The sequence below is a fragment of the Sipha flava genome, unplaced genomic scaffold, assembly GCF_003268045.1.
Source record: "Sipha flava isolate LNK unplaced genomic scaffold, YSA_version1 484_pilon_pilon, whole genome shotgun sequence".
NCBI classification, from domain to species: Eukaryota; Metazoa; Arthropoda; class Insecta; order Hemiptera; family Aphididae; genus Sipha; species Sipha flava.
In genome coordinates, this window is record NW_020273283.1 from 1 (window position 1) to 71,896 (window position 71,896).

Here is a 71,896-nt window from a genome sequence, read left to right on the forward strand (position 1 = left end):
CAATTTTTAATGACACCCAGTACCTACCCACCCACCCACCCAATAACTCGGTGGGGCCGAGGCCCCTGGAAAACCCCCTCACCACGCCACTGACCTACGTGGTGGTACTGTGGTAGTGTAGTACACGTACGAGATTTACAAGAAAAAAAAATTACGAAAACAAACGGATTTGTTTTGTTGAAAAACAACACGCTATCACGTTGCACGGATATATCACGACGCGGCGGCAGTGTTTACGTAAACGACCGTTCCAGCTGCGCGTGTTTATCTACGTCGTCAACGGCGGCGGCGCGCGTATCTGTTTCGTTTCCGGCGACTGCGGCGGCGGCTTGTCCGGTGAGGGTAGCGGCGGCTTTCGTGTCGCGGACCGGTTATTAGACAACGGCGGCGCGGCTATAGTGGCGTGTGTTTAATTAAGATACGTTTGATATGCAGCGGTGGGACGCGGGTCGACCGATCGCGGTGTCTCGGAGCTGATCAAATTGTAATAATTTTTATCGCGTTGCCAATATACCGTGTGTATTTCGGTCGATATCTCGCGCGTGTGTGCAATATCTAATTCCGTAGCCCGGGGACTCTGGTGTGTTCTATATAGCGTATCGCGATAAGCTCAGCGCCCGGAGTTTTTCCCTAACCTTTCTTTTACCTCGTGTTTCCGAATTACCTAATACTAAGTAAAACTTAACGAAAGCAAAGCGTGGTTGTAAAGCTAGCGGAAAAGTATCTTACCTGTCACGTACTTGACCGGTGATTCCTTTTCGGGGAGCCAATTTTGACACGGCACACAGGTGGTGGTGGTGTGCGCACGGGTCGCGGGTGTTGTGCACAGTGATGAACAATATTATAATAAAAATAATAATAAACAAACGACGCGGGTTACTTCAGATAGTTGTTATTATATATTATTTGTCAACACACTGAAATTAACAATATTAATAATAAAAAAAAGAATGAGGGTGCACAAATGTAACACTTGTTGTATAAAATAAGTTGAGATTTACGACGAGATGTGTCTCCGTACGCGATCTCGGAAAAACAGCCCGGTTATATGGTGGTACCTGTCGGACGTCGTAGCGACCGCTCGCGTCCCCTGTCCGGTGATGGATGGGTGGACGGGGGTCGATGCGGCGTTGCGTGCCGCGGAGTGGCGGTTGATGAGAAAGTAAGGACACGGTCGGCGACTGCCGTTTCGATAACGGCTGCCGCACGGGTCCGCGTCAGTTTGTTAGGCGGCAATGATGTTGCGGTGTTATCGTCGCCTCTTGTACAGTACATTTCACGAAACTAGCGACTCCGCAGTAGGGCTTCCGGTGACAAATTTCCGTGAGGGTTTCCTAAACGTGTGACTAAAGAAGCGCGGTAATTTAAAAATGACGCAGCAATCAAACATTGAACATCTGGCCTTGTTGATATGAATTTTTTTTTAATAATCTTACCTACCACTGCCAAACATTTTATTACCACTATGAGATACTCTAAATCAGGGATTCCCAACCTTTTTTACTTAACGGCACACTTGATCATTTTAAAAATTTCCACAGCACACTTAAATAAATAAAAATAAATATATATCATACAAATTTAATTTGACATTCGAGACTGGTGTTTTTTTACATAATTCCTTTATTACGGGTGAAACAGTTGAAACGATACAAACTGTTAAAGGATAATCAATGTCACCATTCCACGTAAATTCAAAACTAAATTCAAAACATAAATAATTATTAACATATTTACGTTTAATTTTTAAATTTAAACTTTTATCACTTATTAAAGCTGATTGTTTAATATTAATTTCAATATTTAAATTGTTGTCATTTGCACTAACATCTCTGTCATCTGTTAATTTATGCTTTTTTAAAAATCTATCCATTTTCAAATTTAACTTACAATATTTCTTGATCAAAATACCTATACAGTATAATGCGTAATAATTACACGCGCTCAATTTTCATTATAATGAGCACCGGCTATGTTTTCATGTAGTAATTTTAGTATGTGGTAAAAGTCAACGCAACTGCTTGTAATACCCGTATCGGGTAGTATAGGATCCCATATAACATGGATGGCAAATAAGTGGCACGCGTGCCAAGCTTGGCAATCGTGAGATTTTCGATGGCATTCGAAAAACTAATTTGTTCATATATATTTATATTAATAATATATATTTCACAACGACGTATTGTTATCTTATCTTTTTTTTATTTAATAGTATTTAGTACAGAACTATGACGGCTCAGATATCTTATCTTTATTATTATAAAATATAATTTATATGTTGTAATATAGTGGGACACTAGATTACTAGAAGTGTGTGGACAAGTTAATATTACTCGTATATAGGTAATCAGTTCTCGTTCGTGTATTGAGAGAATACACCGTGTGCGAATTTTACGTTATTATATTAATTTTATTTAAAATGCCACTTGCAAAAAAACAAAAATTACAGGATGTTCGAAATTTTTTACCATCATGGATAATTGAATATGGCTTTATTAAATATGGAGATAAAAGTCGATGCGGTCTGTGCTCTGAAGTTATTGTATCTCGGACATCTTCTATCAAACGACATTTTGAAACAAACCACAAAGAAATTTCAGAGTTAAATATTACTGAAAGGAAAGAAGTTATTTCTCAACGCTTGAAGGTAATTGAAAACCAATCTAATTTGTTATGTAAATTCGTAAAAACTTCTAATAATGTCACTGAAGCAAGTTTTGAAATTTCTCATTTAATTGCTAAACACTCAAAACCATTTTGTGAGGGCGAGTTTTTAAAAACGGTCATGTTAAAAGCTGCTCCTAGTTTATTCCAAGATTTTAATAATAAAGATAAAATACTTCAGAGAATTCAAGAATTACAACTAAGTAGAAATACTGTAGAAAGAATTTTAAAAATGACCGTCAATATTTCTGATCAACTTCAGTCTGATATTAATAATTGTGATTTTTTCTCGATTTGTTTGGACGAAACAACAGATATAAAGTCATCTGCTAGATTAGAAATTTTCGCACGTTTTTCAAACGGGAATGAAATGCGTGAGGAACTTTTAAAATTAGCTAATATACCAGAAAGAACAAGAGGTACAGATGTTTGTGATATTGTTGTCAATGAATTAAAAAAAACTCAACATAAATTTAAAAAAAATTACTTCTGTTACGACGGATATTGGAGCACCCAATATGACTGGAGCATCAATAGGTTTTGTTAAGTTATTTGAAAAGCATGTTGGACATCCAATAATTGGATTTCACTGCATCATACACCAGCAAATGTTGTGTTCCAAAGTCGACACAAGTGATTTAAAAGAATTGTCAGAACAAGTTAATAAAATTATTAATTTTATAGTTGCTCGTGATATGCATAAAAGACAATTTAAAAAAATTTTAAATGATGTTAAGGCTAAGCCGGGCTATATCATTAGAACGATTTGTAAATTGTTTGGACGAAATTCGCCTATTTTTACATGATAATAAGACTGAATTTAAAGAACTTTATAATACAGAGTGGCTAGCAAAATTGATGTTTTTCACAGATCTAACATTACATTTGAACACTTTGAATAAAAAGTTACAAGGACGCGAGAAAACAATTGAAGTCATGTTTGGATTTATAAAAGGTTTTGAAATTAAAATAGATATGTTTATTAACGATGTCAAATCTGGAAAATTTCTATACTTCCCAAAAGTGAAGAAAATGTTAGGTGAAGTTAGGTGAAGTGGACATTTTTGAACAAACCAATTGGGATTTTACCAATGAATTTTCAAATATTGTTGATTTGATTAAAATACAGTTTTCACAAAGGTTTCATGATTTTAAAAAAATTGAAAAATTAATAAAAAATATTAATTATCCCGATTTATTCGATGTGCAAGATTTTAATGATTACTATCTCAATTGGATGGGATTAGAAAATTTAGAAATGCAGTTAATCGATTTGCAAACTAATCCAGTTTGGACAAATAAATTTGTGAATATGCGAGAGCGTATCGAAGAATTGGAACGTCATCGAATACATAACGAAGAAACAGATTGCGGTGTTGACAACATAATATTAGAAGTATGGAATAATATTCCAGAAAATTTTTATTCTGTCAAAAAATTAGCAATTTCATTGTTAACAATTTTTTCTTCAACATATGCTTGCGAAAGTCTCTTTTCGGTATTAAATCATACACATTCAAAGGCTAGGAACAGATTAACGGAGGAAGATTCGGCAGCATGTATTGCCTTGCAATCAACATCATATCAACCAGATATAAAAAAACCTTTCAACCAAAATGAAGCAAAAGATTTCTAACAAACAATAATAATTTAATATTTTTTTCACATTATTTCCAGTTTTACATAATTTTTTACATTAAAATCAATAATTTTTCATTTATATTTTGTATTTGTATTTTGCTGTTTTAATAAAAATAGTTATGGCACGGCTGAAATTTTTTTTTTGAATTATGTCATAAATTGGCACGTAGAAAAAATCCAATTTGCCATCCCTGGCATATAATATTATAGCTGTTTTATCAGGATATTTTATCATTTTTTATTTTCAAGGGAATTTTGAAGTCAATGCTATCATAAATATAAATTATAATTTTGATTATCATATTTAGTTATGCTTAAAAAATTATAAAATTACAAAAAATATACGGCACACCTGAATAATTTTGCGGTACACAAGTGTGCCGCGGCACAGCGGTTGGGAATCCCTGCTATAGATATTCCTTGATAAACACAAAGTTGCATGGTAATTGGTGAACGTATTACTGTTGATAATGATAACAACCACATTATTTTGTTGGTATGTTTACATCATTGGAGTTATCTAGACGATTGTTTTTGTTGACAACATTATAACTTTACGACTTTAATACGACTTATCAGTGAGTTTTTATTGTGTTTGAGAAAAAGCACGAAAAAAATTTTGAACAAAATGTCCATTCGACCTGACGTACATTCTCAGACTAAAAAAACAATTTTTAATATGTACAATTTTTTTAAAATATCAGTAAATGACAAAAATAACCCCGTTGTAGCTACATTTTTTCGAAAAAGTCAGGAAATGACTGCAGAAGCATGTGATATTAGTATCGGTACAGTGAAACGGATAACTTCTGAAGAGGCCAAATCGACTACTGCAGAACCCGTGGATGGTCCGTCATTTACATCTCCTCGAAAATCATACAAAGGAATGAAATATGCAACTGATATTGATGATTTTGACGCAGATATTGTGCACGAATTCTACGATAAAGGTCAGTTTCCCACATCACAAAAAGTTTTAACTGCATATCATCAAAAATTAACAGTTATAAGGGATCTAAGGTTTCCATGTGGCGCATTCTTAAATCATTACATTTTAAGTACAAAAAATATAATGACGGCCGTCGTTTTCTTATGAAAAGAAACGATATAGTTGCCATGCGTGTCAGGTTTTTAAGGAAAATGCACGACTTAACGTTAAATAATGATACTCCTTCGGTCATATATCTAGACGAAACGTGGGTGAACCAAAATCATTCACGTGGAACAATTTGACAAAATCCAGAGAATACAGAAGGATTAAAAGTACCAACTGGAAAGGGCAGTAGAATTATGATTTGTCTTACTGGGTCAAGTGCATTTGGGTTTGTAAAAGGAGCAATATTAATATTCTGATGTAAATCAGGGGCAAATATTGATTATCATACTCAAATGAACTCTACAATTTTTAAAAAATAGTTTATCGAAATGATGCAAAACTTGGAAGAACCTTGTGTCATTGTAATGGACAACTGCCCTTACCATTCTGTTCTCGTTCAAAATTATCCCAAATCAAATGACAATAAAGCTACTTATCAAAAGTGGCTTGCAGAAAATGGTGTGGAATTCGCTTCATTTGAAACACTCAGTGAGCTGCGAGAACAGGTAAAACTTTTAAAACCGAAAGACAAAAGATATGAACTTGATGAAATTGCTCTAGAAATGGGGCATGAAGTCATACGGCTATCCCCATATCATTGTCAATATAATCCGATCGAGTTGATATGGGCCCAGGTTAAAGGGGAAATTGCAAATAAAAATAACAGTTTTAAAATCACAGATGTTGAAAACTTGGCAAATATAGCCATAGAATCCGTTACTGTTGACAATTGGAAACGTTGTGTTGATCATTGCGAACGTTATTGTATTACCTATGTTTTATGTTATTGATATTACCTATTGCGCGTGATTGTGGACAAATTACGATTAAAATGTATTTAACATGGAATATATATATTAGGGTGGTCCTTATATGGCAGTTTTGAAAAAATATTTAAATTTCTCAAGGGAAACCCCCTAGATTGGTTTAATTAGATATAAAAATGTAATATTAGAAGTTTCAAGATAATCAGAAAAAGTTAAGCCGTGCCACAAGAGCCCCAAACTTATTTATTTTTGATTTTCACAAATTATTTTATATTTTAAATTCTGACCAATGAAATATTAATTTTTTACAAAATTTTATCTAACAATATTTGTATAAAATACTTTTTTATAAATTTTACATCCTTTACTGTTTTTCATAGAATTATTATTTTACAAACAAATAGCGTTTTTATACTAAATTTTGTGGACAAAGAGTACCATTGTGACATCCAATATAGAACGTTTATTTTGTTAACTATAATCTATATTAATAATCAATATAACAAGTATTATAATATTGAAATATAACTTACTTCATGCATACAACAGGAAAGTATTAAGTATAAATACAATATTGTACATTATGGTTTATTTTATCGGTTTGTTGAAGATAAAATGCAATGCCTAACTAAATTCAATAAATATCTATTTTTGTCTTATCTTATCTTGGATAGTTGAAAATGGATTATTTCTCGAACCAACTGACCCATACTTGGTATATTGTTTAACACGTTCACGACCAAGGCTTAAATTTGAGTGGTCTTTAAATAAACCATCTCATAAAATAGCTTTTAATTAAACATGAACTCATTGTATCTCATAGTAATATATTTTATAATATTATTTATAAAGTATTTTCGGATATTAAAGACATGTCACATATGTGTGACATCAGGTTTTTTCAGTGGTTATCCTTTACAGAAACCTGATGTCACACATATGTGACATCATTATTTTTCTATAGAAGAATCAGTAATCACCATTGCATAATATTATAATAGGTATTTTTTTGGTGAATAAGTTTTTAGACAAAAAAATTATACGAAAATCATCTCCAATGAATTAACGCAAATATAAAATGATTCAAATATCATTACTTGTCAAGAAATCATCAGCTGGTACATCTCAAAATAAAGTCAAAATTATATTTATAAAAAACACCAAAATTAACAAATGTTAAACTTAATACAAACAACTCAACATCAATGTATAAACAAAATTTATAAAAAATTAAACAAATTACTTCTTGTAAAATAATAAATAACAGTTAACATTATTTGAAATAAAATCAAAGCAAAATAATAATAAAATTAACAAATTAGACCATTTGTTATTAAAATCAAAAGTTATAAAAACATATTTTTACCAAACAAATTTTAAATATTTATATGACAATAAAATGTATAAAAACAAAGTTATCACGAATGAATCACCAAAGTTTAACAAAATTATAAAATAAAACAAAATTTTGGTTAAAAATAACAATGAGTTAAAGATTTTAGTTCCAAAGAACTATTATAGTAAAAAAATCTCAAAAAAAAAAAATAATTACAAAACTACTTTTTAAAACAAACTAAAAATAATTTTAGTAACGTCTAATTATAAATGATAAATTTTGAAACAAGGATCAGGACATAAACCGATTGTGTTCCCTTTATCGTCCTTGCATGTATCACAAACAAAAGCAGTATTTTTTCGCAGTTTATTCTGATGACAAACTCTACATCTTTTTCTAATATTTACTTTCATAAGATTATGCGTTTTCTGTGATGGTCTATTATTAACTACACGTTGATTATATGAAATACCAATAAGATAACTTGCAACACATTTTCTGAATTCTAAATGAGCCATATTTTTAACGTTCGTATTATACAATAGATTTCCATTCCATAAGCACATATCCATGAGGTGAAAAAAAACTTTTATATACCATCGTAAACATTTTCTAGGTGTAGGATAGTAGCTGATCATTTGATCAGCCCTGTCAATACCAGACATATTATTATTGTAATCAACAATAATATTAGGTTTCATTTTTTTCCGTCCAAATCTGTCTGTGACTTCTACAAAATCCAGTTTCTGTTTGGTGGAAATCATGCACACATCTCTTTTATCATTATACTTAATTACGTGAATATTGCCTTTCTGGACATGAGCTACTTCACCTTTTCTCAATTTAGCATTCAAAGTATCTTTGGGATTATCTTTTCTGTTTTTTCTCAATGTACCAACAACCATAGTTTGATTTTCAAATAAAAATTGAGCTAAAGGTACACACAGGTAAAAGTTGTCCATATATACTGTATGACCTTTTCCTAAGTATGGCTCCATAAGCTTAGCAACAATTCCAAATGTTACACCTCTACTGTCTTCAACTGTACCTTTGCCTTTATATATCAACATATCCAATATAAACCCATCTTTTGTACACAGTTCATAAAACTTTATACCGTATTTATGAGCTTTGCTTGGTATATATTGACGAAAACTTAGTCTGCCCCTCCATAACAACAAAGATTCGTCTAAGGATAAATTTTCGTTCGGATAGTACTTGGTACGAATATTTTTAATTATATGATTTGTAACATTACTTATTTTATGTAACCGGTCTGAATGGTCAACTAAATTTAGTTGGTAAAAACACAAGCAGCGTAAAATAGTTTCGTACCGGTGTCTACTCATTGTTTTACCAAAAATAGGGTGATTATCAATTTCATTCTGTGACCAATAAGTGCGAAGGGTCGGAAATTTTAAATAACCCATCAAAATAGTCAAACCTAAAAACTTTTTTAATTCAACTACATCAGTATTATACCAGGTAGATAGATTTGATTTTGGTGTTAAACCTTTAGATATTATGGAATTTGCTTTAAGATTTACCCATACAACTATATTATCAAAAAGTTCATTATCGAAAAATAAATTAAAAAAAACTATATGGTTCATCATCTGGCACATGGCTCAGTAACCCTGGATTTCCAGTAAACGGAATAAACTGAGGTTCTTCATTTCTATTGGTTTCCCAATCATCACTTATTATAATATCATCTTCGCTATCACTAGAAACATTTGAGTCATCACTTACTTCCGGCTCCTCGTTATCACCAGGAAAATATTCATCGGAACTATCGTCATATTCGTTAAAACTTTCATCGTCTGAACTGGCATATAATAATTCATTAATAGCGGCAGGATCCATAGTTAACATATAATTTTTAAAATTATGAATTTATTCTATTATGTTAATTTATATTTTATGTGAAAATAATTAATAATAATTAATTACGTTTGATAACGATAGATTACGAGTCGAACATGTGCTAAGATAGTGCATTTCAAACCAAAATATGATAAATATCGTACAATAACAATAAAAGAATAACAGCTTCATCTATCGGCCAATTTTTAAACCAACTATATAAATCAATTCCTCAGATAACGTATAATTAAACCACGACACAAATAATATTTGTTAGGAAAAACCGGAGTAAATAATTCTCTATTAAACATCATAATGACCGTGTCACACATATGTGACACCGGTCTCTCAGAACAAACACACATGTCACATATATGTGACACGTGGCCGTGAACGTGTTAAAGAGGTTTTAGTTTTGTTGTGACTTTGGTTTCAACATTATTATATATCTTGATATCGGGACAGGAGTTGATCAGGCTAATGCAATATTTAAAACACTTGAAGATTGGTGTGTTACAGATAATATTCAAGCATTATGCTGTGATACAACTGCCTCCAATATGGGTCGTATAAAAGGTGCCTCTGTTTTATTGGAGAATTTACTACAGCGTAATATTTTATACGTGCCGTGTCGGCATCATATTTTTGAAATTGTATTGAGGAGTGTATTTGAAGTGAAATTTGGTATAACTACATCAGGTCCAGACGTTCCAATTTTTAAACGATTTAGAGAATTTTGGTCAAATGTAAATACTACAAATTTTGAACCTGGTATCAAAAATTAATATGTTTAAAAATTATTGCACAACGTCAGTACAGAAATAAAAGAGTTTTGTATTAGTTATTTAAATAAAAAGCTCCCTAGGGAAGATTATAGAGAACTGTTAGAGTTAACCATAATTTTTCTTGGAGGAGTACCACCACGAGGACTCTCATTTAAAATACCTGGAGCCATACACCATGCACGGTGGATGGCCAAAGCAATATACTGTTTAAAAATATATATATTTCGAAAACAGTTTGATTTAAAACAACGAGAAGAAATATCTATTGCTAGTATATGCGTGTTTATTGTTAAATTATATGTAAAGGTTTGTGTTTAAAGCTCCTCTACATGTGCGCCACTACAAGATTTAACATTTTTAAAAGATTTAATAAAATATCAGTCAGTTGATCAGAGTATTTCAGATATATCCATAAAAAAAATGTGTGGGCATTTATGGTATTTATCTCCAGAAGCTGCAGCATTTTCATTTTTTGACGAGGATGTCTCCGTGGAAACAAAGAAAAAATGATAACGACTTTAAATACGGACTCGAAGACGAATTCAAAAAACAATATATTCTCAAACAAAACCAAGTTGATTCAATTTTAAACAAAGGTCTTGAAGATTTTATATGTTCAGAATCTATGACACTCTTTAACCGCTTCAAAATAAATACTGAATTCCTAAAAATTTATCCGTCATCTTGGCAAAATAATGAAAACTACAAAAAAGCTGCAGCTATAATAAAAAATATACCTGTTGTCAATGATGTTACTGAGCGAGGGGTTAAACTAATAGAAGAGTATAATGACAAAATAATAAAAGATGAAAGCCAAAAACAATATTTACTGCAAGTTGTGTACGACTATCGTAAAACATATCCAGACTCAAGAAAAGGAACACTAATGAAGAAATAAAATTGCATGCAATGATGATAAATATTACTGTCATTTGTTACTTACATGATATTGTTTTAGTCTGTTTAGTGTTTATATTACATATTAGTATATTACATCTATTTTATGATATGAAGCAATAATTAATATAAATTTTTTTAATTGTCAAATAAAATTTACTCAAAATTTCTAAAATCAAATATGATAATTTGCCTTTTTACCATAATAAGTATGTTTATACATTTTTTTTCTTTTCTTTTATAATTACCTTAATAAATTGTAAGTTTATAATAAAATAGATCAGAATATAAATTTTAGAAAATATTGTTTTCTTAAATAAAGTTAAGTATACATTAAAAAACGAATATTTATTTTAGGACCTGCGATTAAAAAAACCAAAAAAAATTTTTTCTTGAAAAATCAAGGTATATCAATCTTTGGCGCTCTTGTGGCACGGGTTAATTATTTTCAGTCATTCCCAAATTTCACAAAACTCATTTTTATCACTATCCAACGACTTTGGGGGATTTTATTTGAATAAATCAGAGATCGAAAAATAAGGACCACCCTAAGGTACCTATATAAGAAAGTAATACATTGGAAATATCATGTGATACCAAATAGCTATTTAATATATCATCAGGTCTAAAATGTTCAGCACATACCAATTTTAAAACTGTTTCCTCATTATTAGCATTACTTACTGCTGATTTCCAAGCTGAATAATTGGCTTTTGGTGGTTTAAAAAAAGAAAAAGTGGGATACCTAACTAGAGCATCCTTTTACATTGCGCTTACGATTTCTCATTTAAAAAAAATGTTTTAATAATAAATAATTAAATATTTTGAAATTGTTATTTATCCTTCTCACGGACGTGATTCCTCTATCGGATTAAAATGCGGCACCAAATGCGACACGGGTAGTGCTGAAAACATTGGGTCCCCAGTGTTATTATCAGTGGAATCTTTTGGTAGCCGTCCCCTGACCCCCGCCGACCTCGTCGTTTCCAGTCCATTATATCTTAATCCGTGGTCTAAACACAGGAATGTATTTTAAGCATTCTGCGCATGCGCGTAATTTATTCACCACTATCATAATGTTAGGCTATATGTTATCATTATATCATATGAATCACTATAATATTATTATAATAATATGAATTATGAATCAAACTATTCAAAATTTCATTACGTCTTATGTAAATAATATATTGTCATTTTATTTTAGTTGTTAAAGAATAATGTTCAGTTTCATTATAATTTTTTTTTTGTAGTAGTTACGAAATCCATATAAAAATATATAACTATTTATTCGTAGTATAATAATAGTATATTGAGATGTTCAGTTTCAATTCTACTGTAATGTACTTATATTTTTTAAAAGTTACGAAACAGCATTAGCAGCCAAATGTATCCAACTATCCAGTTACATTAATTGGTTTTGATAATTCATACTTGTATATTAAGATAATGTAATTTATATAGTTAGATAATATTGAATTTTTATGTTTAACCCATAACTGGTACAGTGCGTTGTAGCATACCGCTTCATTTGATAACAATATTTGGACCTTTTTAGATTAAGTTCTTAAATATTTTTAATCATATTAATTATAGTTATAGTTTAAACAATCTTTCTAATTTTTTTTTTCAAAAAAATGATTGTTTAGTGTTTCATTGAATGAATTGTGACTAAAAAAAAATTGTAATACAATTATTTCTGAATCCTTTATTTTATTCTAGAATTTTTCAATATTAGTTTTTAACACGTTCGCTGCGTATCATATATTAGTAGCACCTACAGCGGTGCGTATCTTCAAAATAAAATTTACAACGACGCCATTTGGCGTTGTTAGCACTATTGAATAATTTTTACATCATATGCTGAATGACGCCAATTAGCGATAAATATATATTTTTTTTATTCAAATATTCAAATAAAGAAACAATTTAAATTAATATTATTAAGTTGAAACAAATAAAAAAACTTATCTTTTATAATTATTTTTAAATAAACAAAAAAAAAATTATATATTATAATGAAATTTTGCAAAACATAATTCTAGACAAATACTTGGATGATTTGGACAAGTTGGACAGAAATATGAAGTATCTTTCCGTATTTTCTTATCTGCGCAAACAAAACATCTTTTACGAAGTGCCCTTCCATTTTTTTCTATATGATGTGTTTTTGGAATGTGTTTTCTTTTAGCATCTAGTCTTGGTTTTGGAATTGCTGGTAAAAGTTCACTAAGAATAGACAAATGAAAATCATAGAGTTTCATCTTAGATCCAACTTGTGATTGATTGTACAAATTATAAGAATTTAATAATAGCATTTGGATCACATGTATTCCTATCTTCTTGTACCAACGAATGGTTTTTCTCAAAAATGGATAGTAACTGTTCATTTGGTCCTGCCAATCAATACCACTCACAAATTTATTATAATTTGCAAACGGTTCTGGTTTTAGTTTTTCGTGACCTTTTTTATTTTTTGCAAGTATCAAATTATTTTTGAATTTGGTAGAAATATACATAACATCCCGTTTGTCCTTCCATTTACCAACCAATATGCCATTAGAGTACATTGTTTTTGTTTCCCCAGGTTTTAATTTCGATTTTACTACGGTCTCAGGAATACGTTTTCGGTTAGATCTTAATGTGCCCGTACAATATGTCTTTTTTGTAATAATTATTCAGCTAAATCAATGCAATTATAAAAATTGTCCATGTAGATTGAATGACCATTATTCAATTTTTCGGATATAATATGTAGTATTACGTTTGCAGCATAACCCTTACCTCCTAGATCATCTAAAATATCAGTATATACAGCAAATTTTATAATAAGGCCATTTGGTTCAGTAAGCATGTACAATTTAACACCATATTTATGGCGTTAATTTTGTATATATTGTCGAAAAATAAGGCGACCTCTCCACAATACCATTGATTCATCGAGTGAAAGCTCTTTATTTGGGTAATAAATATTATTCATTTTGGTATTAAAATAATTTATAAGAGGGCGAATTTTGAAAAGTCTATCAGTAGGAATATTTTCAAATTGGTCAGTAGGATTCTGGGAAAAATGAAAACATCTCAAAAGTAATAGAAAGCGATCACGACTCATATAATTTGAAAAACATGTAAAATTAAATAAATTATGTTTTTTCCAGTAATCGTTTAATCCAGGGGTTCTCAACCTGTGGTACGCCAACCTGTGGTAATTTTCCTTTATAAAAAAATTGGTACGAATTATTATTAACTTTAAATATTATTTGATTTAATTAATATTTATTTGATGGTGTGGAGGTCGTGTGTAATCGTAGCAATTAAGATAACAATATTCTCTTTAATATCATATAAATCGATAAACTTTATCGGATAAGCCCGAGAAGGCGTATTCTTATTTCACAATAATGGGTTTTTACCTTAGTTTTGTGAGTTCCTTCGGTTTATTCACGAGTGTCATACGCGTTGTTCAAGTGTATTTTATATTTTTATGTAGTTTTTTCGTACATTTTTTTGATATAAAATTAAGTAAAATTAAAAGATTTTTAGAAAGTTAAAGCTTAAATACTAAAAAACAGAAAACACAGGCGAATCGCAAATATGACGATAGTTACTTACAATTTGGATTCGTTGTAAATTAGGTTCTGAAAATTCTACTCCGTTACCTCAATGTGTAATTTGTTAAGAAACACTTTCAAATCAAAGCATGAAGCCATCGCTACTTAAGCGCCACCAATTATCGAAGCTTCCAGAAACAGAAAATAAACCTATTGAATTTTTTCAAAGAAAAGTTACTACTTTCCAAAAGGAATCGAAATGCATGTCTAGTTTTACGAACTTTAATGAAAATATCGTTAAAGCATCTTATTTAGCGAGTTTAATTATTGCTAAAGATGGAAAACCACACACAATTGGGGAAACACTAATATTGCCAGCAGCTAAAGAAATCGTGAGATGTGTTCTTGGAGACAAGGCTGCAAAAGTGATAGAAAAAGTGTCACTTTCAAACGATACTGACAAAAGAAGAATTGATGACATGTCGTCAAATATAAAAAATAAATTATTGCTTTATTTGAAAGATTGTAATTTCTTTGCTCTACAAATTTATTAGAGTACTGATATTGCTAACATGGCTCAATTAATGGTATTTATACGTTTTGATCGCAATGATGAAATTATTGAAAAGTTTGTGTTTTGCAAGCCTTTACAAACCCACACAACATCTGAAATTATTTTTACAACCATTAATGAATATTTGATTGAAATAAATCTGCCGTGGAGTAAATGTGTGGGTTTTTGTTTTGATGGAGCAAGGGCAATGACTGGAAGGCTGAGCGGAGTTGCAACAAGAATAAAAAATTTGCCCCATTATGTAAAACTATGCATTGTATGATTCACCGGCAAGCATTAGCATCTAAAAACATGCCTAGAAGTTTAAAATTAGTTCTTGATAGTGCTATAAAAATCGTAAATCTAATCAAAGCCAGACCTCCCAATTCAAGACTATTCACAGTATTATGTAACGAAATGGGCAGTACTCATAAATACCTTCTTCTCCACACAGAGGTAAGGTGACTTTCATGAGGAAAAGTCCTCACCAGGTTTACTAAAATCCAATATTTTACAATATTTTCCAGAGGATAACTCAGAAATGAAATGGATCATAAACCCTTTCGAAGATGATTATATTAAAAACATTCCAGATGGTATTTTGGCAAAATAATTATTTATTGACTTAACCAGTGACTCCACCCTAAAAACCGCTTTCAAAACCAAAAATATCACTAATTTTTGGCTGGACGTGAAACAAGAATACTCGGCATTGTCCACACAAGCTTTACAGTTTCTAATCCCTTTTGTATTAACATATGTGTGCGAAAATACATTTTCTCACTTATTAATATATATTACTAGTTTAACTTAATCAAATATAGGTGTGCAATACCTGTGATATTGTGTTACGCACAATTCTATTTATACATGTTTCTAGGAATATGTGATAGCCCACAACAACAGTAAAACCTCTCTTTAACAGAATTGTTTGGGACCAAACATTTTTTTTGTTGTAAAGAGTTTTCTGCTATAGAGAAGTACAAAAAAAATTTAGTTTCAAGATTGTATATATGAAGTATTTATGTGTTAAAAAAATTATATATTCGGTAAATGCTCCGTACAACGTAAATTTATGCAGTAAAATTATAATGTATGACTTAATATTTAAATGGGTTATTGTATAATACTAAAGAACTAAAACTAAGAACTAAAATAGTATATATTGTATTATATATTATGTAACTAATATGACAAGATGTGCATTGACAGTAACACATTTTGCACCCATGTACCTTTTCTAATAAATATAATGTTTGAGTATGGTTATAACTAATAATATTTGAAAAATCACAAAGAGAGAAAATAAATAATATGGACAAATAGAAAATGTACATATTACTAAAAACGTTGAATAAAAATTGAATAATCATAAAATACATTATAAAATATAATAACAAATATATAATAACTAAGAATAATCTGAAACTGAGTTTAATTCTAATAAATAAGGGGTTATTTAATAATTTAAAATTAATAATTTTCAAACATTAACAATATTATTTTGTTTTATATCATAATTTGAAACAACATAATATTATGCATGACAAATCAAATTTAATTTGTCATGATATTATGTTAATGGTTCTTTTAAAAGAATGTTTATATATGGATATAATGCATATATTATGTTTTATTTGTATTGTGTTCTGTAAACATTTGTGAGTTGTGACTGTGAATTTTATATTGGGAATACTATTTTAACCATTGACGATTGATTATTGACTTATATATAATAATTTCATATATTATTTGTATCGGGACATATATTTATATTATATATTTATTTATTATAAATATTATTATTATATTATACATTTATTATATTATTATTTTTATTATAGTACCTAACACATTTTGCACCTATGTACCTTTCTAATAAACAACAATTTGCTTATCACTCGTATTAATAATTGATAAGATATGTTGATAGTAATAATAATGCGCGCCTGCGCGTGCGGAGCGTGGAATTAGCTGCAGTAATCCGCTCGTAAACAAGCCGCCGCCGCTATCGCCGGAAACGAAATAGATACGTGCGTTACCGCCGTTGCCGACGTAGATAAACAAGCGCAGCTGTAAAGCCGGATTTAGGCAGATGCACACTTGCGTATTTTTAACGTGCGGTGCCGCTGCGGCAACTGTTGCGAGATCTTTTTGTTTAATATTTATGCAATACCCGTCATTTACTACCAAAAATAAAATTAATAGTTTTTAAATAGTTTTTAATAGTTTTTTAATAATTTTTTAATAGTTTTATTTAATATAATTCATTTTCAATAGCGCAGTTATCGACCGGGTAAAAAAATATTAAACCGATTTTAACCCTTTAAATTCAAAATTTCGAAAAATCCTTTCTTAGCGCACGTCTACATCATAATAGCTATCTGTATGCCAAATTTCAGCCAGATCCATCCAATGGTTTGAGCTGTGCGTTGATAGCAGTCAAACAGCTTACTGTTTTATATATACAGATAACATAAAATAACTTACATCATTAAAATTTTGTATTATTATTTGTACCTGTTAAATTTTAATAAATAATAATTTTTTTCGAGTTAAAATTGAATATTTATTACAATCATAGAATTATTATTCAATTGTTCAGGTAATTAATTTTCAAAACAGTAGAATGATATGCTGTATAAAATGCACTTACCTTAAAGTCACAGCTAGCATTTCCAATGGAGTTATGCAGAGTCTCATACATGTATCTTGAGACTTAATCATGTCAGTTATTTTGTCTGCAAGTTCATCAAACGATTGAACACTCATACGAAAGTAGTTAATTAACTTATCTGGATTTTCTCGTAAACTCGAAAAAAATGTAATAAAGCCACCTCTAGCTAGTCTATCATCGATGTAAGGATGTACCCAGTAACGTCTCTTTTTTTTTTTAAACAAATTTTTTGTATACAATGTACGCCAAAATCGCACGTTTTTTTTGATAGACATCTATCGCCAACAAAAAGACAAATACGACTGATGACATTGTTACGTACCTTGGTCACCACGTTTGTATACAGCCTCGCAACGGTACCGCACGTTAAAACAACAGACATGTGCATGAGTTTCTGCGGCCACGCAGCGGTGTCGCAGTGGCGCCGCACGTTAATTAACGCAAGTGTGCATTCAGCCTTACACGATGATAGTTTAACGCAATAGTGATTATCATAACAACGCTTGATAGTTATTGCTATGAAAGTGAAGTATCCATACACCACAAAATGATAGTTTGGGTATTATATCATACATGATAGTTGATTACGTATATACAGTAGAACTTCCATATAGTGGTCACTGAAGGGACTGTAAATAATGACCGCTATTTAGAGGTGCCCGTCCTACAGAGGTGACTGTTAACAGACCTTCCAGGTGACCGCTATATAGAGGTCACACAAATTTTAAAAATAAAACACCAATATTAAAATAACGCATATGAATATGGGTATTAAAAATTGTATTTATGATTTACGAAATAATGTAGGTACAGTTTAAAATTAAAAAAAAATCTCATAAGCTTTTATTACATATTAAAAATAAAAATATTGAGTTATATTAGTTTGTTTTAGATTCATTTGATTATTTGAACACTTTTTTTCAAAATAAATTTCTGCGGTTTTTAACATGTCATAACCATCTACGTCACCTTTTTGAAGAGTGAAAGTTGATAATTGTTTTATTTGAGTTAAAACCTCAGAATAGTTTGATACAGTGTACTCGGGTTCTTCAGTTTTTTCAGTTTCTTCATGTGTTTCCTCTTCGTCATTATCTGTTATTATGAATGACTTAATATCAGTACTATCTTCTTTAGTTCTTAGATTTTTGTCGACCAAAAAAAACTCTTCACCTTGCATATGAGTTGGCACCATATTAACTAATTGTTCACCAACAATTATTTCGTTTTCAAGATCTGTGTTATCTAAATCTACAGACAAATTTTCCAAAATAAAACCTGATTTTTTAAAACATTTAGTAACATAACTACCAGTTATTTGCTTTACAGACTGTTTAATCCACATCAAAGCGTCTAATACAGTAATGCTTTTTGCAAGTTCATCAGCATCTTTTACTACATCTATCTGTGATAATATTCGCCTAAGTATCATTTGTCGGTAAATAATTTTAAAATTTTGGATTATACCTTGATCTAGAGGCTGACTGTGTGACGTCGTATTTGGTGGTAAAAATACTAAGTTAATGTTTTGTAGTTTTAAATCAGGATGTGATGTTGCATTATCTAAAAACAAAATAATTTTACGTTTTTGTTTTTTCATTTTTTCATCAAACCACATTAACCACTCAGTCATTATACATCGTGTCATCCATGATTTTTTATTTGACTCCCAGTGTAGGTCTAAGCGTTTTATGTCCACATTCATAAAGCAACGAGATTTCTTAGATTTACCTATGATTAGTGGCTTTTCAAATTCACCAATTAAATTAACGCATAACATGACCGTCAATCTCTCTTTAGACTTTTTCCCAGAAGTACAAATTTCATTTTTAAAACTTAATGTTTTATTAGGAAGAATTTTACAAAATAATCCTGTTTCATCTGCATTGTAAATATTTCGTGGCTCATATGAAGAAATTAATTGTTTGACTTTTATACGCCATTCGTCCACTGTTTCCGTATCAACCGATTTACTTTCGCCACAAACCACTTTAAAAGATATATTGTAGCGTGGTTTAAATTTATCAAGCCAACCATTTGACGCTTTAAAATTTTCACATTCAAATTCTTTACTTACTTGTAAAGCCTATTCTTTAAGTATTGGTCCACTGATTGGAATATTTTTAGCACGATCTGCACAAAACCATTCGTATATAACTTCGTTGATATTGCCTGATTCGGTTTTACGACGTTTTGTAGTTTTCATTTGATCATTACCGTGAGATTTCCATAATTTTAAAATCGTTCCTCTGTTTTTTATTAAGTCGGTGGCTTGAGTTCTTCCTATTCCAAATTTATCTGCAAGAGTACGTGCACTCACATTTTCTTTTTGGTAAAAATCTAACAATTTGATTCTTTCTGTTAAAGTTAGATGTTTTCGTTTGGACACCATTGAAATTATAGGTACGTACTTCGAAAAGTTTTAAACATACACTGAACACAAATGACAAAATACACAGTCATGGACAAGTGTTATCGCCTTATCGACATCATAAATTAAGTTCGTTAAGATAAAATGTCAAAACTAATTTCGAAATAATAATTTTCCATTTGATAAACTTTTAAATGTTGACCGTTAATTAGAGTGCCCGCTATTTAGAAGTACATGTATTAATGTATTTTTTCTATAACACTCGACGGGACCAAACAAATTGACCGTTACATAGAGGAGACCGTTAACGGAAGTTTTACTGTATTTATAAAAATGTATTATTTGAATTAAAGTTTTTAAAACTTTATATTGCTCTATATTGTATACAGCACGGAACCTGTCTGCATGATCTACCTCACCCATATACTTATTGTAGTCTGATACTGAAGCTGGACATTTAACCGAAACTGAAGAACCATCTTTATTTTTTCGATTTACATTTGTAATTTCTGACCCATGAAAGTTGGAAATAAAGTGAACACAGCTTTATTGTCAATCCACTTTATAAATGACAATCCATCTGGTAAATATTTAAAATCGGAGTCTCCTCTACTCATTTTTTTGTCCAAAATCATTTGATTAGGCAATCCTTTTCTATTTGAGTGTATAGTCCCACAATCAAGTATTCTTTCAACATGTAGTTTTTGTAAAAGTATTGGAAAAGAAAAATAGTTATCAAAGTAGATTTCACGGGTCTCATTCCACAGATTTGGTTAGTTCTAGGACGACACGTTCACCAAGACCATAATTTTCAAATTCTGAGCTTACATTTTCTTCCTTGCCTTGATACACTTTAAATGCCAACATATATCCCTTCTGATCCGCCATACTCCAAATGTTGTACCCTCTTTTGATGGGTTTCATCGGGTTGTATTGTTTGATACTTGATCTGCCTTTGAATTTTATCATACTTTCATCAACACTTATTTCTCTTGTTCCAAAAAAATTATTTTTAAATAAAACATTTAATTTTTCTATAATTAGTGTCAATTTAAATAACTTTTCCTTGTTATTAGGGGGCAATGATTTATTATCATTACAGTGCAAATTAACAAGTATTTTTTCAAAAGTATTACGAGGCATAGCATTTGAAATTAACTTCACACCTAAATCGGGTGATGTGCTCCAGTAGTTCTTATAAGATGGAATATTGTGATACCCCATAAAAAAGTTTGTACCAATAAATACAAGCATGTCTTCTCTTTGAATTCTCAATATTTTGTTATTTTGTGTTCTATACAAATTGATTTGATAAACCAAGTCATCTAGAATAGATTCTATGAAGACCATCAATACATCTGTTGGTGTATAGCACATATCAAATCCAATGGCTCCTTCTGGTTTTAAATATTAAGGTCTTACAGTTTTCAAACCAGTCTTTCGAGCCCAAACCTGGTCGTCATCTGAACACTGACTTATCTAAAAAATAAAAATAAAAATAAAAATTAAATAAAATTACATTTGAAAAAAAAACTAAAATAGTTCCTTATCTAAATCATTTGATTTTTTTGATTTTTTGGTTTTATTCTTGGTTATTTTACCCTTGGGATTTTTTGTTTTGCACACATTTTTCCCTCATCAACAACAAAAGCTTCATTATTCAACATATCATTTTCATTGAGATTTATAATCTCATCATCATCATCAGCATATACAAATTCTAAACAAATGTGAAATACATTTTTTTGTTTATTTGTATAATTTGTAATATTGTATGGAACCACTTAAGAAATAAACTCACCACAAATATCTAAATCAATGTCAACAGTATCTTGCACTTCATCAACATTATTATAAAAATCTAGTGGGCTTATTACATCTTCATCCAGTGTTTCAAAATCATCGTCAAAATCTAAATTTATGTCCCCGTCATCTGGGATTTCATCTAAGAACCGCGAAATATCATCTACATTTAACTTATAGAAACTCATTTTCTGCAAAAATAATTTGAAAGAAAAATAAATAATAATAAAATTATAATTTATAATAATTATTATTTATGCTAGTGTTAAGAACCACTATATTATATTGTATTTGTTGGGAAACACTATGTGTTTTTAAATATGTTAAATATTGTAAACTGATGCGTGTGCGACGAAAGGCGAGTGAGACTCCCTACCCATACGACTGGTCTAAGGAATCTGCTGAATAAACCCTTTCGACCGGACGACCAGCTCGTACACAAGGGCTTACACACGTAGCAGTCAGTCGTAGTTTTGGTGCAGAGCATTAATATAACAGAGCCTTCAGAACATTTAATGTATTTTATTTAATGTAAGTTTCTTTTCAAGTACAAATATAAAAGTAAAACTAGTTCGAGAGTGTTTGTTTATTTGTGCACGGCATTATCACTCGATAGTCCGTAACATTTTTGGTGACAGCGGTGGGATACGCCAAATACCGGTATCTCGTTACTACAGACATTCAACGAACAGAGACTTTCAAAAAGAAATATTTGTCAAAAAGGAAGCAGACCATTAAAACAGAACATTTATCCGAGCGTTATATACGGTAATATAACATTTTATATTATTATATCGTATACCGTATACATTGAATACGACGCGACAACGCAACGACGCGACGCACGAATAGTGTGCTCAGCAAATTTCCAAGAGCGATATACTCGTAGCAGGAAGCGTCACTCGTATTTTTTCGTCACACACACGCGCAGTGGTTTGTTGGCCGCCCGAACATTTCAATTACGTCATCGGCCAACGCCCAGTTCGAAGCCGCCGTAGACAGCACCGGTCCTCGAGAATGCGACGACATCTAGTGCCGTAAATTTAAAGTGTGAACCAATCGTGGCGACACTAACGCTACATTGTGATTAAGTGACAAAACAAATTCGTCGTATTAACGCACGCTGTCGTATACGACCTTGACCGTGAACGATTCGTAATCAACGCCGGAGCCGACGTCAACATAATAAACACGACGCCGCCGTACTACTAACCTACATATAGTGTTTACATTGTTCCACACACAATTAACGTGGTGTCATTATATTCTCCAAATAAAGCTACCACAGACTTAATACGAAACGTTTCTACCACATTAGAAGAAGTAGACCAATTCGTTGGAAGAACGCAGAACATTCTCTATCAAACTATTAACGAAAACATGAGTGAAGAAGACGGACGATCACCGTTGATCGACGTAGCGTCGGCAGAAAAAAACCTTCCAGATGCACCCCAGAGCATTTCGGAAGACAACAGTTTGGGATCGGACACTATTAGTTTGGAAGCAGCACTACGGTTACTCCCAAACTCGTTTAATGGAGAAAATCAGGAAAAAATGGAAATCTTTCTGGAAAAATGTGAATTCGCACTGTCATGCACAAGTAGACAGGTACAAACCCGTCTCCTTCAGGGAATTTCAGTACGACTCACCGGGAAAGCTCGGCAGGCAATTAAATTCAGAACCTTCGATACGTGGGCTGCACTCCGTGACACTTTAAAGTCTGCATAGGAACCCCAACGTACCACTACGCATTTGTTTTTGGAGTTATACTCCACAAAACAAAAATCAGGAAAAGACGTTTTAACATATTCTTCTCGGATAGAGAAATTACAGAACCTTATAGTGGAACAAGAAACTAATGGCAAGTCTGTAGAGATAGCAAAGGCATTAGAAGCAAGCTTCAAGCAACAAGTGGTACAGTTGTTCATTAGGGTCTTTGAAAGATTTCATTAAAGCTAGGAATCCCACAACTTTGGAAAAAGCTATTTTATAGGCTTCCAGAGAAGAGGAGTGAGTCATAAAATCGGCAGAAGAATCCAAGAAACTTTATAGCTCATCAAGAAAATTAGAAGGAGCAAAAGCCAAAGTATGTTTCAATTGTAGCAAGTCAGGACATTGGGCAATAGATTGCAGAGCAAAAGATAAGGAGCCCAAAGCAAATCCAACAGGTTCGTCGAAACCAAATTATGTACGGTTGATTACTTGTAGTTACTGCCGTAAGCCAGGACACACAAAGGAAGAATGTAGGAAACTAAAATACGTTCTAGAAAAAAAGAAACAATCCTAGTTTGTCTGGGAGTAATAACCAGCAATCGGGAAACGAAAAACCCTCGACTTCCAACGGCGGGCGGTCGGCGGGCAGTTTAAAAACTGCAGTAATAATATTTCCACCATCTTCCTAAATGCCTTAAACCAAAACAATCAGAACCTTCACTATGACCACTTACATTGCAAGTGTTTCCAGACAATTACACTAACCATTAAATTAATAGTCGATTCAGGCGCCGATGTGAACTTCATAAAAGTGTTTTCGTTAAAAGATGAAATACTCGTTAACGAGCCGACAGAACAAAACCTTTTGGGGATCACCGGCCATACCTTGCATTCATTAGGAAGTACCAATTTAACTCTTTGTTTGGGACAAGAAGAGCAGACGACAGAGTTCCATGTGGCACCGTCATCGTTTCCAGTACCATACGATGGTATTCTCGGAAAACCGTTTATAATTGGTTTGGAAACCATTTTGAATTACAAAACTAAACGGTCGATCCTGACCGACAATCAAAATCAACTCAATTTAGCTAACCCTTCAGAACTTTTACAGGAGTTAGACTCCGTGGGTGATTCAGAAACTCGGGATTCGTCAGTAACTTCACAGTCAGGAAACTTTCTTATTACACTACAACCTCGTAGTGAAACGATAATTAGAGTTCCCACACCTCATCTATAGGAGGAAGAAACTTTAATAATACCAGCACAGACCTTGGACGAATCAATTTTATGCAGCAATACAGTAAACCAAGTTCGTCAAAAACAGATTTTACTAGCCGCAGTCAATCCAACTGAACATCCCGTTCAGCTTACAGAGAAACAAATCAAGGAACTAAAACGGAGAAAACCAGTGGAAGACTGCTGACCCTCTGAGATGCCCTAGATACGGGACATTTGAATATAGAGGAGCGAGATTCACTCTTATCAACATGTGAGCAGTATTCAGATATCTTCCATTTAGAAGGTGATCAACTGACTTAAACAGATGCTGTTTTTCATGAGGTGATCACTCCAGCTCTACACAACCTATCAAGGCCGTACCGTCTGCCTTTCCGTCACAAAGAAGAGATCGACAGACAAATAAAACAGCTTGAAGAAGATAAAATAATAGCACCTAGTCGAAGTCCGTGGAATGCACCTTTACTGGTGGTACCGAAGAAAATGGATAAAGATGGTGTCGTAAAATACAGGGTTTGCGTAGATTTTAGGAAACTTAATCAGTCGGAGATGCTTAGGGGAGAGCGGGGTAAGTTGTTACAATTTCAACATATATAATTTTAATATTTTTTCTTTCATCACCTATCATAATTTATGTTATACCATTTTATTAAGTAACTTCTTAGGTATCTTTCTGTGTAAAAAAAGTCAGAAAAAGTCAATTTTTAGTACTTAAATAAATATGCTTAAGTCACCTTGTCAAACTGTAACAACTTGCCCCTGGGTGGGGTAAATTGTTACAGGCCAGGGGCAAGTTGTTACATTATACATTTTTTGTTATTATGTGATATATTATTCCAAAAAATAACAAATATTTAGCACTTTTTTTATTGCAGTTTATTTTAATAAGAACAGGCTTATGTATAACAATTAAAAATTAGTTAAACATATTAAAAGTAATAATTAATAAATATTTTATTATACAATTTTATAACAAAAAATAACTTTTAAACCTTTTAAATAAAAATTAACAGTCCCATATTTTATTTATTTAACAGTCTTACACAAATTTTAAGTATTTTTTATTGCAAGGTATAGTTAAAACAGTCTTTTGTATTACAATAAAAATTAATACAAAATATTAAATCAAAAAACAAAATATTATTTTACACAATATTATATAACTAACAAAAAAATAACTTTTTAAACCTTTTTGTATACACATTAACAGTATTATGTTTTATTTATTTAACAATCTTAAACATTACATAATAGACTTATACTATTCAGTACCTTCAAAATCTTCATCAATATCAGAACAGTTTTTGCAGTTGTAGAACAATAACCCACCTACTCCAGCGCATTTATCATGAGCCCACTTCTTACAAGAACAACATTCAACCCAGTCTTCTCCTTTGCGGCTTTTAGAATATGCACCAAGACAGATTATACAGAAATAATCATCATCTTCTTCTGAGTCTGAGTCTACTATGTTGGACTTATGTTTTTTAGCTTTTGGCTTTTGACTAGATTTTTCATAGGTTTTAGTTTTCTTAAAATCTAATTTACGTTTAGATCTAAGGTCTTTTTGCTTATTTTTATCATCACGAGCCTCTTGTTCTAGTCTCAACTTTTCCTTTTCAGGTGTATCTGTTAAAATTGTAGACTTCATTTTCTCTCTTGTACGATTGTTTCTTCTTTCACCTGCTTTTGGTAGAGGTCTTATGTCTTCAGGGGTTACTATAGTATGACCACTAGTAGATGGTTGTACACATTGTGGTGTATTAGGAGTCAGATGTTGAATTAAAGTATGATCAATATTATTATCTGTAGTGGTTGACTGTGGTTGACTAATTGTTGATAATTCAAAAGCAACAGTATCATTTATATTTAATCAGCAGTAAATGGTCTATCAGTAACTTCAGAGCACAAATAATCTTCATCCGTGAACACATTCCTATTAAATGGCCATATGCCAGTTTTAGTAAATCCAGATGTTATATTTTTTGGAGTTGCTGCTAATGGGAGATTCTTTCACTAATGACGGTATATCATAGATGGATATTGGGATACCAGGATGTGTGTCCATCCACCCACTAGCTGAATTATTATAAAACGTTTTAAAGGGGCCATATACTGACACATCTAATGGTTGTAAGTGATTTGTAGTGTGTGGTGGAAAAGATAGCAATACAATACCATTTTCCTTACAAAAATCAATAACTGTAATAGACAAATGAGAAATATGATTGTCTAAAATGAGTAGGACTGGAGATGACGGACTACAATTAATATGTTTATGAAAATGCTGAACAAACATTAAAAAAGAAGATGCAGTGACCCATCCACTAGGGTGGCTTGCTCCAATGCAACCACTAGGTCCGTTACTTACAAAATGCTGTTTAAAATTAACTCTTGGAAATATGAACATAGGTGGCAAAGAATTACCTATTGCATTGACTGCAAACACCATTGTTACAGTTGTTCCTCTTTCACCAGAAGTAGACCTTCCAACTTGTTTCTTCCCCTTTTCTGCAACAATTTTTTTTGGTTTTTGCACTGTTGTGACACCTGTTTCGTCAACATTCCATACTCTATGCCCCTCAAAATTATGCTTCACATACAGACTATGTAGGTTATCAAAAAAAATAGCAACATTGTGTCTATTAAAGCTGGTGATTCTGCCAAGACTAGTTGCTTCAGGTAAGCGTAATGATAAGGTAGGATTTCTTTTTAAAAAACTAGTAAACCAGTCTTTAGAGGCTATTTTGTGTACATCCCACCCTTTGGGATATGCAACATTATTTGATTTTGCATATTCATATGCCAATACTTTAACATCTGAAGGTGTAAGACCATAATAAATTCTGCTACAATGTACCAAGTAATTAGATAAAATAGATTCTAACTCATCTGAAAAGATTTGGTTTGGTTTTAGTGGTAAATTTGATTGTTTCTTTATATATCTTTGAAGAGTCATAAAGTTTATTTCATATTTTTCTGCAGCATTTCTTAGTGAACTTTCTTTTGTTAACACTTCATTAGCAGCCTTTTTATAAATATCTTCAGGTACTGTACCACGGTTTGTTTTTTTTACATAGTTTCTGACCATCTATATAAGATAGTTATAATAATTTAATAAGTTGTACATACAAATTCAATTTTTTTTTGTAGTGGGGTAAGTTGATACACTATAACAACTTTCCCCTTATCAACTGTAACAACTTGCCCCATACAGAAATATTTCATATGAAATGTTATCACATGAAAGTAAATGGTTAATTTTGTAATTTGTGAATAAAAAATGAAATAGTATTACCTAATGAATATATACATCGTAACAAAAATGTCTTACCTTGAGTCCTTGATCCGAAAAAAAAAAATGAAATTGTCAACAAAAATGTATTACTGATATGTAAAAACATAAAATCATAAATATATTTTGATATTGATAAAATACAACCGTTGTCATCACGAAATATTTTTTTCGTTAATTTGTTTTACAAAATGATCTGAACGACACAGTGCTACCATAATTTAAAGTGCAAAATATCCCCAATGTAACAACTTGCCCCTGTAACAACTTACCCCACTCTCCCCTACCCCCTGCCTAATATAACAGATATTTTGGACCAACTTGGTAAGTCGAAATACTATACCACGTTAGATTTGGCACAAGGGTACCATCAAGTCCGAATGCATCCAGCACATACTGCAAAGACAGCATTCTCTACAGACAGGGGACACTTTGAGTTTCTTCGTGTTCCTTTTGGTCTAAAAGGCGCACCTGACACTTTTCAGCGTTTAATGAATACTGTCCTAGCAGGACTAACGGGAATGAAAGCATTCGTTTATTTAGATGATATTATTATTTACGCATTCAGTATAGCAGATCAATCCAAAAAATTAAAAGCGGTATTCGATCGTTTAAGGACATTCAATTTAAAGCTGCAACCTTCAAAATGTGCTTTTATGCGCAAGGAAGTAAATTATTTGGGCCATGTTATAACCGATCAAGGTGTGAAACCAGACCCACAGAAAGTTAAATGTGTAGTAGAATTTCCAACTCCGACCAACGAAAAGCAAGTTAAATCTTTTCTAGGCCTATCGGGGTATTAAAGACGTTTTGTGCCAGGATATGGACAATTAGCAAAACCATTAACGTCGCTGTTGAAAAAAAAAAACGTTAATTTTAATTCGACAGACCTTTGTCAAGAAGCTTTTGACAAGTTAAAGAAAATCCTGACGACTGAACCCTTATTACAATACCCAGATTTTACCAGAAAATTTAATCTAACATGTGACGCTAGCAATTATGCCATTGGCTGCGTCCTTTCACAAGGCCCCATTGGCACAGATCTTCCGATAGCGTACGCATCGCGGACTCTTAACCGTGCTGAATTAAAATATAATACGACCGAAAAAGAGCTATGTGCGATAGTATGGGGGGTAAAGCAATCCCGTACTTACTTATTCGGCCAGAAATTTAATATAGTAATAGATCATCGAGCATTTAATTAGTTATTCAACATAAAAGACCCAGGATCTAGATTGACTCGTTGGATACTGAAACTTGCTGAATACGAGTACGAGATCCACTTCAAACCCGGAGTCAATAATACGAATGCAGACGCATTGAGCAGAATCAATCAAGTCGTGATCAGATCGTCCAAACTTTCAACGTTTACAAAACCTTCAACATCTACAGACACTTCAGAATCTATAGAACCTCCAGAATCTTCGGAACCTCCTGAATCTTCAGATACTCCGGAACATTTAGACATTCCAGAATCAACAGAGAATTCAGAATTTTTGCAAAATTTACTAAGTACAGATAATTCACCCACATCCAACGTAACCGAAATAGTAGGTGATATTTTTGATACACCATTAGATACTGCGTTTGCTCATTGCGTTTCTTCAGACCTAAAAATGTCTAGAGGCATTGCCCTCCAATTTAGGCGAAGATTTGGCAAATACCAAAGTTTTGTCAAGAAAGAAAATCGGTCACTGACTGGTTATCTTCTTACGAGGGACGAACCATTTTTCATCTAATTACAAAGTCGAAATGTTGGCAGAAACTTACTTATCAATCCATTTTCAATTGTTTACAAAAACTTAAAACACTCTGTGAAGAAAATCAAATCACTAAAGTAGCCTGTCCCAGAATAGGATGTAGTTTAGATGGACTCCAATGGGAAACTGTCCGCAGAATGTTTCGTTGCATTTTCAGGAACTCTTCAACTTATATAAGTGTATACTGTAAAAATGAGATAACAGAAGATGAGAAACTTCGTTTGATATCCGAATTCCATAACAATCCACTTGGAGGTCATCAAGGAGTAACTCGAACTTTCAATAGATTATATGCTGAACACAATTGGAAAGGGATGAGGAAACAAATTAAGCAATTTATAAAAAAGTGTCCGACGTGCCAGAAGAATAAAACGGCTACCAGAATACCAAAAGAGCCTATGGTAATTACCACCACAGCTTCCAGAGCATTCGAAAAGGTATTCCTCGATGTCGTAGGACCCTTACCACGTTCGAACAACGGGAATTCGTCCATTCTAACACTACAAGATAACCTTACTAAATTTGCATGGTCAGCTCCTATGGTCAATCATGAAGCAAACACAGTGGCACATCATTTCGTGACACAGTTTGTATGTCTGCATGGACTACCCAAGAGCCTTGTAACCGATTGTGGTACGGAATTTCTTAGCAAAGTTTTTAGGGAGGTATGCCAACTCCTAAAAATTAAACAGACCTCAACCACCCCGTACCACCCCCAGAGCAATGGCTCCCTATAAAGAAGCCACCGTACTCTTGGAGAGTATTTAAGGAATTTTACCGAGAAGGATCCTTTGAATTGGGACACGAAAATCCCATATGCAATGTTTTGTCATAATTCGACGATACATTCGGCAACTAAATTCCAACCATATCAATTAGTTTATGGAAATCCATTTAGCATTCCTTCATCTCTAACGAAAAACCCTGAACCTCAATATAATTATGAGGACTATCATTTCGAAATTAAGAAACAGTTGCAAGAGTCACACGCAATTGCTAGAGAAAATTTATTAGAAGCTAAACATAAGTCCAAAGAGCGATATGATAAAAATGCTAACCACAGAACCTTTGAGGTAGGACAGAAAGTACTACTACAGGACAAAACCTCACACAATAAATTATGCCCTAAATGGTTAGGCCCTTTTGAAGTACTGGAAATTGATCTTAACAATAAGAATGTAACAATAAAAAGAAGAGGAAAAAGGCAAAAGATTCACCCGAACCTTTTAAAACCATTTTATGAATAATACTAATCTATAAATAACTATTTTCCAGACACCCAAAAAACTACAGAATGACGACAATCATGAAATGTTTGCTTATCATTTCAATATTCCTACAAATAAGGAATACGGAATTTCAGAATCTTCCACCCACAGATTTAGTCAAGATAACATATTTCAACAACACAGAAGGACTCTATTACAAATTCCTAGATAAAGTGAAAGTCACAAATTCTGACTGGAAGTTGATAAATTATCTCGATATGAGCGATTATACAACGAAATATTTAACTCTATCTAAATTGTACAACGAAACGTCTCAACTCTGTGATGAATTAAGAAAAAAAATCAACAATCCGGAATCTACGTACAGTTGTCAACAGTTCGCGCAGGCAACTATTCCACATCTACACGAAATTGACCAAAACCATCAGAATATTTTATCAACTATAGGAAGTAACGATCGGATTAAAAACAGGAATCGTCGTGGGCTTAGTAACGCTGTTAGTCGCCTGGCAAACGTACTCTTTGGTAGTGTTGACAACATTGACTTTATATATATTTTAAACAAAATAACTCAGCTAGCAAAAAGTCGACTAGATAATATCGATGTGATACCTGAGCAAACCCGAATCGTAAAAACAATGATTAATGAAACTAACAACACTTTAAATCAGATATTAACAAATTAACAGAAGCTTGAACAGAACATACAGTCACTAGGTGAACAAGCCAAGCTTAATTCACAAAACATTGATCAATTAAAGATCAGAACGATGCTATTAGAACAAACCCTTTTCTTTGAAGTATTACTAAATCAATACGCTTATGAAACCCAGAACCTTTTAGCGATCGTAGACTCCGCTCTACAAGAGAAAGTTCACTCCAGCATTTTACACACTCAACGTTGGTTAACCGAACTTCGTGAAATTAAAGCGATCATCCCAGTAGGAACAACTCTTCCACTTGAGATATCGGCAGAATCTATCTCTGATTTTATAAAAAATTCGGAAATAACCATTGTTCATAACGATAAATACTTTATTTTTGTAGTCAAAATTCCATTAGCACAGACCATTGTTTTTAATGCATATAATGTAATACCTTTACCTGTCACATACTATAGTGTCAAAACCTTATCCTCATTGAATCCAACATGGAAGTTTTAGCAATAAGTTATGATACAGAAAAATTTTTCTCTGTGATCAACAAACAATGGGAGATGTGTAAGGAATTACAATCATTTACACTTTGTAAAAATAGTCAACCTACTCATCATAAATCCAAAACCGATTTATGCGAGGTAATGCTTTTATCAAAACCCCAGAATCTCCCAGATAATTGTGAAATCAAATTAGAATCGACAAACGCATGTGTTTGGAATCGACTTCCACGTTCAAACTCTTGGATATTTTATACGCAGTCTGAGACTATAACAATTTTTTGTGAAAATCCAGCCAGAGCATTTAGTATTGAGATTTCTGGAGTAGGCCGATTGACTATTTCCACAACTTGTAACATACATACTGACAAGATATTGTTAACATCCTCCAATTACCTAAGAGCAAATATTCATACTGATTTAATTCCAGAAAATCCTAAATTTAGTATTAAAAAGTCTCTCAAGAATCTGTTAAATTCCTTTAAACCTCAGAATATTATAAATGTACAAATCATAAAAGATTTAAATGAATTTACACATAACCTACAGGAACTGAAGATTTTAGAAAGTCATTCATTTTCAGAACCTCAAATGTTCGTTATAATGCATGTACACATAGTGATATTGTATATGTCTATAACTATTCTAATTAGTCCAAGTATATTTATTGTATTAAGATTAAGATTAAGATTCACTCTCGTGGCGACCGTTGACCATGAATCATTGTTCACCACTATATTGTTCCGTAATTTCTAAACTACTCAAACAATTCCGATTTTTATCATTCAAAAACGTATTTCTCGTTAAAAGTGATCTTCAACCAAATCAAGCGCAACGACATCCAACCGAAGCAGTTCCGGCTTCTAGCTCTGGTAACTTTAAACAAATTAATTAGGTACCTCTATTTAATTGTAATCGTTATCTACGGCGGACGCACTCGGCCGTCCGTCCTGTTAATCGACGTTCGATTGCGCAACGCACTCAATAAGCGATAAACCACCATGCCATCACAAAAATCTAAAAACGTCGTATCTCCACTTATCATTTCAAAAGCACGTATACAGAGCGTGTCAAATAGATCGCCTAATCAATCTTTAAATTCTGATCCCAACGATGGCTGGATCACCCCCACTTCAGAAAAACGCACAATTACTTCTCCATCTACCCCAACTTCAAGACCGCAAGTAACAAAAAAAGTATTTGTTACTCAAAATCGATTTTCCTTATTTTCGGATACGATCGACGCATCCGAAAACAATCCACAACCCGAAAAAATGGACCAAGAACCTGAGCAATTAGAAAACTCTGCCGCACCTACCAAACCCCCACCACCTATTTTTATTCGCGTGGTTAATGATTACAAGGCTTTCTGTGACAACATTAAGCAACTTACGAATGGTGAACCCTTCGTATGTAAAAGTTCCATAAAAGGCATAAAACTCTCTACAAGCTCACCAGATTCGTATCGTTCTGTCATTACATTTCTACAATCCAATAAAGCTGCTTTTCACACTTATCAACTAAAACAAGACAGTGCCTTCAGAATAGTTATTAGAAATCTTCACCACTCTACACCAATTAATGAAATAGAGAAAGAACTCTTAGCGCTCGGGCACATGCCTCGTAACGTCACAAATGTTTTACATAGAACCACGAAACAACCTCTCCCGCTCTTTTTCGTTGATTTGGAGCCTGATATCAACAACAAAGATGTCTTTAAAATTGACCACCTTTACTATACTATACTAAGATAAAAATTGAAGACCCCGTCCAAACAACCAACCAATTCAATGTCTCCGTTGCCAAGGCTTCGGCCATACAAAATCATACTGCAACCACCCGCCAAAGTGTGTTCGCTGTGGAGACTCTCGTGCGTCTGAAAGCTGTGTAAAATCTGCTGACCAACCAGCAACATGCGCACTATGTAGTGGTGCCCACCCAGTCAATTACAGAGGTTGCCCTGTGTTCAAAAAAATTCAAGCTGTCCACCATCTCAAAAGGTCAAACCCAACTCAAGCTAACCTGAAAGAAATACCCTCTAATGTAAACTCTACTTCCAATATGAACACCCAACCCAAAAAATCTTATGCTCAAGCTACAACAACCGATTTACCGAGCCAAGACATCCCCACCAACGCATCCCAAAATCCCGACCACCTAGCCCACCAAATGGCGCTCTTTCTCAAAAACTTCCAATCCACCATTAATCCATTGATCTCTCTACTTACTACTCTCATTGAAAAACTAATTTTGTCTAATGATAAATAGACAAAATAATATTCCTCACTCTATCTCAATCCTTCAATGGAATGCTAACGGACTAGTGCGTCAAAAAAACGAACTTTATGCCTTCCTCTCTATAAACTCCATTGATATTTTACTCATCTGTGAAGCACACTTGACACCAAACTCTTCCTTTAATATTCCTGGCTATACTACATATCAATGTAACCATCCCGATGGCTCTTCCCATGCCGGTTCTGCAATATTATTAAAGTCAAATATTAAACACACCATTCTTCCCCCATATCAAAATAACGTCATACAGTCCACTAACATCTACCTAACACTAAATCATATTCCTACCACTATCTCATCGACTTACATCCGTCCAGGCTCAAAATTAAATCCAAATGATCTCGAGCACTTCTTTAATTCCCTCGGTACTCACGTCCTGGTAGGTGGGGACTTCAACGCCAAACATCCCCAATGGGGTTTTAGTCAACCCAATACTAGAGGTCGAACTCTCAACAGATTTATCCATGATCACAATCTTAAAATAATATCTCCTCCTTACCCTAGATATTGGTCCTCACATGCCAATAGACGTCCCGACGTTCTAGACTTTTTTATCACTACGCTCCCTAGCCATATAAAGTACACTATTACCAATTCCTCAGACCTCTCTTCTGACCATACACCAATATTACTCACTCTAAACGATACTTCAACTGCTACAAAAAACCGCCCAACTATCACTCCGAGAAAAACAAACTGGAAAAAATTTAGTCAAACTATAGAAAATGCCATCACTCTCAACATCTCCTTAAAGAACACATCTGATATAGATACTGCAGTTCACTCTTTCACAAATATCATTCAAGATTCTGCACTCGATGCTTCTAAAAACAACTCTTCCTCCACTCACACAACCAATGTTTTACCCTCACACATAATACAACTCATTACAGAAAAGTGTCGAGCCCGCCGTATATGGCAAAGAACACACTTGCCGAGTGATAAAAAGCATTTCAACGCTCTCAACAACTCTTTAAAAAATATTCTTCGAAAATACAATTCTGACAAATTTCACAACTACTTGGAATCTCTCTCTAATACAGACAACTCTCTTTGGAAAGCCACTAAAAACATCCTAAAGGAAAAAAGTAAAATACCTCCCCTACTGTAGCCCGAAAACTCCCTAGCCTCGTCAAATCTTGACAAAGCAAACTTATTTGCATCAGATCTTGAAAATAGATTCTCACCACATCCAAACTTTCTCACTAGAAGCCACTACTCTAATATTGAAGCATCAATCCTAAACACTCTCCCAATGTGTCTCCCTACAAAACATACCTCCCCTTCTGAAGTCCTAAATATCATTAAAAACTTAAAAAATAATAAATCCCCAGGCCACGACCTGATAACCAATACTATTGCTAAATACCTGCCTAAGAAAGCAATCTTACTTCTCACTTATATTTACAATAGCATTCTTCGTCTATCCTATATCCCTCCCATCTGGAAACACTCAGTTATCATCCTAATCTACAAGCCAGGAAAACCTCCTGACCAACCCTCCTCATATAGGCCTATTAGCTTACTTCCTACCTTCTCAAAAATTTTAGAAAAAATCATATTAAAAAGAATTTATCCGATACTTAACGATAAACAAATTATTCCAAACGCTCAATTCGGCTTTAGGAGTAAGCACTCCTCTCTTCACCAACTACACAGACTAGTCGACACTATTGCCTCATCTCTTGAACAAAAAAAATTTTGTTCTGGGGTTTTTCTTGATGTTGCTCAGGCGTTTGATCGGGTCTGGCACGAAGGACTATTGTTCAAATTATTATTTTTACCCACTCCGTTATTCCTCTTACTCAAATCCTTCCTATCAAACCGTACTTTTTCAGTAAGATGTGAAGACGAAACTTCTGACCCACATCCTATAAAAGCAGACGTCCCTCAAGGCAGTATTCTTTCCCCGACTCTCTATAATATATATACAGCAGATCTACCACAATCTATCAACACTACTCTAGCTACCTTCGCCGATGACACAGCCATAATATCAACCAACTCCGAAATAGCCACCACTACAAACAATCTCCAAGATCACCTAACCCAACTACAAGATTGGTTCAGCTTATGGAAAATTAAAGTTAATGAAAATAAATCCACTCACATCACTTTTAAACTCAGGCCTACAACAATTCCTCCAGTCTACATAAATAACCAAACAATTCCCATTGTCAATTCAGTTAAATACCTAGGACTCCTTCTCGACAAAAGACTAACTTGGGCTAATCACGTCAAAGCTAAAAGAACTTCCCTTAACCTCAGGCTTCACAAATTAAGACCACTTCTTCGATCCAAAATCTCTTTAAATAACAAAACACTAATATATAAACAAATATTACGTCCAGCAATGACTTACGGAATACAGCTGTGGGGTACCACTAAAAATTCAAACCTAATCAAATTCCAAGCATTCCAATCAATATCTCTGCGTGTCCTCTCTAATGCTCCCTGGTACGTCAGCAACCGCACCCTACATCATGATCTTAACATATCATCAATTTCCACTCTTGCCTTTTATCATTATAACAAATTTCATAAAAATACCTTTAATCATCCAAACCCACTCATATCTAAACTCTCTTCTTGCACAATACCTGATTTGCCCCCTCGTCGCCTCAAACGCAAATGGCCGCGTGATTTATTAAATAATGTCTAGTGCTATTATTATAAAGTTACCTCCCCACTAAGTTTAAATTGGAAGTAGTGTCACTGGACACTCCCTTCCCTCAAGATTTTCATGTCCTGTAATATTCATCTCATCATATTTACTTATTATATAAATTGTATATAGATTGTAAATTTTTCTTAAATAAAAAAAAAAAAAAAAAAGATTAAGAAACAAAAAAATAAAATTGTACAAGCCAGATCTTGGAAAAACTGAGCTTTCAGAAATCAATTAATTAATTATATTTAAATTTATGTTTAACTAAACTATTTATGTTAGTGGAAAATGGGGACTATTAAGCCCCCATGTTCCATTCAAGGGTAGGGGTGTTAAGAACCACTATATTATATTGTATTTGTTGGGAAACACTATGTGTTTTTAAATATATTATGTTAAATATTGCAAACTGATGCGTGTGCGACGAAAGGCGAGTGAAACTCCCTACCCATACGACTGGTCTAAGGAATCTGCTGAATAAACCCTTTCGACCGGACGACCAGCTCGTACACAAGGGCTCACACACGTAGCAGTCAGTCGTAGTTTTGATGCAGAGCATTAATATAACAGAGCCTTCAGAACATTCAATGTATTTTATTTAATATAAGTTACTTTTCAAGTACAAATATAAAAGTAAAACTAGTTCGAGAGTGTTTGTTTATTTGTGCACGGCATTATCACTCGATAGTCCGTAACACTAGGCCAAGCTTGTCACTGCCTAACGGGACTTCTAAGTCCCGATTAGTTTATAGCATTTAATATTAAAGAAAAAATTTGTCGAGGTCCGTCACTGTACGGCTCGACACGAGGTGGAGATGAAGGTGGATAGTCACAAAATAAAGACAACGGTGAAGGCGGTACTGGCCGGTGGCCTTATATTGCTAGCACAAACACAAAAAAATTATTAATCGGTGGCGGTGCAATAAAGGTGCGACGGCACAGAAACGCGTCAATTTTAACAAGAAGTCAAAAATAAGAAACAACAAAAAAAAATAATTGAAAGTATTTGACAATGAGTACGAATGTAGTATATCGCGTATAGGTTCATGCGTACGGTGTTCAAAGAACAACCCGACCGGACCGGTTGGATAGTACGAGGCATGTCCAGAAAGTAAGTGTACTCAATTTTTGTAGGCTTTAAAAAAATTTATAAAAAAAAAAAAAAATAACGTGGTTACATTAATATATTTGTGTGCTATTTTTCTACATAGTCACCATTTCTTTCAATGCAGGTTGTGAGACGGTAGATTAATTTTTTTATGCCTGCCTCGTAGAACTCTGCCGCCACCTCCTTTGTCCACATGTCGACCATCTCCTTCACTTCCTCATCAGTTGAAAATTTTTTTCCACCCATGTGTTTCTTTAGGGAAGTGAACAAATGGTAATCTGAAGGCGCCAGGTCGGGGGAATACGGGAGGTGATTCAAAACATCCAAATGAGTCCAACAATTGCTTCGTGACATTGGCCGTGTGGAGTCTAGCGTTGTCGTGCAGTAGGCAGACTCCGCTCGTTAACAGACCCCTCCTTTTATTTTGAATAGCTCTCCTCAATTTTTTTAGGGTCTCACAATACCTTGCTGCGTTTATGGTCTCCCCCTGAGGTAAATATTCAATCAAAATTATGCCTTTGTGGTCCCAAAACACTGATGTCATGATTTTTTTGGCTGAAATGGTGGTTTTGAACTTTTTGGTTGAGGGTGAAGTGGTGTGACGCCACTGTTCGGACTGTCTCTTGGTTTCAGGTGTATAGTGTGCAACCCAAGTTTCATCTCCAGTAACAATGGACTTGAGAAAATTATCACCGTCCAGTTCATAGCGTTCCAAAAACTCTCTGGAGGCTTGCACTCGATTCAACATGTGTTCTTTAGTAAGCTGTTTTGGGACCCATCTTGCGCACAGTTTATGAAATCCAAGTGTTTCTGTAATTGTTTCGTGGAGCAGAGACCTTGACAGTTGTGGAAACATTGCAGAAAGTTCATCTAGAGTCAATCTGCGATCGTCACGGACCGCATACTCGACTTTTTTCACAATGTCGTCAGTCAAAATCGACGGTCTCCCGCTCCTCAGATTGTCATGTACATTCGTACGGCCGTTTTTAAACTCCCTACACCACTTGTATACACTGGTACGATTCATATTGCCTTCACCATAAACGGTTCGTACCTCATTAAAAATTTCATGTGGAGATTTTTCCTTCGCAACAAGATAACGGATAACGGCGCGGATTTCGCACTTGGCGGCAGACTCGATCGACATGTTTAACAAGAAAAATTCGTGCGACCACAGTTTTCAACGTACTGAACTCGTTCTGGTCTTGTTTTAAAGTTTAGAAGTAAATCTTTACGGCAGTGTAGTAAAAAAATATTCCCTGTGGCCGTGAGAGCATTAGTACACTTACTTTCTGGACACGCCTCGTATTCCGCGCGGGCGTCGTCGCGACCGTTAGCGTCCTCTGTTCATTGATGGGTGGGGGGACGGGGTGTCGCGGCGGCGTTGCGCCCCGCGGTCTAGTGGTTGATGAAAGAGATAAGGGCACGGTCGGCGACAGACGTTTCGATAACGGCTGCCGCACGGGTCCGCGTCAAAGTAATATGGAGTATATTAATTACAAATAAAAAAAATTGCATGCTTATCTTAATTAATACAGCGAATAAAAATTGTCAAATATCGGAAAACTGTAAAAACGTGTTTATGAAAAGTAGTAATCAACAAACACTATTGAAAATATGATAACTGATTGTTTTTTTCCAAGATAATTTTTTCTGGTAGAATACGGGACATAGTAGTCCCGTCGGGCAACAACAACTGTTCCACACTAATACGTAATTTTATACGATATTTTTTTTGGCTAGGACTTTAAAGTCCCGTCTGTCCACAAAGGGACAGATTATTTTAAGAGATAGAACTATTTTAAGCATTATATAAGTATCTGCAATTTTTAATTGTTTAAAAAATTAATTTGCCTTAGAACCTGCATCATTGTGTTTAGTATTTGAAAAATCTGACAAAAACGTCAATAGCTCATAGTAGTACATAACAGAGCACAGAGAAGTATATCGTAATGTCCATCTTGTAGGACAAAATGGGTCTTAGAGAGGTCATATTTTCGTCTTTTTGATTCGTTTTAAACCAAGATAGTCTCTTAGGTGATTGTTTAATGAATGTAATTAATTTTCTTATAAAAATTAGTATGTCTCTAGCATTTTTTACATTTCGCATACTATCTTGGGTAACAAGATTTAAAGAATGAGTTTGACAGTGAACAAACAATGCTCTTGGTTCAATTTATTTTATTCTAGCTTGTTATCCTTTATGAATGAAATTTTATAATAAATACAACATAAATATAAGTTCGTAAAATGTTTTATAATATTATGAATCATTGACTTAAATAATTAAAGTAGTGTACGAAATGGCTTCGTACAGCATTAGCTATATCAATTTATCTCTCTCTTAATCGAGTAGAGATTGAAAAAGCATTGGAAGTTTGATTTATGATATCCTCTGTTGTTTCTTTCTCATCAGTAGGGACATTTGCGGTGGTAGGTATAAAATTGTGAAGGCAACATGCGGCTTTGATAACGTGAACAGCAGTTTCAACATCACACTCAATAGGCCTAAAAAATAAACGCCATTTTTGGGCTAAAATCCCAAAAGCATTTTCAACAACTCGCCGAGCTCTGCAATGCCGTTTGTTATAATTTTTTTTTTCTAAATTTTCAACAATAGCTTTTCTTTGGAAAGGACGCATTAAATATGTTAGTAACTTAAATCCTTCATCACCTACAAACACATGTGGGACAGAGGTATCAGTCCCAGTTAAGGGATTTGGAGGCAAAATTGTTTTATTTATTATTAACAAATTCACGATAAAACGAAGAATTCTCGAATATTTCACTATTGCTGTATCGTCCATAATTAACAATATCAACAAATATAAAATTATAGAATGGATCAACTATGGCCAATAGTACAGTTGAAAAATAGTTTTTATAACAAAAATAAAAATTGTATGATGGGAATCCCCTGTAGCCAAATACCTATAACAAATTAATATATATCTATATACCTAAGTTAGGATATGTATTACTATAAAATTATCTAATACAATATCGTAAAACAACTGATTTATAATTTGTTTCATAAAATTAATTTTTTTATTGCTTAGCTTTGAATTCATTTATATATATATACATATATATATATATATATATATATTTTTATAAAAATTATTTTTCCCTGGGGCGCGTATATATTAAATGCGCCACTGGGTATTATGCAATTAACTAATTATACTAATACTTAACAAAAACTAACCAAAATATGACCTTAAGGTCTGATAGCAGGATATAATTCCATTAAATTATGTTCTTTATGATGCCGATATCTAACTGTTTCTACCCAATATGCCTGAAGAGTTTGGCTCGGTTGATACTATTTTTGAGCCATAGAATTTTATTCTAATAATCTATTAAGATATAAATACAAAATTATAAAAATTATTATAAATAATTAAAGATGTATTTAAATCAACCTAAATCAATAAAGTTTTGAATATCAACTGAATGCGTAGCACCATCATTGTCATTAATTTTTTTTATATCTTTTTTTAGATTACAATATTTATCATACAGCTTCCTTTTCATAGGAATCACATTATTGCCATCCTTACAGTATGAAGTGAAATAAGTTTCTTTTATTTCACTTGAAACAATTTTTCAATACCTTTATTATTAATTAAGTAGGTGTTATTAATGATAATACATGATTCATATAACTTAAATAAATAGTTCAATAAAATCATTAGTCATAAATCTATGCATAAAATTGTAGATAAATATTAGTTTGAAAAAATATTTCTTTCCCATGATGTTTGTTTAGTCTGAATATTAAGTATAAATACGCTTAGTTTATAATGTAATACAATTTTGCTCCAATATCTATATCAAGTTAATACATTTTTTTAATCAATGAAAGAAAATTTAATTTAAAATAAACAATTAATTGATTAGTTATAGAAATAAAAAACTATTATGATTATCAAATAATTAACTGTATTACACTTGACAAAGGTATCAATTACAAAAAGAAAAAAAAAATTATACCCAATGAGTGGCCAAAACAAAACTTACATGCTTGTAATACATACAAGTATAAATTATTAATTGCTTTTCTTTGATATTAATATTAGAAAACTATTAAGCATACTTTCAGCCAATAATAAAAATTTGTTCTTTTTAATTTTTAAATTATGCTTGCATTTTTGGATTTCATGTTTTATAACAACTGAACTTAGGGTATTTCTCATAGACTGATTAAGAATTCCAACTGAATCATAATACTTAAGAACCAAATTTCCATCAGAATAATTGTTTAATATTATATTAATGTAATCTTTTGATTTTGGATTCTACAGTATGTTATTAAAAAGAATAAAAGTAAATATCAAAATAATAGTACAACAGTTTTAGTAAGCAATCAGTGGCTCGTAAGTTGATCTTATGATTTACATTAAGCTTATTAAAAACACAACTTTTAAAAGTCTACTAGACACATTTATTTTGTTCCAAAACATTTTAAACTTAAAAATTGGACTTGGATCTGTGATCTGGGGTCATATGCATTTTTTAGGTGACATCCTGAATAGGTACTAAATTGGTATTTCACCGGACATTGTAGTGTGATTATTGTTCATCAGATGCTACCTGGTAGCTTACATAAAGTGTAAGTTACAATAATTTTAAAAATAACACTCCATTTCCCTATATACCACTCTTTCCAAATCATACACTGACTATAATAAGTTCCTACCTCTTCAGACTGAACTGTATATACATAACTGGATGTTTTCTCTATTATGCCATTTTCTAAATATTAAACAAATTATAAAATCAGGTAATAAATATGTGTACATTAATAAAACATAAGACATTGAAAGAATTTAGTGGTAACTTATACCAGAGGTGTCAGTCAGTGGCGTATCCAGGGAGGGAGGGATATGGGGTTGTAACCCCCCCCAAAATTGTTCAATATTTAATTAATTTAATGATCGACCGACACAGCACGTAATACTATTACACCATTAAATTAAAAATTTTAGATTCTTGTAACTTTCAAGATAACTTTTATATAGTGTACGATGCACGTATAAAACTGACTAATAATTAGCAAAACCCGAATTACATAATAGTATGATACAGAATACAGATAACATAATATTAAAACCGATTAGCGGCTTCTGCGATTGCGATATCGATATCTTACAAATTATGATTCCCAATGTATTTTTACATTCCTTAGTGCATTTTTGAATACTTCGATAGCGTTGTGACGATCCAGTTTAATAATCCTATCAAAATTCTCTTTTAATATTTTAATACACAAGGCGGAGTGTGACGATCCAATTTAATAATTCTCTCAAAATTCTCTTTTAATATTTTAATACACAAGGCGGAGTATGACGATCCAATTTAATAATTCTCTCAAAATTCTCTTTTAATACACAAGGCGGAGTGTGACGATCCAGTTTAATAATTCCCAAAAAAAAAATTATCAAAAGAAAACTATTTGCTTTTAAAATAATTTACAACAGACTACAATCTGAGGAAGTTGATTCAAACCCATACACATTTACAAAAATAATTCTTAATCTACTTACAATATTGTGCTGTTCATTTTGAAGTTGGTGGTCTGCAATGTTGCAAATCGGGGAATGATTATAAATAATATATTATTCGCAACATTAAAAAGGAACTATTAGTTATAGTTATGTAAGGGTAATATGTAATATATATATTAAGTTAGTTAGTATATAAGGGAGTCCCGAATAGACCAATATTCAGATGTGGTTTATACGAGTAGTAGCGAGCACCTTCACGCCAGATCATCTTTTAAATTAATTATTTGTACTTAAAAAATTTTAAATAAACAGTTTAACTATATTGAGTATTTTTATTTGGAATATTTTCCTAAATCTTCAACATCTTTACGATTGGACGACGGCACGCAACACTATGTATAATATGAGTACAAATGTAGATACTCATCAGTCAACAGTCAACAACTAAACATGTAGTTTTACTCACTTTTTAGTTTTTACCTACCATGAGTTACAAATCTCTTGTAAATAATAATAATTTGTTCTACATTACCTTTGTAAATAGTTACCATTTCTTTAAATCCCCAGTCTTTCAAAATATTTGCTGTGAATTCGTCCATATTTCTGTTTATAAACAAACTAGGTACCAGGCAGGCAATACAGTATAAATATATGTCAGCACTAGACGTAGGTAGGTATTGATGAATATTTTTATATAAAGTAATAATTTTAAAAAATATGAAGGTTAGGTTAGTAAAAATGTCGCTGCGTCACAAAATATTATTGTGTACAGCACTAGACGACAGATCATGAAAAAGTAACAACAAACACACAAAACACACAAAACACACACGTACACACGTACGTCGCCGCGGCATTGGGAAAAAGTAGAATAATAATAATAATTACTATATTTTATGGTCGTATTAACCACTTTTATCTGGTAGTATAATTTTTAACTATATTGTATAGTTGAATGCAATACAATATTTCAACTAATTACAGTTCGTTAGTTTTACTAATTTATTTGGTAAAAATGTAGTAAATGCAACTAAAATGTGTTTGTTTTAACTATAATATTTCTACCTAAAATGATTTAGTACATTTTTTTTCCGTGTATCTTTTTTTTAAAAAAATTATCCACTATGGATAATTTATCTACAGAGTTTTTTTAAAAAAACTCAAAAAATTACTGCCGAAGTGTGTGGAATAAGTGAACGAAGTATACAAGTATATAAAATATAGTTGCTGAAATAAAGAAACGTGACAACGATGATACACCGACATGTCGCGACACCAAGTCGGCTATTCGTGTCACCGAGGAAATCGTATAAACGGAAGAAGGTCATGACAGATATTGACAATTTCAACATTAACGTGGTCAGAAGAACAGTTCATGAATTTTATGACAAAGACTTAATTTAAAATATTTTTTTAATATAAGATAACATTACCATTACATTATTAAATATATTATAATATGTTATAAACAAATAATGTAAGACGGTGTTATTATACTACCTAGTTATGATATTTAGCCATTTTTAAATATTCAAGAATAATACCTTGATTTAAATAATTAGGGATTTTTTCTTCCAATCTCTCAAAAGGTTCCTTAAAACTTTCATAGTTTTCTTCCAAATATTTATGCCACAGTCTATATATATAGTCCAAGGTCATGGGTTCAATGCACCGTAAGCCAATAAAACTATATTATTTGGAAGAGTACTCTGACCTGAGGAAAGACGGATCATCGCCCACGCGAGCCGGAAGTTCTCAGAAACGTAGAAAAGATACGCCACCGTAGAACGCGAGTATCTAGCTATAATCTAGGTGACGGACAAGTTTAGATCGTAACTTGAGGTGCGTCCGTTTGAGCTGTACACCGATAATACAGCCTTAACATGGCTACATAGAGCAAAGGACAAAAATTCCAAATTGACTAGGTGGGCACTCCACCTATCATATTTGAATTTCCGTACGATACACGAACCCAGAGTCCAGAACGACTGACCCGACATATTGTCGCGACATCCCACCTCTGAGCCACATGTAGACGAAGACCAACTGGAGAAACGACTGGTAGGGGTACCAACCTCATCAAAACTTACGATCACTACTAGTATCCAGGTTGACCACATTCTTCGGAACATCCAAAACGGATCTCGTGCGTAGCGACGACCCGTTACCCATCACCACACTCGCGTCTTGGCAATCCGACGACTCCTATACGCGAGACATCATTAGGTTGTTAAAATCAGAAACCTCCGCACGTAACACCAGAAGTGCCCCCGATCATACGGACATTTATATTTATGTTCATTCTATCGTTGATAAAGGATGATATACAAATACCTCCACCTAAACGAGTTAAAAAACCAACTCAACCTGACGAAAAAGTATACTATTACCACATCTAAAATTTCGTCCTCATTGTGCAAAAATGCTGACATTATAATTGCTTAAATAATTATAATAGATCCGTCATAAATTACTTATTAATTAAATTAATTAATTAATTAAATAAACTATTGATCAAAACACGCATGCGACTCATCGACAACACTGCTATCGGATCACTACAGTCGCAAGCCACAACGATTATTTTTGACACGCACGCGTCAATCGTGCATAGGATACTACGTTTGCAGTTTAAATATAGATCAGTAGTTGCGACTAGTCGTTGCGTTTAGTCGCATGCGACCAGTCGCAGATAGGAAACCGTACCTTAAACCCATATAATATTAAGATGCGATTACTTAGGACGTGTCTGTACACGCACGACCGGTGCGGCTGACGCAACGTGGCTCTATTTTTGGCTGCACATTACTGGTTTTCACGTTTTCAAGTAGATTAGCTTCCCTAGACCACCGCAGACGCACGCGACATCGGCTGCGGCCGGCGACGTGCGACTGCTCCAGAAGCGGTCAAAATGCATCAGACGCGTGACTGTTGAACACAGCATTTTTTTTTAAAATGTCCTCATACATTACATTCTCTTTGGAGGAAGATAATAACTAACCGAGTGTGTTAGTAAACACCTATGCTTGTTTGACTTGAAGCATCCGGCATATAAGAATCAACAAGTCACAGAAAATTTTTGGAAGGAAATATGTGTGATTCTAAAAACAAAAAGTAGTAAATCCTTTTTATATTATATTATATTCTATTTTTTATATCATAATATAATATAAAAAAATTAAAATAGTAAAGAAATTATATACGATTGAATTAACATTATAATAATCTAATAATTATTATTTAAATATAAATTTATTAAATAAGTATAGTCATATAAATAATATACCTATTTGTACTATAAATTATATAGGTATTGAGCATTATAATTATTGTAAATTGTCTGTTTTTTGTGTTAAGTAGTCTTGCCATGGAACAGTTTCTTCTTCGCAGTTGAAAATTGTTTTAAATTCATCTCTTACCAGATTTCTAATCCTTTGAAATTTGCATACCCTCCTGCTCGAGCAAGACCTATCATATTCTGATATTTTGTAAAGGTTCAGTTTCGCTGCAGTCAAAATTATAATAATAATTAGAAGTATTTTCTATGTATCTACTTCTAAGCAGATTATGGAGGCAACAAGCTGATAGCACTAAGTGGTCAGCGGTTACAGTTTTTAACCCTAGAGTACACGCTTCACGGTCAAAAAGACCGGGCTTTTTGAATTTTGTTCATTGTTTCAAAAATACGAAATATTAACCTAACCCAATCTAGGTACCTTCTAATTAGATGATAAACTAACATTAGATACAATTGCTTACTGTATACGATTTGTTGTCTGTACTATTGAAGGGTTCAAATTCCATTACCTATTAAAACACGGTCTAAAAGACCGTGTGCGTGTTATACTGTGACATTGACACACAATTTAATTTTATGAAAACTCAATTATGGGTTAAATTTCTTATCGCCGATAAGACGTTATTCCCTATCGATAAAACATAAATGAATATTTTATTTTCATTGTGACTGGCAAGATTGTTTTTAGTTGACATTGGTTCGCTATACTGTGCGAACTACGAGTATAATACAGATGAAATATTCATAAATGTAAGTATCATTACATTTAATTTTTACCAGATATTTTTTTGTTTTAGTCGCACTATATTTTCAATATATTTGTTTTACATTATATTATTTTTTCATTAGAATGGACGACGATCAAATTCGTTTACTTATCGAAAATAATGATGATGGAACTACTGAGTTTGAAGAAATCGGTGGCAGTGATGAAGAAGGAGTTGATGAGGTAGAATATATACATCATAATAGTGATTCTGAACAATCTTTAGACGGTGATTATGAAGATAATGGCACCTATTTATTTTCTAATTGGTCGAACTGACCGCAATTTATAGGGAGAGATGGTAAAACTTTTTGGAAATATTGTCCTCCACCAAAAAATAATAGAATAAGACGACATAATATAGTTAGACATGTACCTGGAGTAAAAGGGCTTGCTAAAAATGCAAATAGTGGTGAAGAATCGTGGAATTTATTTTTTCCAGATTCTATTTTGGAACAAATAGTTACATACACAAATATTTATCTTGACCGTATAAGACCAAAGTTTGATCGTTCACGTGATGCAAGACCGACTAGTCTAACAGAAATAAAAGCGCTAATCGGTTTATTATATTTAGCAGGTGTTTATCAGTCTTCTCATGTGAATATAAAGGACTTATGGGCTATGGACGGTACAGGTATTGAATATTTTAGATTATCGATGGGTATGAATCGCTTTTATTTATTACTTCGAGCAATTCGTTTTGTTGATATAACAACACGTGCAATGAGACAATCTGTGGACAATCTAGCACCAATGCGATCATTTTTTGAAGACTTTGTTAGAAGATGTCAAGACTATTATGAATTAAATAATTATGTTACAATTGATGAAATGTCTTTCCGAGGTCGTTGTCGTTTTAGACAATATATTCCTAATAAACCCGCAAAGTATGGTCTCAAAATAATTGCATTAGTAGATTCAAATACATATTATTCATATAATTTGGAAATATATGCAGGGAAGCAGCCAAATGGGTCATATCACGTAAATAACAGTGCTTGTAGTTCTTTTGGAAAGATTGATTAGGCCAATTTCTGGTTCAGGTCGAAATATTACGTGCGATAGTTGGTTTAGCAGTATTCCTCTCGCAGAAGACCTTTTCAATAACCATAATTTGACCATGGTTGAAACATTACGTAAGAATAAGAGAGAAATACCACCAATTTTTGTTCAAAAACTCAAAGAGTGGCCGATTGAAAGTAGTATTTTTGGTTTCCAAAAAAACATGACTTTAGTGTCATATAAACCTAAAGCTAATAAAATTGTTTTAGTTATATCAACTATGCATAATGATGATAGCATTGATACTGACTGTGCTAGATCAAAGCCTGAAATGATTAAATTTTATAACTCGACCAAAGGGGGAGTCGACACTGTTGACCAAATGAAAAGAAAGTATTCCGTCTCAAGAAACAGCCGGCGTTGGCCATTGACAATATTTTTTTCTTTTCTAAATATTGCGGGCATAAATAGCCAAATTATTTATGCTAGTAACACTAATGCAAAAATTGTTCGCAGAGAATATTTAAAATGTCTTTCAAAAGCATTAGTTTATAATTATATGTTGGAAAGAGTACAGATAAAAAACATTCCAATGAATATAAAAGTTCGAATACGTGAAATCACAAATGCTACAGAGGAACCAGTACAAAAGACGTCAAATGCTCCTGGAAGATGTACATTTTGTAATTGGAAAAAAAACCGAAAAACATCAAATTTGTGTAACGAGTGCCAATTATGTAAATATATATGTAAAGAACATACAGCGCCTTCGATTTGCCAAAATTGTTCACAACGAACGATGGAAGATGATTTTTTTTAGAATAAAATATTTTATATTATTAATAACCTAATTTAATAAAATTTATATGGAAGTTTAATTTTTTTTATATTATGTATCAATTAAATCATTTGACAATATTTCTTTATTTAAAAAATAAAATCAATAAAATAATTATAATTTCAATTTATCGAGTTTTAATTTAAATATTTCAATACACGGTCAAAAACACCGTGTGCGTGGAATCTCGTGAATATTTTTAATGCGTGTAATCTAGGGTTAAAGCAATGGGTGAATAAAATACTCTAAATACTTGACTGAGAAGGCCATAACTACTTTCTGCGGTTTTTCAAGTTCTCGACAAGCGATAATTGAAAATGGTTTATTCGTAATTTTTTCGGGCTTCTCCATGTGTGTATGATTGCATTATGTATGTCTCCAAACGAAACGCCAACATATGGTGACGTTTGATTTGAAGAAGAAAATTTCGTGTTAGGAAGAAAGTATTTTCTCTGTTTAATTAATTTAAATAAACTTGATTTTGAAAATATTCCACTGTCACCTTCTTTATCACATGAATCAATATCGACGTAAATAAATTTGTAGTCTTTGTAGTTAAAAAAATATAAACCATTTTTTCTTGGACAAAATAAACGAATGTATTTCCCATCGATTGATCCAACACAATTTGGGAAATTTCATTTTTCCCAAAAGTCCCGTGCGATTTGAATAATCGAAAAAATTTGATGGAGGTTTTAATAAAATACTAGGCAACCGTAAACTTATACTTTTCTAGACCAACTGTATGATACGAGTTATATAACTCTGAGATAATCGAAATGCGAATGCTAATGATCGCAATGATTCTCTTGTAGCCAGGTATGTATCTGTAAAAAAAAGTATATTTTGGATATACTATGAATGACTGTCAGGTACATAATGAATCTGAATTTATTTTATAGATGCCTCCTTTTTTTTTTTTTTTTAAATAATAACAATTAATTAATATAATTCTGAACTGAGACGTTTTTGTCTAGTGGATATTTTATATTATATTCATTTTGTTTTATGGTAATCGATAAGTTGAATTAATATTATATAATTACAACATAAATAGTTATTCTTGGTTATTAAATATGTAATTTCGTCCAAATTTGACCATAAAACTATTAAAAAAAATTGCGTGTTTATATTTTTGAGATTATTTGGTTACTGAATAACATACTAATGTGGAATCTTGTTTTACATATTCAATTCTTAGCTATAAAATTTGAATATTTCATCAATTAACTACAAAATCATTTTTAAATTTTAAATTTGATAATTGTCAAAAATCGAACTTTACATGCTTATAAAAAAAATTGTGCCTATATATTTTTAATATTTTTCAATTTCTATATTGTTACAATATATCAGGAGCCTTGTATTAAATTTTCAAGCTTTTTGACCTAACAAATAAAACTAAATAAATTGTAAACCGAGTATGTCCATAAACAGCTCAAAACGATTCAAAATATTTTAAAAATTTTATTGACTGTAGGAATCGATAAAATAAACGTATGATATAATTTTCACAGACATTTTAATTTCGCATTTGGATGAAATTTCATATTAAAACCAAAAATAATGATTTTGTATGTTTTTTTGTTGAAATTTAAAAATATTATTCGTGAATACATGAAACTTTTAGAGTATCTATATTATTATATTTTATACACATAGTGAGATTTTCAGCAAAGGTAATTTTTTTTAGCAATAATGAATTTAACCTATTTTTTTTTTTTATTGATCTAATAAAATGCCCGACAACTATGGTCATTAGCTACAAATATGAAATATACAATAGTTATTTACAATTTTTAGGTATTCTTATATATACATTGAGAGTTAACATTGAAATTACAGAATAGGTGAGGTTACATAGTGTAAAGTCAGGTTATATGTTATTATATTAAATTGTAAAGGCCTGTCAATTTCAGAAATTTTATCATCTTGAAGTTTTCTTCGGTGTTGGGTCCCAGTGCGGTGTCAAGTGATGAGTCTAGTCCGATGATTTGACGATCGCGTTGGAATTTTAGGCATTCAGTTATGATGTGTTTTACTGTTAGTTGGACACCGCAGACTTCACACGAGGGTGGTTCTTCCTTTGCCATTAGGTACCCGTGTGTAAGTCGCGTGTGTCCAATTCTCAATCGGTTTAGAACCGATTCTTCATTTCTTTTTAAAGAATTGTTAATCCACCTGTTGGTACATCTTTTTATAGTGTTGAGTTTGGTATTTTGCTGTTTCCAAGTATTGAGCCATTTGGTATTGGTTATGTGACTTATGTGCCTTTTGAGGTCGTTTAAGAAGGACCTGCTATATTTGCTATTTTGGGATTTATGGCAGCGATCTTGGCCTGTTTATCGGCTAGTTCGTTTCCTTCTATTCCGGAGTGCCCGGGGACCCATATGAGGATTATTTGTTTATTTTTGGATAAGGCTTCATTCAGATTGTTCAGTATTTTTGTAGCGATGTCACCGGGTTTGAACTGGTTTTTAATACTGTAGAGTGTATAACACTGAGTATTATATGCTTGGGATATTCATCGTCTATAACTGATTTGATCGCCTCTAGTATCGCTATGGCCTCGGCCGTGTATATAGAGCATGTGTTAGGTAACTTCATTAATATGTTTTTGCTTTTGAGTATTATTGAGATTCCTACTTGGTCCTGTGTTTTGGACGCGTCGGTGTATACTTCTTGATATTCCTTATAATTTTCTATTATACTTGGGAAGTATCTTTTAAACATTTCTGGGAACGTTTGTGTTTTTAAGAATGCACTGAGGTCGGTATTTATCTCGTATGGAGAAGTCCACGGAGGTGTGGACAGTTGTTCTCTTACAATTAGTTGCTTGAGATCAATGCCGTATTTTTCTAATTCATCATATGATTCGCTGTCTTCAAGTGGTGGGTTAGTATTGTTTGATCTATAGTATCTAGTTATATATTTAAGTGATAAGTCTTTTCTTTTAATCTCTGGTATGGGCTCGCCGGCTGTATTGTAGGTACTATAAATTGGGCTGCAGCGGAATGCGCCTATTGCTAGCCTGAGCCCGGTGTTGTTTGTGCTGTCTATTTTTTTAAGAATAGATTGTGATGCCGATTTGTATATATTTGAACCATAGTGTATTTTCGATTGGATAATTGATTTGTGAATTTTGATTAGTGTTCTAGATTTGCCTCCCCAGGATGTGTGTGAAAGTATTTTTAGAATATTTAATGATTGACTGGTTGAAGATTTAAGATAGTGTATATGTGTTTTCCATGCACGTCGGCAGTCGAAGAAGATACCTAGTATTTTTACTGATTTTTTAATGGGGATTTGCTTGTTATTGATTGTAATTAGAAGTTCACCAACTTTTCTCTTTTTAGTGAATATTATGAGGTTTGATTTTATTGGTGCGAATTTAAAACCTGTGTTTCTTGCCCATTCAACTAAATTATCAGTGGTTGTTTGGAGGTGTTTTCGTACTGAGCTTATATTGTTGCTGCGACATGAATAACTAAAGTCGTCGGCAAATAGATTGCATTTTGTGGGTAGCGAACAGCTTTGGGTGATATCGTCTATGGCTAAGAGAAATAGAGTAACAGATAATGCCGAACCCTGTGGTACTACGTTTTCTTGGGTAAATTCTTTGGATAAATGACCGTTTGCTTTAACCTTGAATCTGCGATCTTTTAAGAAGTCAGTTATTAAATCGAGTGTCTTTCCTTGGCATAATATTTGGTTTAGTTTGACTATGATGTTATGTCTCCATGTACAGTCGTATGCTTTTGAGATTTCGAGGTTGACTAGCCCCATTATTTGTTTTTTTTTTAAAAGTCTGGTTTATTTCATGGTTAATTTGAGTTAGGTTATCGATTGTGTTTTTGTTTTTTCTAAAGCCGTATTCATGTTTGGCTAAGTATTTATGTTTTTCTAGTATCCAAGTAAGTCTATAGTTAATGACTTTTTCCAATATTTTACACAAGGTGTTTATTATTATTATTATTATTATTATTATTATTTTATTATAATCAACGCCGGACGGCTTTTACAAAATTACAGACAAGAAGTACATAGATAACAATAAAAAAAAAACATATACAATATATATAAGACGCGTAACTTATACTAATTTATATTAGAGAGAAGAAAAAGAATTAGTAAGTAAGTAAAACCAAAAAAAAAACAACATGGTGTAAGTTATGTGAAAATGAAAAAATAAAAATAAAAAATGTGAGCCTTCGTACTTCATGTGGCTTAGTAGTCTATATGATTATTTGCATTATGCATCATCCTTATAAGTGGGGCATTCCTGGAGAAGTTCGATTTATTGGTGGGTATATAAAAATTACACTGAAGCCTAGTGTTACTAGGAATACGAAAGCTAAGTTCTCCAAGTAGTCTTGGGGCATCAACTTGACCTTCGATCAGACGCTGAATAAAAGTGATATCAAAATTATCACGCCTTACAGAAAGGGGAATTAGTCTCAGAACTTGGCTTACTGGCCCATAATCATGTGGCGGATGAGGAATGTTGAGGCAATAACCGGTGAAACGCATAAAACTGTTTTGTACACGATCAATCCGAGAAAAGTCAACTGTGGTATATGGTGACCAAACAATAGACCCATATTCAATGACCGAACGGACTAAAGCATTATAAAGAGCTAGAAAGCAGTCGGCAGAACTAAAATTAGTAGAGTGACGCCTTATGAATCCCAAAGCACGAAAGGCTTTGCTGGTCATATAATCAATATGAGGGCTAAAATTAAGAGAAGGTACAAATAAAATGCCTAAATCATGGACCTGGCTAACACGTTGAATAGATATACCATCAAGTCTATAGTCAAAAGATATCACTGCCTTAGAGCGATAGTAAGTCATGACTTTACATTTAGAGATATTAAGAGATAAATTAAACGTACTACACCAATTGGTGAATTTATCAAGGGTGTTCTGGAGAGTGAGGCAATCATTATTTGAGGTAATCGTGTGAAAAATTTTAGAATCATCAGCAAAAAGTAGGAGACGACAAGGGGAAACAACTGAGCACATAGTATTAATGAAAATATTAAATAATAAGGGACCTAAATGGCTACCTTGTGGAACACCGGACGATGCACAGAAGAGATCAGATGTCTTCCCGAAGAGGTTGACAAATTGTTGACGGTCACTAAGGTAAGATCTAAACCATGATAAAAGTGGCTCACCAACACCAAGTCTGTCGAGGATATAAAGAAGTGCATTGTGGTCTATGGAGTCGAACGTTTTAGAAAAGTCAGTATATATCACATCAACTTGATTACCTAATTCAAACGCCGCATGAAGGTAAGAAGCAAAAACTACATGACTAGTCGCAGTCGAGCGACCTGGAAAGAACCCATGTTGGTCAATTGATAAGGTGGTTAAGAAACAACGTTCGATTCGTTTCAGTACTATAGACTCAAACAGTTTAACCAGGAGAGGAAGGCCGGAGATGGGTCTATAGTTAGCGACATCAGCCGGATTCCCAGATTTGAAAATTGGCGTAACACGATTTATTTTCCACAAAGAGGGGAAAACACCTTCTGTAAGTGATTTATTAAAAATTAAAGTGACCGGTAAACTGAGAGAGGCACGGCAGTGATACAAAAGGTTAGCAGAAATGCCATCCGGACCAGAACTATGAACCTTTGAAAGAGAGTTAAGCGCTGTATTAACTTCATCAATCGATATAGATAATTTAGAAGGGAGGTGTGAAAATTGGTTGTTTGTAAACTCTCATCGGATAAATCATTGCAGGTAAATCGTGAGTCACTATAAACAGATGAGAAATGAGAAGCAAACAAAGAAGCAACTTGGTCACTGGAGGCCTTAGACTTCCCAAGATGAACCTCATCTGGTATTGTAGAGACACCACGTTTACTACGAACAAATTTCCAAAATGATTTAGGATCTACACATAGACGATTCTGTATGTTACGCAAATAGTGACTATAGAGACACCTCGATTCAAATTTACATTGGGCGCGTAGTTGAGAGAAGATTGAATAACGATTAAGACCACCTAACATTTTATATTGTTTATGCGATTGTTTTTTCATAGCGAGAAGTTTCTTAAGCTTACTTGAGACCCATATAGGAAAAGTAGAGTTCCGAAAATTTCGTAATGGAACGCATTCACGAATACAATCGAGCAGTGTTTTCTGTAAAAAATCAACAGAAAGGTCAGCGGATTTTGTATCTAAGGCGTTGCACCAATCAGTGATCTCAAGTCTATGAATAATCCTCTCATAGTTAGCATTTTTGAAATCATAATATGTGTGTTGAGCGTCAAGCATAGGAAGGGCTGAAGGAACGGGACAGGAAATAGACAGTGCTGGGTGGTAAATGTCACATGGAACTAATAAATCTGTGGCCTGCTGGACTATGGTGGATTCATAACTAGAGAAAATTAGGTCAAGAAGAGATCCAGAGTTATTGGGAATTTGGTTCTTCTGGACGAAGTGAAGGAAACTAAACTGATCGCCTACAAGACGGACCTTATCAGTTATATTACCTGTATAGACAAGATCCGAACCACAGATGGACCACTCAACATTGGGCAAATTGTAGTCACCACATACTAAACCAAGATCAAAATTATAAGATCTCCATACCTGGTCTAAGGCCTCAGCATGACTCTCATACACAAACAAATTTGTACCAGGAGGTAAATATACTCCAGCTAAAAATACTGAGAGACCACCGGCTAGAGTGAGGAGAACAAAAACTTGCTCACAAGTGTCGAATGAAGTCGTAATTAAGGTTGGTCTTAGCTCTTTCTTGACAGCAATTAATGAACCTCCTCCTCAACGACAGTTACTTGTGCGTACATTTCTGTCACACCTAAAGATTAAATACCCATCAAAATATAATTCAGAATTAGAGATGTCATCCGAAAGCCAAGTCTCAGTAAGAATATAAGCATCATAAGATAATAAAATAAAATTAGTTCGGAGATTAAACAATTTACTACGAAGGCCACGCACATTTTGGTAGTAAATTTTAAAACAATGATCAATATTAGGCATAACATTAAAATTATTAAACTTATGGTAGGGTATAGAAGAAAAGTTAGTTTTAATATTATTTAATTTAGATAAAAATGAGTTAAAGGTAGAATGAGAAAAACGACAAAAGGTACAAGAAATATTATTTTTACAAAAAACATGCAAACCAGAGTTGAAATCCGGAACTAATGCAAATGCTGAGTGGAACTCGGTCGATGATTGCTTCCTCCTCTGGGGTTCATGTTTTTTGGACCGGTTTTAATCACAGAAGGTACACCATTGACATATGAAATAGTAAAATCTGAAGAGCCACTTTCGATTTTACGTTGAAGATCGGAATGAGCTTTACGCAAAATTTCCCGTTCTAGCGTGGTTTTGTCCCGAATAATTCGAAAACCAGGTTCTGGTAGTAATCCATTCCGCGTTTGTGAATTAAAATTTAAAATAAGATGAGAAGCATCGGCCTTGGATTGGCAGATTATCTTCAAAGGTCTCGGTTTATTCGCTTTACTATTCCCTAGGCGTATTAGTTTAAGATTGGTTGGTACAGGTATAGTAATTTTATCAAGAAGATTGCTAAGTGTACGAAGATCATCATTAAATCTTAAAGCAGCGGTGTTGGCAGCGGACTCAGGCACTCCATATGCAATTGCATTAAATTCGATTTTGCTTCGTTCAGTAGATTCACGAAATATCACAGAAGACGAATCGACAGAGAGGACCGGACGTGATTCCAAGACATCAATTCTTGAACGGAGCACACCAATTTCAGCCCGGAAAGAAGCATTTTCAGTAACCAGATCTGATATTTGGGAAGTGAGTGTCGAAATGCTACTTTTAAGTTCACTAAATTGCGACGATTGAGAAGTAGAAAGCGAATTGATTGCCTTCATAATGTCAGAGGTAGAAGGAGATTTCTGAGCCTGTGCACGAGTATTTGAAGCCACGGGTGTAAGAGGCATAATTTGATGCAAGAGTATTGAAAAAAGAAATATATAAAAATGCTTAAAGATAGCTCCTTAAGACAAGAGAATACGACACAAAGTACAGTAATGTATTACAGCACGCAAGTTAAACCGGAGTTGAAACACAGGTGGATAATGAAAAAGCCCAGCGTTAAAGTCACCAAAAAACAGCTGACTGGTTTGTTGATAAGATGGTAGATGACAAGTTTGGGATGCCAAGTGATAAGAACGTACCTGATGTACACAAGCTGGCAGATGCAGTTTCTTTTGCACGATTCTTCTTCAAGTTAATCTATCGAGATGAAGCTTGAAAACATGTGTAGGTGGAAAAAGCACAAAGACGAAACGAATAAAAGCGAACGCAAAAAAAAGAGGTACTTACAAATGAGAAAAAAAATAAAAAAACTGGTAAGAGCAAGTGTTATCACTGTTATCTATATGATAACAGTTAGTTTAGGAGCGTTATTGGTCTGTATCCATCGGACTTAAACTTATCTTTTTCAGGTTTTGGAATTGGTATAACCGTACCATTTTTCCATGTACTTGGCCAAAAGCCTTCAGTGAAGATTCTGTTGAATATCGTTAAAGTTAATTTTAGGGAGTTTGGCCCGAAGTTTTGTATAAAAATGTACGGTATGCTATCAGGGCCGGGGCTATGGCTTTTGCATTTTGTTAGAGTGAATATAATTTCTTGCATAGTGATTGGTAGGTTTAATTGGATTTGGTCTATTTGGTTTTGATCTAAAGTGTTTGGAATAGTTTCTTTTTCGCGTTTATGTTTGTAAGTTTGAAATTGTGTCGTATAATTGGTATTACTGCTATTTTGAGAGAAATATTCCCCCAATTGGTTTGCTACTAGTTCTTCGTTAATTAGTGTGTCGGTGTTCATATTAATCAGATTGATTTTTCTATTTCTATTTAGTCCTTTAAGGGATTGGATTTTATTCCATACTATTTTCGTGTCGGTTTTTTCATTTATGCTGTTTGTGAAATTTTTCCAAGATGTCTTCTTGCTGGATTTTATCAAATATCTGGTTTTTGCTCTATGTTTTTTAGTTCTATGAGGTCTTCTTGGGTTTTTGAGAGTTTTAATTGTTTTATTTAACCTATTATAATAGATACTAATGCCTAATACTAAAATTAATTACTTTAATCACAATAATTTCATCAAATATATTTATAGTAATACCTAATATTTTAATAGCCAGATAGACTGTCTTCGCTCAGAATCGTTTTTCGTATACAATGATATTATATCATTGAATTCAAATTTAATACCATCTATTACAGTAACCTACTTGCAACCTAATGTATAGCAGTGCGAAATCCACTTAACCGCTTTTTTTATTTCTATACAGTTGACGATTGTAAAAAGTGTTGGCGAAACATAAAAGATACATATGATAGGCAAAAAAGAAGCAGGCAGATGGGTACAGGATCAGCTGCTAAAAATAAGCCTTCTAAGTGGCAGCTTGATGATATTATATTTTTTCTTGACATGGTAGTTTGTTTACGAAAGACAGTTAGATATTTTTTCAGCAAACTCATAGCTATTAGGAATAAAATGTTTTGTTTTCAGTAGTATGTCAAATTTATCAGCTGAAAACATTGATGATGAAAACAACCAGAGTTATGTGGCAGATAAATTAGAAACATTCGATGATAGTATGCTATCTAAACAAAATTACTAGGCAAATGAACCAAATCAATCGTGTTTGACCGTCGAACCAAAAACCACTCAACATAAACATAAACTTTCCACTGATTCAAAAAAAATATGAAACAAAGCAATGCCTTGGTGGAAATTTTAAACAAAAGAAGCGACGAAAAGAAAAAGTTGATGGATGAACTTACAATTATTGAAGATGACAATCCAATTGATGTTTTTGTTTTGTTGGTACACTTCGAAAAAATATAAATAGTTCTTTATCTTTCATTATTCATAATTTTTTTGATTTAGGCAATTTTTTTAAAAATTTTTCTTATGGTAATGGCAAATGAAATGTTCTATCAACAATTTTTTTATTTAACATTCTATGAGGTTTATTTTGACTCGATACTATACCCATTTTAGTTACAATTTGATATGTTTTTTCTCTTTGAATTAATAATTTTTAAAAATCATTAAGATTTATTTTTTAATTTAGTGTCGTCGGTATAAACGAATTATTGAGTAAAGAAGTAGGCGGCAACTCATTTTTTCAAAAATATTTTAGGCAATAAGTACAAATGTACTTGCATGGAAAACTATTTTCCTTGACACATTGAATTTGAGATTTGAAACTTCCTTGTAAAGGATTTCTAAATTTTATTATTGTATGTAAACCTCTATTAAACATAAATTTTTTACACGAAATGCAGAATTCACTAAAAATGTTTAATGAACTTTTTTTCATCGCTTGATTCGCTGTTTTGTACTCACTTATTATTTTGTCTTGGTTTTTACATTGTTTTCTGTGTATTACGAAGGTATTACCTTTTGCTTTATACTGATCGACATATTTGTGTAATCAATCTATATCAGAATTTGTTAAACCATTTTTAATGTTGTTAATACGTGCATTAATACTTTTTATATTATAAATTAGTTTTTGTATGGTTCTCAAAAATGAATAGTGAGGCGATATATTGTTAATAAATAATAAATCTGTCGGATCAAAATTAATAGTGTAGCAAGAAAAGGGATGCCTCATGCTGTTTTATAATGTTGACAGTAACATATGTCCATTGATACGACGTATTTCAAATACATATATATATATATATATATATATATATATATATAGATGAAGATTTAATTTTACGATAAATAACATTTATACAACGCCACAATTTATTGTAATCATTTTCGTTACAACATTTTGGATTACATAACCACAAATTATTGTTTATATTTCAGGATTTAAATTACTTATTCCATTTTCGTCTATTGTAATAGCTTATTTGTTGTTTGTATTTTGTATATATGTGGGTTCAAAATAGTATGATTCTCTACCTACTGCTTGTATGTAATGATTATAGATCGGATTTTTATGTTTTTACTGAACGTATGCATTTGGATACGTTTTCTGGACGATTCATTTACCTATGAACTGATATACAAAAGTTTTTAGGGCATAAAAAAGAATGTTTTGAGGTTAAAGAATATTTTATAAAAAAATCTAATGGTTTATAAAAAATCCCAAATTTTTTTTATTATAATATATTATTTATCTTGACGAAAGGAATATTGATAAGAACTTATCATTGATAAGAAAGTAAATTAAAAATTATTATTCTCTATACGAGAATTATTATTATTATTATTCTCATATATTCTTTTATACTATTTTTATAGACGAACTATGATAAAAGTTCCCGCGTTTTACGGGGGTAGCATTTATCGTGTTCTACACACTTCACATTGTCCTATGCTTCTGCGCATGTGCGTAGACTACGCTAACTTCTCTATCTGTGATATACTGATATCACGAATTACAGAATACAGATATCAAATAATCTTTACAAATTTATTAATCATTTTAATTATTGTTAAGTCTTAACACGTTCACGACAACGAACATTTAGGCATAGGATAAAGTATTGCGTATTTAAAAAGTATATATATCTCATAAATAGTCGTAAATTTTTTTTTTTTTTCGTATATAATCTGTATAGATTTAAATATAATATTCCTGTTGAAATAAATATTTTGTCGTATTTATTTTATTGGTTTTGTTCGTGTATCACCAGTGACACACGACGGCTATATTTCAACCAATTCTATAAATAGTCGGGTGCGTCATTTGTGGCACACGTGATTCGTCCGTAATCGACGTTATCGAAAAAGATAATCGACCAAAATCGATTCTAATTTATTGATTTCCGTGCTAATTGCACAGCAAACAATTACTTGTGTGTGGTTGATAATTGTGTTTTGTTCGTGTAATAAATTTTTGTTACGTGTTGTATTTGTTGCTGATGGACAATGGATGGCAATGATATTGAAATGGCTTTGGACGAGTTTGACTCGAATTCTGACCTTTCAGATTTTGAATTCTCTGGAAGTGAGTACGTACCTTCGTCTATAGATTCTGAAGATACTAATATAGATTTCGATGAAATTACACCCCAAAATGTAAATATTTCCCACTCATTGGATGTTAAACTATCTGAAACGGTTGTTGATCCTGTTGACATACCTCAAGACAATGATCAACCACTACAAAATAGTTCCCCAGTGTTTCAACGTCCATCCGATGTCGTCCATGAGTGGGGAAACTGTACGGAGACAATTAGACGATTTCCTTTCAATGGGACATCTGGCCTACAAATAAATTTGAATGCTTTTGACCCTATGACTATTTACGAACAGTTCCTAACGGACGAAGTTATTGATCTAATTGTTATGGAAACAAATAGATTTGCCGAACAGTTTTTATCTAAAAATGAAGTGGGTAGAAGATCGTTGATGTACGGATGGCAAAACTGTGACAGAAATGAAATGAGGCGTTTCCTTGGCATAGTAATGCTAATGGGTATGTGTCCCTTGCCTAACATAAGGCTTTACTGGTCTAACAAAAAAATGTTCAAAAATGACGTTATTAAAAGTGTCATGTCCAGAAATAGATTTTAATGTATTTTGAAATGCCTCCACTTCCACGACAATGATGTTGTTGATACCTCTGAACCTCGGCTTTTTAAAATAAAGGAATTGTCTAATTTATTGAACACATGCTTCCAAAGTGTATATATTCCGGGAGAAAATATTGTTATTGACGAATCAATGATACCATGGAGAGGAAGGCTCGTATTTCGACAATATAATCCTCAAAAATCTCATAAATATGGAATCAAATTATACAAAATATGTACAACGTTTGGGTACACCCATAAGGTTAAAATTTATGCAGGAAAAAGTGATAGCACGGCTAATGGTTGGACATGCACAAAAAATTGTCTTGCATTTGATGAGTGATTTAGTGAATAGTGGCAGAACTCTGTATTGTGATAATTTTTATAACAGTGTTCCTCTTGCCAAAGAGCTATTGGATAAAAAAACTTATATTTGTGGTACTCTAAGAAAATATCGCAGAGGTAATCCAAAAGATTTGTGTTCAAGTAAATTGAAGAAAGGTGAAGTAAACGCTCAGGAAAATCAATTCGGTGTAAAAGTGATTATCTGGAAAGATAAACGAAATGTTTTGATGGCAAGTACTCGTTCGGAAGACGGTAAAAACCTTTTACCAACAGGACGGCGTAATCGTAACGGAGAACGTATATTCAAACCTTCAGCTGTACTTGCCTACAATTCTGCGAAGAAAGGAGTCGATTATTCGGACCAAATGTCAGCCTACTACACAGCATTGAGAAAAAGTACCAAATGGTATAAAAAAGTTGCATTCGAGCTTCTATTGGGTACAAGTGTTGTCAATGCTTTTGTAATTTTCAACGAGTTACGTGATAAGAAAATTGAAATGATTAATTTTAGAGAAGAAATTGTAAACCGGCTTTTGGCATCTGCAGCTGCACCTCAACAACTTTTGGTCACTGCATCCCGACAACATTTGCGAAAAAAATCCCAAAAGCACGAGTTAATGCAAAGACCAGGTCCAGCAAAAACTTCTAGAAAACGATGCTTGCCTTGCTATACGAAAATGAGCAATGAAAAAGGATCAAAAGAAGCAAGAAAAAATTCAAAACGCATTGTAACCTACTGTAATGGATGCGAGGAAAAGCCTACAATATAGTCTGCAGTATTTCAATGAAAAACACACATAAATTTCAATTTAATAATATTTTAATTTGGTAAATTTTTTCTTGACACTATTTTCTACACACATTGTTTTTTTTTTTATTATTCTATGTATTTCATTATAAACAAACACGTTTTGGTATTTAATAAAATTTTTTTAAAAAAGAAAACTTTTCTTAATTTTTTAAACTTTTCTTTATCAACAATAAAGGTTACTTAAGAAAAAAAAATATTATGTAGTAGTAAAAAATCTAACGTTTTCAAGGTTACTATAACGAATAGAATAATGGTCGTACTACACAAAACAAGGTCTGAAATATGGTCATTACTTAAAATGTGGTCATATAAACTCATGAAATGAGTGTGTCACGAGTGACACACGGTGACTATTTCTATCACAAGAGTGCGTCACTGGTGCCACACTATAAAACGGTTTGGAAAATGCAGCGTGCGTCACCAGTGACACACGTTGTTGTGGACGTGTTAAGTGTATTATTACTACAACTACTAACTACTAGTGCAGCGTTGCTCAACTAGAAGGTCGCGACCCCCAGGGGGGTCTCAAACACTTTGATTTGGGGTCACGTAGGTCAAAAATAATAAAACGCTGATTTACAAAATGTAAATTCAAATAAAATTTTTACCTAATATAGATGGAGGGGAGGTCACGAAGTGATTGACCATATTTTATACCTATTTTGGAGGTCACGACACTAAAAAGGCTGAGAAACAATGTACCAGTGCATTAAGTGTCAAGTTTTAGTGTATGTCTTGGTAAATTAAAATGCCGAAAATCTCCTACATTTTATAAACTACTACTTTTATTTGTTTTTTCAGTATTTAAAACATTTTTATGAAAAACAATATTTTTTCATAAAAGAATATTTTGATGAAATTATAGAGCAATATGAGGGTAACCGTCGTTTGATAATCATGGAACTGAGTAATGAGTTCCAAATCTCATTTGGATCAGTTCAAACCATAATGACGACTGATTTAGACATGAGAAGAGTTGCAGCCAAATGTGTCCCAAAACTGCTTTGTATCACGATAATGCACCCAACCAATTCAGGTCATGTTGAGCAGCAATTTTTGGTCAAACATGATATCCTAGTTGTTTTTCAACCCCTCTATTTACCAAACCTAGCTCCATGTGATTTTTTTTTTATTCCCAAAGATGCTACCAAAAAATAAATACCTAATTAGTAATTGATCTTCAGAGGCCGTGTTGGTAAAAGTGAAAAATATACAACGCTCAAGAGTTGGCGTTGTGCGCCTTATCGCCCCTGTCCCGACAGACCATAATCACGCCTATCGTCTACGCGACAAGATCCGCGCTTCATAATCGCGGGAGCGGTACATTATTATTTCACTGACGGTCGATCGGAACGTTTCACAAAAATGTAGTTGACCGTTGTCACCAGTGCTCGAATTGGAAATATAATAGAAGGGGTGCTAAAGAACTTATAAAAATTTAGCGTTCCACTCAATGATTTAAACCAAACTATCCCGTGGGGGGCTTTGCCCCCCACACCCCCCAAGTAATATTATTAACACCAATCAAACAATCATTAAAACTATACAAATTGTACACTACAACCTTATGGTACCTTACAAATATTATTGAATTACAAACAAATATTTTATTTTATTTAAAATACAATAGGTATATAATTATTTAAATTTTTAATACATTCCACAGCTCTGCATATGAATGGTTCTTTTCGTTATTTTGTCGCTTAGGGCAGTTAACTTCGTCAGCACATCGTTTGCCCTTTTGTATCCATGATAAAACATAGGGCTCAGGTACAAACATGTGCACTGGTGGCCCTACACAATTAATCAGAATTAGAAAAGAAATACTTTTTGGGTTCAAAGCATTTCTTTTAGTAGTAACTATATTGTTCATTGAACTGAAAGCTCTTTCGCATTCACTGGATGATATTGCTACAGTTTTAATTGCAGTTAATAATGGTCTCAAATCTAAAACAGTTGAACTGTCCTCGAGATCTTTAAATTCCCGAAATCCATTTATCGCTTCTTTTGTTTTAGGACCATAATTTTCAGTAATTGAATCGAAAACCATTATTATACGTTGAATACAACAATTTGCTTGAGTCAATGTATGACTTCTATTTTGAAGTGATGTAGACAAGTCAGCTAATTGACATAAGGCGTCATACATTATAACATACCTATAACATAACAGAAAAAAATTTAATTAAATTACATATTTAGATTATAATTAATTTAATTTAAATTCAAAATAAAAAATTTACTTACCAAGATTGGAGAAAAATTCAATTGACGCAAAATGTCTTTTAAGTCCCGAGTATTTCGTCTTTTCTTTTGAAGTTCTTAAACCATCATTAGCAGTAGTTGTGTAGTGTTGGTATAGTGCGGGAAAGTTGTTCCATACAGCTTTTATTGTACTTTCACTTGATGCAACCCATCATATGGTAAACATTTTTCCGATACGTAGTAAAAAATTATGTTCCATAGTTACAGCACACATAATGAAGCTTATTCATGTTTTTTGGTATACAGAGCATACAATTTTTCAATGAACAGTTGAAAATTATTAGTACCACTAACTTCTTTTAAGGTATTACCATTGATTATAAATAGTATAGATAGTATAATCTATAATATATAGATAGATAATAGATAGCTCACTGCAATACAAAATATGGTGCGCAGAAAATATTTCCGATAGAGGGCGATAAGGAATTTCATTTATAATAAATAATAATTAAGAGGACGTCGATGGTGTATTTTGAATGTATAAAACAAGCCACGGCTCTATGCTCACAACACAATGCACAGATACCGTAGAAACATGGTTTTAACTCCAATAGTAAGATCATGACTTATACTATGCTTCCTCGATGAGTTTTTTTAAAAAAAATGTTTTGGCTATTTTTTACGTGAAGTGAAAAAATATAAAAACTGACATTTTTAAGTTTGAATATTGGTTGATATATTAAATCAATCAAAAAAATCTCTTCGAGGAAGCATAGCTTGATATCTCTCCTTTCAACAGAATTAGACACATTCCTTCTAAGTAAATTATTGAAGGAGCTTTAACTATAGAGCGAATGATAGTTTTTTTTTAAATTTATAAAAATGTTTAAGCCAACAAGTGCTACGCCTATCAGCAAACGAAAGAACTGGTTTATTCGGGTCGGGTTACGGCAAACAGGGTACGGGGTATATATATAAATATATATATATATATTTGCAGACGGGCAGAACCCGTATAGTAGGCAAAATGGTTTATTATCTACTGTCTTGACTAATTGAAGAATTCCTAGTATACGATCGCTAATAATAATTTATACTATACAACTACTACAATAAGCAATAATGAGCTGTCCTATAATAAACAATTAGGTATTATACACACCGTGGTGGGAATAATATTATAAGATATGAAATATATGAATTATAATTTTATTGTCATTTGTTGTGATTGATTGAAAAATTGCAAACGTTTGGTGAAATTTGTTAGTACATTTTAATTTTCCATAAAGAAGTTGAACCTAAACGTCCTAAACACTGAAATATTATTTATTACAAGGAATGGTTCAAAAAATAAGTCGAACATATACTTCTGTTCGAAGTATGCACAAGTCGAAAAGTTTAGCATCTCGGATAAAAAAACTTAGTGCTATGAGAGGCTAAGTATAAATATATAATAAATAAGTATCTATATAATACAGTAAACTACTAAAGCAGTATCTAAAATTAAAAAATACTGGAAATTAATTTTGACTAATTAGTGTTTTTTTTTTGTTTTAGGCCAACTACTAATGTTAAATGACTAGGTATTTAGTAAGTCACGTATATTTATCTATTTACGGCATATTTAACAACTAAAAAATGTATAACATACAAAAAAAACACACAGCGTTGTAAAAATAATACATAATATATCATATCACTACGCTTAGAATCTAAAATATTTTTCGTACCAATACTTTTATAGCCAAAAAAAAAAAACAATTATTGGATGATTTAATAGACTTGGTAAACGATGAAGATGTACAAAATAATATACCGATATCAAATAATGATATACTAAATACTAACGAAATTGACATGTCTGGAATAAATATTCTTTACGACGAGAAAAGTCAAGGAAACTGCAGTACATCATTTTTCGATGAAAATTGTGTAGCCATTCCTTATGATAAACATTCAACTCCAGTTTCTAATTTTAAAAAGTATACCTATTTATACAATTCAAATTTAAGTATTATTTTAATAATTGTAAAATAATTTATATTATTCCTTATACGTATTAGGAGTGATTTTACTATAAATACTGGTGGAAGTAATAATAATGACAAGTTGTCTACTATTGACACACAAATTGATGAATTTACTAACACGTAAGTTAATCTCTCGACTTTATTTGACCTACCTAATATCAAAATTTAAAATATTAATTATGAAACCAATATTTGGAAAACTACAGTGAAACGTCTGATGAAATATCCGGCAAAAGAATCGTCAACGTATCTTACCTTTTTGAACAAATACAAAATACTTACAAGTATTTTAAATATGATAGGTTCATTTAGAGACTTACTTATAAATGAAGCCAAAAACTGTGATAAAACTACTGACAAGAGATATACAAAAGAAATTAAACAATTGGGATTAACTTTGAACTTTTATTCTCCTAAAGCATACAATTTTTGTCGATAACTAAATTCTTAGAAATAATTTTTTTTTTATAAAAATGGATATTTAATAGTAATTAAGTATTTTTTATGTCTAACATTAATTATTTTTAACATTTTTCATAGGTCAGTATTAAGTTTACCTCATCCATCATCATTGACTAATTGGATATCGTCTATTAATGCAGATCCTGGATTTTTCCGAGAAGTTTTTATGTTTATTAAAAAACGTATTTCTTCTGAAGATCTTGACTGTAATTTGGTGTTTGATGCAATGGCCATACATAAGTAACTTATTTATGATGCTAGTACAGAAAGGTTTTTAGGTTATTGTGATTTTGGTGATATTCAAGTAGAAGTACAAGAAATATTAGCTACTGAAGCACTTGAGTTTATGTTAGTATGGTTAAATGGCAAGTAGAAATTTCCTATTAGATATTTTATTCAAGCTAAAAGCACAGCAACAGTTCAAGGTGGGCTTGTTCAAACTGCCACAACTATGGCAAATGAAGCCGGTGTATGTGTATAATCGGTAACATGTGTTGGAACATCCACTAATCTGTCAACAATGACTCAATTAGGGTGTAAAATTAATGGCTTTTATTCTGAAATAGTAGAATTCTTTACTGTCCCAGGAATAGAAAAAAAGGTATTTAACTTGGATTTATACCCAAAGAAAAATCACATCAGTGTTTAAAATTATGTATAGGTGTGTTTTGTACCTGATGCAACATTAAGCTAGCTCAAAATGCATTTATCAACGTATAGACGTTTTAAATGTAATGATAATGTGATTGACTGGAAATATTTACAAAATCTACAAAAAATTAATTAATAATAATTTATAAAATATATAAATATATTAATGTATTTTTAATATATTATACATAAATACATGTTATAATAATATTTAAATAAATATTATTATCATAATTGATTTGTCATTAAACTATGATTCAGTTTTATAAATCTTTATAAATTCTTCAACTTGCTTTGCTTGCTTATATATTTAAAGCTCACGAAAATATTGGCTTAAATTTAGCTAATAAACTAACTGCTACACATATAGAATGGCAGAAAAATATTATGAAAATTAAGCTGGCTTGCCAGACTTTAAGCTCATCCATCGCTGATGCTTTAGAATTTTTGCAGAGTTTGAATGAATTTTATTTTAAGAACTGTAATTCTTAATTATAACTTTTAAATGTTAACCTAAATAATTTTAATCAATCATCATTATTTTAAATTTAGGTACAGAAACAATTAAATTTATCAGAACTGTGAATAGAATATTTGATTTCTTAAACACTCGAAATCCTAAAATGGTAAAGGTTATAAAAAACCTTTTTACAAAAATGAAATTGAAACTATGAAGAAAACTATTATACCATTAGTGATTACCAAGGCTCGGAACTTTAGGCATTTGCATATTTGTTTAGAAAGTGCATATTGAACTTCTGGTTCGATACAAATTTGATCCATGCTACGTATATTTCAAATATAAAAATTTTTGTTGCATAATTTTGCATATTTCGTCATTTTTTGTACGAATTAGCATATTTTACGTTTTAGAACATTTTTATGCATATTTCATAGATTTAACGAAAACAATTTTTTTTTTACATTTATACAATTTAATTATAGTTAACAAAATAAAATTAGATATTTTACAAAATAAATTTATCGAAAAATATGTCGTTAGATATTCTTATATTGCTCCCAATGCATTTAACAATAATATTATATAATCTCTAGTACTGAGAACTCGAAATAGTTACTGCCGACCGGCCGGCCCGTATTTATTTTTATCCAAATTTAACACGGCATTCATATATTTCATATATGAATCCTAGGAAATTTGTAAACAATTATGTTTAACCATTAGGTTGTTATCAGTATTTATACACCATATTAATTCTGTTCGTTGTAAATTAGTATTATTATTACAACTTGTAATACTACGGTCTACGTGCGTACCGGTTTCACTGTACAGTGCGAACTTCGAGTGCACATTAGTCAGTCGTCAGTATTAAGCCCGTCGGGTGTCGCAGTGATAATTTTATTTTTTTAATATTTCTGATTTAACGATACCTAAAGATAAGCAATCATTGTCACGACGCCTTAAATCTTTAAGCTCTGAGTTCGGTGAAGATGTATTCTCTATTGATAATGTAGTTCTATTTTGCAAACTTTGCGAAGTGAAAGTAGATCCCGAAAGACGATCTAGTATTACACAGCACATAAAAACAGAAAAACATCGTCGTGCTGTAGAACGTAAAATAAATCAAAAAACAGCCAACAGCCAACAGCTATTAACAAATCTAACGTCGAAAAAATCGACTTTTAATATGAATTTATGCAAAGCTTTTATATCAGCTAATATTCCGCTTAACAAGTTACAAAATACAGAGTTTCGTCAATTCTTACAGCTATACACACAAAAAGATGTCCCCACTGAATCGACACTTAGAAAGTTTTATCTTGATGATTGTTACGAGGAAATGATGAAAAACATAAGACAACGTGTGTTTTTAAAAAAAATTTGGATATCGATCGATGAAACGACTGACGCTGAGGGAAGACAAATTGCAAACGCCATAATAGGAACTCTAGAAGAAGATAGAGCAGGTGATATATTTTTATTAAATACCGACGCATTAGAAAAAACAAACCACTCTACCGTATGCAAATTTTTCGACAAATCGCTCAGTATTTTGTGGCCTGACGGAATCAAACACGATGACGTGTTATTATTTCTATCGGATGCGGCGCCTTATATGGTTAAGTGTGGGAAATCACTTAATGCGTTATATTCAAAAATGGTACATGTGACGTGCGCAGCGCATGGTCTCCATAGGACTGCTGAAGAGGTACGTGGACAATTTAGCACAATCGATAAAATTATATCGAATGTCAAAAAATTTTTTTAAAAAATCGCCATCGCGTGTTCAGATATTCAAGACACATGCCCCGAATATTCCCTTACCACCAGAGCCAGTTATCACACGCTGGGGCACGTGGCTAAATGCTAGCATTTATTACTGCGAATATTACAAACAAATTTGTGAAATTGTAGAAATGTTAGACTCAGAAGACGCTTTAAGTATAAAAATAGCAAAAAAAAATTTGGTAAAAACATGTGTCAAAAGTAATCTAGTATACATAAAATCAAATTTTAAAGTACTTTCAGATTCAATTTTAAAATTACAAAGAAAAAATATGCCTTTAGCTGAATCCTTAGATATTCTGGAAAAAGTTCAAGTTCAGTTACAAATGGCTCAGGGTTATGATGGGCAAAAAGTGTATAAGAAATTTGAAACGGTTTTAAACAAAAACAGCGGATTAAAAATACTAAAACAGATATCAAAAATAATTGGAGGAGAAAGTGACAACATGGATGATCTACATGAAGATCTTACCACAAATGATTTAAGTTTTTACAAGTTTGCTCCAATTACATCGGTTGATGTGGAGAGATCTTTCTCGATTTATAAAAATCTCTTGACGGACAATCGGAGATCATTTAAACTCGAGAACATAAAGAAACACCTCTTACTTCAGTGCAACACGGGTAAAAAATAACCTATCTAATTGTTTAAACATTTAATAATTCTAATTTTTTTT

The 71,896-nt window shown here is 32.6% G+C and overlaps 10 protein-coding genes across 10 annotated transcripts; 4 read left to right on the forward strand and 6 right to left on the reverse strand.

Moving 5' to 3' along the window:
• Positions 1–2,449: 2,449 nt before the first annotated feature.
• On the forward strand, positions 2,450–3,717 carry LOC112689936 (zinc finger BED domain-containing protein 5-like; the record flags this gene model as incomplete). Its single annotated transcript, XM_025563818.1, has 3 exons — positions 2,450–3,083; positions 3,175–3,313; positions 3,402–3,717. Coding segments are annotated over 3 exons (1,089 nt in total), but the record flags the coding sequence as incomplete, so codon positions are not given.
• A 2,013-nt stretch (positions 3,718–5,730) lies between these two features.
• Positions 5,731–6,192, forward strand: LOC112689927. The gene has a single exon (XM_025563808.1). It carries the CDS (start codon positions 5,731–5,733, stop codon positions 6,190–6,192), a length of 462 nt encoding a protein of 153 aa, XP_025419593.1.
• A 1,575-nt stretch (positions 6,193–7,767) lies between these two features.
• On the reverse strand, positions 7,768–8,574 carry LOC112689928 (piggyBac transposable element-derived protein 4-like). Its single transcript, XM_025563809.1, has one exon. The coding sequence runs from the start codon at positions 8,572–8,574 to the stop codon at positions 7,768–7,770; it is 807 nt and encodes a 268-aa protein (XP_025419594.1).
• Positions 8,575–15,250: 6,676 nt separating this feature from the next.
• Positions 15,251–19,916, reverse strand: LOC112689929 (tigger transposable element-derived protein 6-like; the record flags this gene model as incomplete). Its single annotated transcript, XM_025563810.1, has 3 exons — positions 15,251–15,269; positions 17,813–18,039; positions 18,771–19,916. Coding segments are annotated over 3 exons (1,392 nt in total), but the record flags the coding sequence as incomplete, so codon positions are not given.
• Positions 19,839–20,818, reverse strand: LOC112689930 (jerky protein homolog). The gene is made up of 2 exons (XM_025563811.1): positions 20,700–20,818; positions 19,839–20,244 (listed from the first exon to the last, which is right to left on the reverse strand). Exons 1-2 carry the CDS (start codon positions 20,816–20,818, stop codon positions 19,917–19,919), a joined length of 447 nt encoding a protein of 148 aa, XP_025419596.1. The 3' UTR covers positions 19,839–19,916.
• A 139-nt stretch (positions 20,819–20,957) lies between these two features.
• Positions 20,958–21,578, reverse strand: LOC112689931 (piggyBac transposable element-derived protein 3-like). The gene is made up of 2 exons (XM_025563812.1): positions 21,262–21,578; positions 20,958–21,192 (listed from the first exon to the last, which is right to left on the reverse strand). The coding sequence occupies exons 1-2, from the start codon at positions 21,576–21,578 to the stop codon at positions 20,958–20,960; spliced, it is 552 nt and encodes a 183-aa protein (XP_025419597.1).
• A 5,335-nt stretch (positions 21,579–26,913) lies between these two features.
• LOC112689932 (tigger transposable element-derived protein 1-like) lies at positions 26,914–28,044 on the reverse strand. Its single transcript, XM_025563814.1, has one exon. It carries the CDS (start codon positions 28,042–28,044, stop codon positions 26,914–26,916), a length of 1,131 nt encoding a protein of 376 aa, XP_025419599.1.
• Positions 28,045–54,111: 26,067 nt separating this feature from the next.
• On the reverse strand, positions 54,112–56,803 carry LOC112689933. The gene is made up of 3 exons (XM_025563815.1): positions 56,737–56,803; positions 55,613–56,680; positions 54,112–55,421 (listed from the first exon to the last, which is right to left on the reverse strand). The coding sequence occupies exons 1-3, from the start codon at positions 56,801–56,803 to the stop codon at positions 54,112–54,114; spliced, it is 2,445 nt and encodes an 814-aa protein (XP_025419600.1).
• A 5,873-nt stretch (positions 56,804–62,676) lies between these two features.
• On the forward strand, positions 62,677–63,579 carry LOC112689934. The gene has a single exon (XM_025563816.1). The coding sequence runs from the start codon at positions 62,677–62,679 to the stop codon at positions 63,577–63,579; it is 903 nt and encodes a 300-aa protein (XP_025419601.1).
• A 7,051-nt stretch (positions 63,580–70,630) lies between these two features.
• On the forward strand, positions 70,631–71,854 carry LOC112689935. The gene has a single exon (XM_025563817.1). It carries the CDS (start codon positions 71,117–71,119, stop codon positions 71,852–71,854), a length of 738 nt encoding a protein of 245 aa, XP_025419602.1. The 5' UTR covers positions 70,631–71,116.
• Positions 71,855–71,896: the final 42 nt, after the last annotated feature.

Bases quoted from the DNA above. Each gene is read 5' to 3' on its own strand.
- LOC112689934 (XM_025563816.1), top strand. From the start codon at position 62,677: ATGGAATCAAATTATACAAAATATGTACAACGTTTGGGTACACCCATA.
- LOC112689933 (XM_025563815.1), bottom strand. From the start codon at position 56,803: ATGCTTATATTCTTACTGAGACTTGGCTTTCGGATGACATCTCTAATT. The intron at 56,681-56,736 runs GTATTTAATCTT...GTCGTTGAGGAG, and splicing joins TCTGAATTATATTTTGATGG to GAGGTTCATTAATTGCTGTC. The intron at 55,422-55,612 runs GTTTACAAACAA...AATCACTTACAG, and splicing joins CAATGATTTATCCGATGAGA to AAGGTGTTTTCCCCTCTTTG.
- LOC112689932 (XM_025563814.1), bottom strand. From the start codon at position 28,044: ATGGTCAGAAACTATGTAAAAAAAACAAACCGTGGTACAGTACCTGAA.
- LOC112689935 (XM_025563817.1), top strand. From the start codon at position 71,117: ATGGTCTCCATAGGACTGCTGAAGAGGTACGTGGACAATTTAGCACAA.
- LOC112689930 (XM_025563811.1), bottom strand. From the start codon at position 20,818: ATGAGTAGAGGAGACTCCGATTTTAAATATTTACCAGATGGATTGTCA. The intron at 20,245-20,699 runs GTAAATCGAAAA...TTAAAACTTTTC, and splicing joins ATGGGTCAGAAATTACAAAT to GAAGTACGTACCTATAATTT.
- LOC112689931 (XM_025563812.1), bottom strand. From the start codon at position 21,578: ATGTGCTATACACCAACAGATGTATTGATGGTCTTCATAGAATCTATT. The intron at 21,193-21,261 runs GTTATTTAAATT...TTTTGGAACAAG, and splicing joins CCCCCTAATAACAAGGAAAA to AGAAATAAGTGTTGATGAAA.
- LOC112689927 (XM_025563808.1), top strand. From the start codon at position 5,731: ATGATGCAAAACTTGGAAGAACCTTGTGTCATTGTAATGGACAACTGC.
- LOC112689928 (XM_025563809.1), bottom strand. From the start codon at position 8,574: ATGTTGATATATAAAGGCAAAGGTACAGTTGAAGACAGTAGAGGTGTA.